A 72,089-nucleotide genomic window follows, 5' to 3' on the forward strand; every position below is an offset into this window, starting at 1 on the left:
CAAACATATGCATCCAACCAAATGCAGCAAATAAATGCACCAAAAACAATCACAAGAAATAAATGCATCAATGCATATGATGCCAATGATGCGTCCTGATCACCCCTGACGCCAGTCAGTCATCTCACACACAAATGGCGAGACCGAGTGGGTAGGGCTGTGACAACCGTGCACTCTGTCGTCACTGCTCCTGATGAGTGACCGAGTGGACGGGATGCTGTCGGAGTACACCTATCCTCCTACCCCAAATCATAAATGGGGGAGCGCAATGCTCTCAACTCCCGGTACACGATGACGGGGAGGAATCCCTGCCGGCTAACACGTTGTGTCACACTACCCATGAGCGGACCAACGTAGCCAAACAAAGTCCCTGCTGCAACACACACTGCCTGAATCGACCACTAACCCATGAGTGGTGGTGTGTGCAGATCCATGTAACTGGCGATGTGCTCAACAATAATGGAGTCGATTATCGCACAGCATGCAATCATGATGCATGACAATATCCTGATCATCCTAGAAAAATCCATATATATATAATATGGGTACCACAATATCAGTAAGTCAAATTCACGAATCCAGGGTATACTGATCCTCTATGGTATAACAACATATATCCTAAACATATCCCCCTCCATAACATATGTACCAACAATATGCACAGATAAAAAAAAAAGGGTCTAGGTACACAAATCAGATATGATATACAAATAGAGGTACACAAGTCAGGTATGTTATAAAAACCTAGGTATAAGATAATCTAGATACACATGCTAGAAAATAAAATCCAGAACCTAGTCCTAACCTCAGCAAGGTATGGTATGTCACTTACTCTAGGAACTAAGGTACTCATGGCAATAATCATGAAACGTAAACATGGATACATAACAAACGACCAACAGATCATGCTATGGTATCAAACCGTGACATACCAAAGTAAACATGATCATTGCTTGCAGCTATAAAATACTATACATATCCAATAGACAATATCATAAAGATAAGTCAAGAGGTACCCACCTTTATACGTAGTCTGTATCACAATAAATCTCGTACCAAGACATCTGTCTCCAAACAAAGTCCTGCAAACACATAACGCATAGTACAACTAGGTCAAATATGGACTAGTGAGATAAATATATCATGAACCAAATAGTTAACTTTACCCTAATCTGATTAGGAATCCATTCTCGTTAATCCAATTAAATTAAACTCAATCCATGAACCCTTATCATCCTACAAACTCACCAAATTTTGTCGTAGCTAATGGTGGCTCACGACTGAAAGGGTTTCACCATCGAAAGATGATCTACTGCTACCCACTCTTTTCTTGCTGACATAATAATGCCGAATCAACCAATCCAAACTATCATTTCATAAATGCAATGAAATTCTACACATTTCTTACCTCAATCCAAATATGTAGCCACTGTTGATGCTAAAACAAGGGAAATTGCTGGTTGGAGTGGCTGTCGGAACCAAGAACACCCCATAGCACAGAACCTCACTGTTGGAATCTACCTCAACAATCAGATCAAGTAAGGGAATCAAGAAATTCAACAAGATAATCCATCTCTATTCAATTTCCAACAATAATTCTGCACACTACCTCTTCTCCAATCTTATTATCTCAATCCACAAGCAAAGGAAAGAAGGTGCAACTTCTGATCAGGAGGAAAAAAAGGAATGAAACTGATCTACCCCATTCCCTAAACCAGAAAAAGAAGGATTAATGTAGAACAGAGCCCAATCAACCGAAATCCGGCAACACCTTACCTTAAGGATCGATGCTAGGGCACGGAAGGTGAAGCCTGCTGTGGCCCTGTGCCGGCGATGAAGAGTCTCGGCGCTAGGCGGTGGCTCGGCTTCACAGAGAAGAGGAAGAAGTAAGGACCACGGCTGGCGACGACGACTACTGAAATCTAGGGCTCGGCTCGAAGAAGGCCGGCGCTCGGGTGGAGAAGGAGAAAAGAGGAAATGGTGGCTCTCGTCGCCGGCGGCCTGACTTTGGGCAGAGAAGACAGTGAGATCGGGAGAAGGTTTGGTGAGGGAAGAAGATGAGAAGAGGGGAGAAGAGCTTCCATGGGCGTTTAGGGCATCGGTGAAGATGAAGAAGAGGTGCGTCGATTTCGGTGGTGAGGCAATGAAAAACGGCGTTTAGGGGAAGAAAGAAAATAAAAATAAAAGAATATAAATAAATAAACTTTTCCTCTCTTAAATGGGGTAGCCTAAATAGGCTTTCCCGGGGCCCCGTTTTCATCCCCGTAAACTCATCCATATGAACTCGAAAAAATTCTCGAAAAATTTCTAAAAATTTTGGAAAATTCATTTATCCTTATTCGCCATTTTTTCGGTATTTTACATTGGAATGCTTAATAATGAGGCTCAAGGAAAAGAAGGATCAATGTACAATGGAGGCAACAACTAAGTGGATCATATTCCTTCAATTTGAAAGTGAAATTGGACCAACATGAGGACCATTTTCGTGTGCATGCATGGGGGGTTTTTCTAAAGTGACTTTTGATGTCCTTTGTGGGTTTTTAATGCATTTTTGAGAGTTTCTAAGCTAGTATAACAAATACCATGCATGCATGGTTGCATTAAGCTAGTATTAGAGATTAGTGGTTGCATTAGTGGATAATAAAACCCATGCATGCAAGCATGATATTTATTGCATAATTAGTGCATAGTGGATCTTAAGGGATGTTAAATAGGAGAACTCTTGTATGACAAATCATGTAAGTTTGAATGAAAATTTGAATTTCTCTTTTGTGAGAGCTTCCTTTTTGTTCTTAGGCAAAGAACTAATCTCGATCTTATCAAGGCAACTTGTGGCGATCAAAACTCCATGACTTATCACTCACCTTCTCATCTTGCTTGAGTGTGGCGTCAATACCCTTCCCCAAGCTGAATTTCAAGGCGGTCCATTTACAAGGTTTCTTATTAATTCCAAAATCAACTTATCTATTCTTAGAGGTTTAGACTTGGATCGTAAATGATGCTTAACATTATTAATACAAATCCATCTATGTTACAAATTTGATTAAATATTAATTTCAGAGATCGGCTTCCCGGTTAAACATGGCGAGACACTATGCCTTCTTGGTTATGGGAGCATCCACTACTTCCTAGACAAAGCCTTTCAACGAAATTCAATATTTAATCTCCTTATAGTAACCCTAGGTTTAACCATTAAGAATAATCGAATCACAAGATTAAAAAAACAAAAGAAACACAAACTCGAATCATAAATTCAAAACCCTAGAATCACTAGCCTCTTGTGTTTGGTATTTCAAGATCTAAACAAAAAGATGAACTAGTTATGATGCGGAAACTAATAACTAGTTATACCTTTTGTAGCTTATAGACCTCACGATCTTCTACCGTATTTCTCTTCTTATCTCGGACGTCGTGTGAGTGACGATCTACCGAGACGAAAATCCACCCAAGCTTCCTTCTTCTCTAAGAAAGTTTCGGCCATCGCCAATCTTCAAGAGATGAAGAACTTTCGGCCACCAACCAAGCTCCAAGGGATGCTAAGAAACAATGCCTCTTATCTATCCTTCTTCCTCCAACAAGATCCGACCACCACCAAGCTCCTTGAGATGAAGATGCCGCCGGCCACACAAGGAAGAAGAATAGGAGAGGAAGAGGAAGAGAGGGCCGACCACCACCAAGGAAGAGAGGAATAATAGAAGTTCTATTGTTGTTATGAGGTGAGGCACCTCTACCCTCTCTTTTATATTCCTTGGTCTTGGCAAATAAGGAAAGTTTTAATAAAAACTTCCTTATTTTCTTTGTCATTGAAAGGAAAATTTAATTGATAAAAAAATTCCTTTTCTTCTATTAATGGCCGGCCACCACCATCTCCTCCAAATAAGGAAAGTTTTAAACACAAATTAAAACTTCCTAATTTATTTCCAGAAAATTTTAAAATAAAAAATTATCTTTTAAAAATTCCCTTCATGGTTGGTTATAAAAGGAAACTTTTATAAATTAAAAATTTTCTATTAAAACATGTGGATGATTACAAAAAGGAAAGTTTTCTCCAAAATTAAAATCTTCCTTTTAACTATAAATAAGGAAAGATTCAAATCTTTCTCTTAATCTTTTGTAGAAAGCTATAAAAGGAAAATTTTAAATTTTAAAACTCTCTTTTAAAACCTTGAGGATGGTTACAAAAAAGGAAAATTTTATCAAAAATTAAAATATTCCTTTTAACTACAAATAAGGAAAGATATCAAACCTTTCTCTTAATCTTTTGTAGAAAGCTATAAAAGGAAAGATTTAAATTTTAAACTCTTTTTTAAAACTATGGCTTTCACATAAGGAAAGATTTTAAAATAAACTTCTTTTATTTTTTTATGTGGCCGACCACCTAAGCTTGGGCTCCAAGCTAGGGCCGGCCACCACTTGGTCCATCCAAGGCTTATCTTGGCCGACCCTTGCTTAGGCTCCAAGCTTGGCTTGGCCGACCACCTAAGGATGGGTAAGAAGATGGGTATAGATGGGTATAAGACTTTATAAATAAGAGGCTACGACAGGGACCGAGAGGAGGAATTAGTTTTGGTCTCCCGATGAACTTGAGCTTCCCGTGTTCGCCCCGAACACCCAACTCGAGTTCATCAATAATAACTCATACCACTAAAGAGTTATTATTGAACTAGCGCACCAATCTCATATTACTATATGGGCTCCTTCTTATCATGAGTGTGTTAATCTCCCTGTGTTTAAGATATCAAATGTCCACTAATTAAATGAGTTACTGACAACTCACTTAATTAATATCTAACTCCAATAGTAGTACCACTTAACCTTATTATCATGTCGGATTAAGTCCACCTGTAGAGTTTACATGACAATTCTTATGAGCTCCTCTTGGGGACATTATCAACCTAGATTATTAGGACACAGTTTCATTCTATAATCAACAACACACCATATAAATAATATTATTTCCCAACTTATCGGGCCTATTGATTTATCGAACTAAATCACACCCTTTGATAAATTAAAGAAATGAATATTGAGTATATGTGCTTGTTATTATATCATGATTAAGAGCATACACTTCCATAATAACAAATGTCTTGTTCTTTTATGTAGTCAGTATAAAAAGAACTTACCTTAAATGATCCTGCTCAATACACTCAGAGTGTACTAGTGTAATTTTATAGTAAAGATAAACTAATACTAAATTACACTACGACTATTCCAATGGTTTGTTCCTATCCATCTTAGTCGTGAGCTACTGTTTATAATTTATAAGGAACTGATAACATGATCTTCTGTGTGTGACACCACACACCATGTTATCTACAATATAAATTAATTGAACAACTACACTTAACATATAAATGTAGACATTTGACCAATGTAATTATTTATTTCAAAATAAATATTTACCAAAAGCTAGGCTTTTAGTATACACTTAACAATCTCTCAATTATACTAAAAGACTATACTGCCATAAATGTTGTCATACATCTAATTCTCATTCCTTCATCATGCCCATCAAAAGCTCTTGCCTTAAGGGCCTTAGTGAAAGGATTTTCCGGTTATCATCTGATGCAATCTAGGCGACAACAACTTCTCCTCGTTATACGATGTCTCGTACTGGGTGGTACTTGCGCTCTATGTGTTTACTTGCCTTATGGGCTCATGGTTCATTCGAGTTTGCTACTGCACCACTTATTATTACAATACACTATAATAATTTTGGGTAAACCAGGAATCATATCTAAGTCCATTATGAAGTCTCTGAGCCATACAACTTCTATGGCTGCCTCAGAGGTTGCCACATACTCAGCTTCCATGGTGGAGTCCGAAAAGCATCTATGCTTATCACTTCTCCATTGTTATAGCTTTACCTCCTAAAGCAAACACAAAACTCCAAGGTTGACTTACTATTGCCCCTATCCGATTGGAAGTCAGAATCCGTGTAACCCACAGGGAGCAATTCATCTGCTTGGTAAACCAGCATATAATCTGTAGTCCTTCTCAGGTACTTCAATATATGCTTTACTGCAGTCCAATATCCTTATCTAGAGTTACTTTGATATTTGCTAATCATGCCCACGGTAAAATAGATATCAGGTCTCGTGCACAACATAACATACATTAGGCTTTTTACGGCTGAAGCATAAGGAATTGCCTTCATCTCTTCTATCTCTTTTGATGTCTTCGGAGACATCTCCTTAGATAAAGATACTCCATGCCTAAAGGGTAGAAAACCTTTCTTGGAGTCTTGCATGCTAAAACGAGTTAGGATTGTATTGATATATGAAGTTTGAGATAAGCACAACATTCTTTTCTTGCGATCCCTTATTACTTGGATCCCGAGAATATGTGCACATTCTCCCAAGTCCTTCATATCGAATTACTTGGATTTATTCACATATCTTAGCAAATTATTTTCTTCTACTGTAGTAGTATGATATGAGTGTTATTGTGACAAAAAGTTTTGTTGTTTGCCTACTTGATAAGAATCTCTTTATATGAAAAACTTGACTTTGAGGGTTGAAGTATCTAAGAAAGGTATCTATTCACTACACTAGAATAGTACCTTAGTTTCCCTAGGAATTCCCACATATTTTATATACTAGAGAAACACTCGAGTTTAGGGACTCATAAAAAATTGATTAAAAAAAATATGCAAAAAGAAAAATATATTTGATGATGAATAAAAACAATTGAGTACTTTTGAGACCAAGTAGTTATTGGGGAAATACTTAGCTTACCTTGACATCAAGTGCTCCTTTGAGATAAAATGTGGAAAATGTAAAACATTAAGGGGTTGAGCCTTGCATGTGACAGGTAATGTCTTTTATGTTGAAAATTTAGGAACACAGCAAAATGAAGAAATAGCTTAGATTGACATCTAATGCTTAAGAGTTAAAACACACTTACATGTTTATATATATATATATATATATATATATATATATATATATATATATATATATATATATATATATATATATATATATATATATATACACACACACACACACACCACATTAGCACTAGTTTGTATAAAGCAGCGTCAACGTGGTGCTAGTTTATGCACATTGGTGTTGCTTTGTGCAAACCAACACCAACTAGTGCAAACCAACACTAGTTTGGTGCTAATTTGCGTTGGTGTTGGTTTGTCCAAACTAGTATCAACGTGGTATTAGTTTGTACATGTTGGTGCTGGTTTATGCACGTTGGTGTTGATTTTTGCAAAGCAACACCAATTATTGGTGTTGGTTTGCGCAAAGCAGTAGTGTTGATTTGTGTACATTGGTGTTGGTTTGCGTAGAACAACATTAATGTGCTTGTGTTAGTCTTTAAAGACTAGCACGTTGGAGCTAGTCTTTAAAGATCAGCTCTAATGTTGTGTTGGTTTGTAGAAATCATCACCACTATGCATGTAGGAGAGAGAAGAGTTGGTGCTGGTTTATATAAATTAGCACCAATGTGTGCAAATCAACACCATGTTGGTACTGGTTTGTATGCCACTTTGCACCAGTTGGTGCTGGTTTGCACAAAACAATACCAACATGCACAAAGTAGCATCATGTTAGTGCTACTTTGTGCAAATCAACGCCAATGTGGAGTTGATTCTTGCAAAGCAGAACCAACATGGTCCTGGTTTGCACAAACCAACACCAACATGGTGCTGGTTTCCACTAGTGCTGATTTACACTTTGTGCAAGAAATCAAAATTGATTTATGCATGTTGGTCTTGATTTACACAAATCAATACCATAAACCAGCACCTACGTGGTACTAATTTGTGCAGATTGGTGCTAGTTTGCACAAAAAAACACCAACATGGTGCTGGTTTGCAAACCAATACCAGTGTGGTGCTAGTTTGCACACATTGGACCAACACCAACGTGGTACTGATTTGTGCAAACTAGCACAAACATGGTGTTGATTTTCGCATGTTAGTGTTGGCTTGCATGTTGGTTGCTACTCGGAAAGCCTAGAGGTTCCACTGTACAAAAAATTTGTACAAAGGTCTGAACCTTTTCCTAGCTACAATGTGTTCTTTTAAATTAAATTTTGGATCGCCTGCGGAACTTAACACGTTTGATCCAAAACTTAATCTATTTGTTCTTTTAGGTTTTGACTTGGATCTCCTGCGGAACTTAACACGTTCGACCCAAATCACCTTAAGTTATTAATTCCATTAAATATTAATTTCCATAATCGGTTCCCAGTACTGACGTGGCGAGGCACATGGCCTTCTTGGATATGGGAGCAACCACCACCTACTAGACAAAACCTTTTATAGAAAGCTAATATTTAATTTCCTAAAATAACTTTAGGTTAACCGAAAAGAACAATCAAATCACAAGGAAAAGAAAAAACAAAAGAACACAACTTTGAAAAACATATTCGAAATTCTAGAATCGTAAGCCTCTTGTATTTGGTATTATTTCCAAAAATAACTAGTATGATGCGGAAAGAAAAATTACTAGTTATACCTTTTAGAAAGATCTCTTGATCTTCTACCGTATTCCTCTTCTAACCTCGGACGTTGTGTGGGCAACGATCTTCCGAGATGAGAAACCACCAACCACCTTCTTCTCCTCCTAGCTAGGTTCGGCCACAAAAAGCTTAACCAAGGATGAAGAACAAAACACCAACCAAGCTCCAAGAGATGCTAGCTTTCTCTCCTTCTTCTTCTTCTTCTCCAAGTAGTATCCGGCCGCCACAAGAGTGTTAGTTAGAGCCCTAGAGCCACTCATTTGATGATTGTATGAACTCATTGTATCATATTCTTGTATATTAATAAAGGCATTTGTTTGGTTATTATACTTGTTTGTATTAGTGCCAAATAGACTAAGTATAATAGCGTCCTTGAGTAGAAGGTTCATACCTATATCAATCGATTAGTTGAATCGATAGTGAGATGATATAGGGAACACTAATCTAAATCATTCCTAGTCGAGTATTAACATTCAGGGACAATGTTAATGCAATAAGACTAGCATGTAGGTCAGCTCGATGACTTGATCTCACAAGTCATGGATATAGAGATATCAAGCTGACACATGGGTATACATTGGAGAATGTATACTGAATGACTCGCCATGAGAAAGTATCATGGATCGTTATATGAGTGTCATATACTTTCTCATGTGGCTATTAGTATGACTATTAGTCCTTTGGCCTGAAGTCACCATGGATCCCTACATAAGGAGTTATGTACTTTGATTTCGTCAAACGTCACCCGTAACAGGGTGGACTATAAAGGCGATTACTGGATATGTAACAAATTATACAGAGGGATGTGAGTGATGTAGATGAGATCTATCCCTCCCATATGACGGGAGCGACATCAATATTCTTGATAGAGTTAGACCACGAAGTGCATGGCCATGCCCAAATGAGTCAACATTAGATGTTGAGCTCATTTGATCGAGTGAGTCTACTTGGAGTTCAAGATTTAGATTGATTAGAGGATGACACGGTCTATGCCTCATATTGATCAATCTAGATGTCAAGGATAGAAGGACAATGTCACATATTGTGAGGAGTCACAATTAGTAGTCACAAGTTGATGTCGGATCTCGACATTCTTGTAACTTGGGTAGTAATGATGTGTTGCTAGATACCGCTCATTACTTATGCTCCTAAATAGGTTTAGGGCATTGCCAACGTTACAAGAACCTATAGGGTCACACACTTAGGACAATTAGATAGAGATTAGGTTCATATGATGAACCAAGAGGATTAGATTCATTTGATGAATCAAATTGGATTAAGAGTAATCCTAATTGGGCTAACTTGAGTTTGACTCAAGTTGATTCATGTGTTCAATGAGTCTAATTTTGATTTTTGACTCATTGAATCAATTTAATTAAATGAATTAGATTCATTATATTAAGTTAGCTTGAATCAAATGGTTAGATTAGATCAACCATGGAAGAGATTGGGTCAAGTTTGACTTGACTTAAGGAGGAAGACCAAAGGTTAATTTTGACTTGACCTTTTGCCACCTCATTGGTGAGTTGGCATTAGGTGGACCAATGATGATACTCCACATCATCATGGGTGTCACCTCATGGAAGTTACAAAGCCATTCTCTTTAATGGTTTCATATTAATTGCAATTAATGCAATTAATTTGGGGGTTTTCACCATGGAGAGTGGCCGGCCACATTTGATTTTGAATGTGAATTCATTTTTCATTCAAGTGGTGTATCTTCTTCTTCTTCCTCAAGAAGCTCTTCCTCTCCCTCTCCTCCTTGCCTTGGCCAAATCTTACCAAGGTGCTAGCACACCTTTGTGTAAGGTTTTCTCCACCTACGTGTCCGTGTGGATACTTCTAGAGGACCGACACTTGACGGTCTAGAGATCCGGCAACTCCTTGGACGAGCGGGAACGCGAAAGGCACGCAACAAGGGTAAAGTTCTTAACATGTAGATCTAGGAGTAGATCTAAAGTTTTTACAAACTCGTACAAGAAAAAAAAGGTTTTTCGATAATTTTTGTTTACGAATCTTTGCACGAGATCCATGACTTTGGGTGACTCGGGGTTTCCGCGACGCGAAAAAGCGGTTTTCGCGGCCCGAAGAACCCAACAGTGGTATCAGAGCCACGTGCAAAGACTTGTACGAGTTCATTTGTATTTTTATGAAAAATATACCTTCTGTGATTTTCTGTAAAAATTGAGTTTTTAGAGTTTTTATGAGTAATTTTTCCGTAGAAGCGAAGCACAAGTGTCTCGGCACTTGTAGGCTTCGGCTACCGGAAAGTTTTCTTTTAAACGGCTTCGTTTTGCCCCAAATCCGTTTGGGACAGCGGGGTTGGGTGTCATTAGATATCAAAGGAGCAACTCACGATGGTTAGATCGTGGGTAGGGGCATTGCCCCTAACCCCGCAAGGGAATTTGCTTCGCGATTGCACCCGAAATCGCTAAAAACGAACCCGCAGGGAAGATTTTTCCGAAACGGCAATGTCTCAACCCAAATCGTTTTGGGACAGCAGGTTTAGGCGCTGTTGGATCGCAAAGGAACCCTCGAGATGGTTAGATCGCGGGTAGGGGCGCTGCCCCTGGGCCCCGCAAGGGGATCCGTTCCGCGATTGCGCCCGAAACCGCTAAACGGGACCGCCGGGAAATTTTACTCATAAAAATTGTAAAAATTATTTTTAAAATTACAGAAAAATTATGAAAAATATATAATTTTGAATTATATATTAATTTGTGATAGTCATGGCCCAAAATACCCAATAAGATTGGATTTGTGTTGTAATTCATAATACGACCTGATTGTGTGTGCTGTATTTTTATTTTTTTTTTTCCACGGCTTGCGCGTCGTGCTTTTCTCTTATTCTGGTTGTAAATTAGATTTAGACTCGAATGTAACTCGAGTTTAAAATTGTAATGTACAAATTGGAGCGGTGGAGGGTCCACACGAGACAGAGTTCCGAGGCGGGCACGAGCAACACAAGGTGGTCAAAGGGAGAAGCTTGGAGAAGCTGTTGACCCTAGGTTGACCAATCGATCTTCTCATTGGCTTGAGAAGATCGTAGTAGGGCCATGACTAAATCACAAATAGATTAATTAATTGCTTGTGTATGTGATGCATATTTAATAAGTAGTTAATTAATTAGTGCCTTACGATTAGATTAGATCTAAGTCGTGCACATGATGCACCATTGCGATTAGATTAGATCTAAGTCGTGCACAAGATGCATCCTTTTTCGATTAGATTAGATCTCGATCGAACCAACTCTAAATGCCTAACCGTGCCGTGATACCTATCACTACCTCGATCACATGTATTGTTGAATCTGCCAAAGAAGAGCAATACATATTATCTTGGTAGGGTACGGAGGGACAATCTTGGTCCCGTCTATCAACGCATGGGTGAATACAAACTCAATTAGATTGAGTATTCCTAGTTACTCGGTTGGATCGAGTCAACTATAGGCATTATTCCAACGGTTGAAAAAGATAGGTCAAAATCACATCTATATTAACTCTCGGGCGTATTAGCCAAAGCTAACTCGAGTTTTAATATAAATGCGGATATTGATTCTATAAACAAGAGTTGCATAGAGATGTAATTGGTAATCGTTACCTACCGATCATACTAAGCCTTGGGCGTATTAGCCAAAACTAACTCAAGGGTTAGTATGATGTGGATCTTGTCCCACAAGAATTATAGAATTCAGTGGGAGCATCATTTAATTAAAGGCCTAATTAAATGATTCTAAAAGAATATGATATTTATTTCTGCTTTTATTTTGTTGTAGATAATCATGACGTCAAATTCAAACACCTTCTCTCTGCGATCTGTCCTTAAGAAGGACAAGCTCAACGGAGCAAATTTCCTGGACTGGTACAGGAACCTGAGAATAGTTCTCACTCAGGAACATAAACTGTACATTCTGGAGCAACCCATTCCGGAGGCTCCTCCTGCCACTGCCATGCGAGCTGACCGGGATGCTTACAAGAAGCATCAAGATGACGCATTAGATGTGTCCTGTCTAATGCTCGCAACCATGAACTCTGAGCTTCAGAAGCAACATGAGTTGATGGGTGCTTACAATATGGTTGCACATCTTCGTCAACTATATCAAGGACAAGCAGGGCACTGGAAGAGGAACTTCACAGGACACCTGGAAGATCTTAACAAGAAGAGAAATAAGATTTCTACTTCAGGTATAAATGTTATAGAAGTCAACCTCTCTATTTCTTCATCGTGGGTATTAGATACCGGATATGCTTCGCACATTTGTACTAATGTACAAGCACTGAGAAATAGTAGAGCATTGACAAAGGGCGAGATAGACCTACGAGTAGGCAATGGAGCACGGGTTGCTGCTGTTGCTGTAGGGACTTATTTTCTATCTCTGCCCTCTGGGTTTATACTAGAGTTAGACGATTGTTGTTATGTGCCTGCATTGACTAAGAACATTATATCAGTTTCTTGTTTGGACAAGAAAGGATTCTCGTTTATAATAAAGAACAAATGTTGTTCTGTCTATTTAAACGATATATTCTATTGTAGTGCACCTCTGATGAACGGACTCTATATTCTAGACCTTGAGAGCTCTATCTATAACGTTAATACTAAGAGGTTCAAATCGAACGATATGAACCACACCTATCTCTGGCACTGTCGCTTAGGTCATATAAATGACAAGCGCTTATCCCAGCTCCATAAGGATGGTTTGCTGGACTCATTTGATTTAGAATCATATGAGATATGCGAGTCATGCCTACGAGGCAAGATGACCAAGACTCCCTTTAGTGGGCACAGCGAGAGAGCGACTGATCTGTTAGGACTTATACATAGTGATGTATGTGGCCCTTTCAATGTCGCTGCTAGAGGCGGTTATAGGTACTTCATCACATTTACTGATGATTTCAGTAGATACGGTTATGTGTACTTGATGACACATAAGTCGGAATCCTTTGAAAAGTTCAAAGAATTCAAGAATGAAGTACAGAACCAGCTTGGCAAGAGTATTAAGATACTTCGATCAGATCGAGGTGGTGAATACTTAAGCCATGAGTTTCGTGACTATTTAGCTGAGTGTGGGATTCTATCCCAACTCACTCCTCCTGGAACACCACAGTGGAATGATGTATCCGAAAGGAGGAATCGTACCTTATTAGATATAGTACGATCTATGATGAGTCACACAGATCTTCCGACATACCTTTGGGGCTATGCTCTAGACACGGCAGCTTTCATTCTCAACCGAGTTCCATCCAAGGCCGTGATAAAGACACCATATAGGATATGGACTGGGAGAGATGCCCAGGTGTCTTTCATGAGGATTTGGGGCTGTGAGGCTTACGTACGACGTCAAGTCCGACAAGTGCTATTTCATCGGATATCCCAAGGAAACTAAGGGATATTACTTCTACATTCCCAGTCAGCACAAGGTAGTTGTGGCAAAGACTAGGGTCTTTCTAGAAAGGGACTTTGTTTCTAGAAAGACTAGTGGGAGCGCGTTCGATCTTGAAGAAGTTCAAGATGCGAACAATAGCACTAATGCCACGATGGAAATTGAACTGGAACCACAAAGTGTTGTGGATGATGTTGTTCCACAAGGAGTTGAGGAACAACAACCGGTTCAAGTAGACATACCTCTTCGCAGGTCTGATAGGGTACGTCGTCAGCCTGAGAGATACTCTTTTCTCTTGTCTGACCATGATGACATTGTGCTCATAGAGGATGAGCCTACCACCTATTAGGAAGCTGTGATGAGACCAGATTCCGAGAAATGGCTAGAAGCCATGAGATCCGAGATGGAATCCATGTACACCAAGCAAGTATGGACTTTGGTTGATCCACCTGAAGGGGTAAAACCCATTGGGTGTAAGTGGGTCTTTAAGAGAAAGACTGACATGGATGGACTTATCTATAAGGGTCGCTTGGTAGCTAAAGGTTTCAAGCAGATTCATGGTATTGACTATGATGAAACCTTTTCTCCAGTAGCGATGTTTAAGTCCATTCGGATAATGCTTGCTATTGCAGCCTACCATGACTATGAGATATGGCAAATGGATGTCAAAACCGCGTTTCTGAATGGAAACCTACTCGAGGATGTGTACATGACACAACCTGAGGGTTTTGTAGATCCACAGCATACTAGTAGAGTATGCAAGCTGCATAGGTCCATTTATGGACTAAAGTAAGCTTCTCGGAGCTGGAATCTTCGATTCGATGATGCGATCAAACAGTTTGGTTTCATCAAGAACGAAGATGAGCCTTGTGTCTACAAGAAGGTTGTAGGGGACATAGTTGTCTTCCTCATATTGTATGTGGATGACATACTACTCATTGGGAAGGACATCCCTATGCTTCAGTCTGTCAAGACCTGGCTAGGGAGTTGCTTCTCAATGAAGGACTTAGGTGAGGCATCCCGCATTCTAGGGATACAGATCTATAGAGATAGATCTAAGAGATTGCTTGGCCTAAGTCAGAGTACATACATTGACAAGGTACTCCTTCGGTTTGCCATGCAGAACAAAGGGATTTGCCGATGTCACATGGCGTGAGTCTTTCAAGACTCAAGGTCCTTCTAGAGAGGAGAGAGATCACATGGATCAGATCCCTTATGCCTCACCCATAGGATCGATCATGTACGCCATGCTATGTACTCGACCGATGTCTCGTATGCTTTGAGCATGATGAGCAGATATCAGTCAGAAAAGTCATCGATAGCGGTCAAGAATATTCTTAAGTACTTACGAAGGACTAAAGAATATTTCTTGATATATGGAGGCGACTGCAAAGGGTTACAGTGATGTTAGCTTCCGCACCGATCGGGATGATTATCGATCGGGTTCGTGTTTTGCTTAAATGGTGGTGCCGTGAGTGGAAGAGTTCACGGACACTGATTCTACAACAGAGGCCGAGTATATTGCTGCATCAGAGGCAGCAAAGGAGGCAGTTTGGATCCGCAAGTTCATCACTGAACTTGGGGTGATTCCTAGCATCGCTGATCCAGTTGAGCTCTATTGTGACAACAATGGAGCTATAGCACAGGCGAAGGAAACTCGCTTACACCAGCGGACCAAGCACATACTACGGCACTTCCATCTCATTCGAGAGATTATCGACAGAGGAGATGTGAAGATTTACAGAGTACCTACAGAGGCTAACATCGCAGATCCCTTGACCAAGGCTTTGGCACAGAGGAAGCATGATGGTCACACTAGGTCATTAGGCCTTAGAGCCTATACTGATTGACACTAGTGCTAGTGGGAGATTGTTAGTTAGAGCCCTAGAGCCAATCATTTAATGATTGTATGGGCTCATTGTATCATATTCTTGTATATTAATAAAAACATTTAGATTTTGGTTATTATACTTACTTGTATTGGTGCCAAATAAACTAAGTATAATAATGTACTTGAGTAGATGGTTCTCACCTATATTAATCGGTTAGTTGAACCGATAGTGAGATGATATAGGGAACACTACTCTTAATCATTCCTAGTCGAGTATTAACATTCAGGGACAATGTTAATGCAATAAGACTAGAATGTAGGTCAACTCGATGACTTGATCTCACAAGTCATGGATATAGAGATATCAAGCTGACACATGGGTATACATTGGAGAATGTATACTGAATGACCCGCCATGAGAAAGTATCATGGATCGTTATATGAGTGTCATATACTTTCTCATGTGGCTATTAGTATGACTATTAGTCCTTTGGCCTGAAGTCACCATGGATCCCTACATAAAGAGTTATGTACTTTGGTTTCGTCAAACGTCACCCGTAACAGGGTGGACTATAAAGGCGATTACTGGGTATGTAACAAATTATGCAGAGGGATGTGAGTGATGTAGATGAGATATATCCCTCCCATATGACGGGAGCGACATCAATATTCTTGATAGAGTTAGACCACGAAGTGCATGACCATGCCCAAATGAGTCAACATTAGATGTTGAGCTCATTTGATCGAGTGAGTCTACTTGGAGTTCAAGATTTAGATTGATTAGAGGATGACACGGTCTATGCCTCATATTGATCAATCTAGATGTCAAGGATAGAAGGACAATGTCACATATTGTGAGGAGTCACAATTAGTAGTCACAAGTTGATGTCGGATCTCGACATTCTTGTAACTTGGGTAGTAATGATGTGTTGCTAGATACCGCTCATTACTTATGCTCCTAAATAGGTTTAGGGCATTGCCAACGTTACAAGAACCTATAGGGTCACACACTTAGGACAATTAGATGGAGATTAGGTTCATATGATGAACCAAGAGGATTAGATTCATTTGATGAATCAAATTGGATTAAGAGTAATCCTAATTGGGCTAACTTGAGTTTGACTCAAGTTGATTCATGTGTTCAATGAGTCTAATTTTGATTTTTGACTCATTGAATCAATTTAATTAAATGAATTAGATTCATTATATTAAGTTAGCTTGAATCAAATGGTTAGATTAGATCAACCATGGAAGAGATTGGGTCAAGTTTGACTTGACTTAAGAAGGAAGACCAAAGGTTAATTTTGACTTGACCTTTTGCCACCTCATTGGTGAGTTGGCATTAGGTGGACCAATGATGATACTCCACATCATCATGGGTGTCACCTCATGGAAGTTACAAAGCCATTCTCTTTAATGGTTTCATATTAATTGCAATTAATGCAATTAATTTGGGGGTTTTCACCATGGAGAGTGGCCGGCCACATTTGATTTTGAATGTGAATTCATTTTTCATTCAAGTGGTGTATCTTCTTCTTCTTCCTCAAGAAGCTCTTCCTCTCTCTCTCCTCCTTGCCTTGGCCGAATCTTACCAAGGTGCTAGCACACCTTTGTGTAAGGTTTTCTCCACCTACGTGTCCGTGTGGATACTTCTAGAGGACCGACACTTGACGGTCTAGAGATCCGGCAACTCCTTGGACGAGCGGGAACGCGAAAGGCACGCAACAAGGGTAAAGTTCTTAACATGTAGATCTAGGAGTAGATCTAAAGTTTTTACAAACTCGTACAAGAAAAAAAAAGGTTTTTCGATAATTTTTGTTTACGAATCTTTGCACGAGATCCATGGCTTTGGGTGACTCGGGGTTTCCGCGACGCGAAAAAGTGGTTTTCGTGGCCCGAAGAACCCAACAAAGAGCTCCAAGCCTTTGAGAGTTTCGGCCACCACAAAGAGGGAGAGAGGAAGAGGATGGCCGACCACTCCTAGGAATAAAAGAGGGAGAGAAATAATAGAGGTTGTATCTCATGAAGGCACACTCACCCCTTCTTTTATATTCCTTGGTCTAGGCAAATTAGGAAATTTAATTACAATAAAATTTCCTTAATTTCCTTGACATGATTTAATTGAGAAAAATAAAATAAAATTTCCCAATTTAATCTATATTGGTCGGCCACGTCAAGGGGAAACAATTTAGACAAGTTTTAATCAACAAATTAAAACTTCCTAATTTGTTTCCGGAAATTTAAAAAAATAAAATTTCTCTTCAAAAATCTCTTCATGATTGATAAAAGGAAATTTCTATAATTTTAATTTTACAACATGTGAATAATTTTTAAAGAGAAAATAAAATATCTCACCAATCTACAAATAAGGAAAGAGATCTAATCTCTTTCTTTAATCTTTTGTAGATCTTTTACAAGAGAGATATTTTAATTTTAATTCTCTTTAATAAATTATTTTTTCCACATAATAAAAATTAAAATTAAAATTCCTTTTTAATTTAATTTGGCCGGCCCCCACTAGCTTGAGTTCAAGCTAGGGCCGGCCACCCCAATTTATACCTAGGTCGACCCTAGCTTAATTCCCAAGCTAGCTTGGCCGGCCCCCTATTGGTGGGTATAGAAGGTGGGTATAGGTGGGTATAGTACTCTATAAATAAGAGGCTACGATAGGGACCGAGAGGAGAAATTGGTTTTGGTCTCCCGATAAAATTAAGCATCCCGTGTTCGCCCCGAACACACAACTTAATTTTATCAATAATAATTCATTCCACTAGAGAACTATTATTGAACTACCGCACCAATCCCAAATTACATTTTTGGGCTCCTTCTTATTATGAGTGTGTTAGTCTCCCCGTGTTTAAGATATCGAATGTCCACTAATTAAGTGAGTTACTGACAACTCATTTAATTAATATCTTAGTCCAAGAGTGGTACCACTCAACCTTATTGTCATGTCGGACTAAGTCCACGTGCAGGGTTTAACATGACAATCCTTATGAGCTCCTCTTGAGGACATTATCAATCTAGTATCTCTAGGACACAATTTCCTTCTATAATCAACAACACACACTATAAGTGATATCATTTCCCAACTTATCGGGTTTATTGATTCATCGAACTAAATCTCACCCATTGATGAATTAAAGAAATAAATATCAAATATATGTGCTTGTTATTATATTAGGATTAAGAGCACACACTTCCATAATAACTGAGGTCTTTGTTCCTTTATCAAGTCAGTATAAAAGAAACGACCTCAAATGGTCCTTCTCAATACACTCTGAGTGTACTAGTGTAATTATATAGTCAAGATAAACTAATACCTAATTACACTACGACCTTCTAATGGTTTGTTCCTTTCCATATTGGTCGTGAGCTACTGTTTATAATTTATAAGGTACTGATAACATTATCTTCTGCATGTGACACCACATACTATGTTATCTACAATATAAATTAATTGAACAACTACAACTAAATGTAGACAATTTGACCAAATGTGATTCTTTATTCATAATGAATGTTTACCAAGCTTAGACTTTCAGTATACACTCCAACATTGCAGTGGTGCTAGTTTACACAAACCAGTGCTGGTTTGTACAAACCAACACCAACGTTGGTGTTGCTTTCGTGTTGGTTTGTACAGACTAGCGTAAACCAACACCAATGCGTTGGTGCTGGTTTTTAAAGACCAACACGTTGGAATTGGTCTATAAAGATCAGCTCCAACGTTGGTGTTAGTTTAGTTTGTAGAAATTATCACTACTTTGTATGTAGAAGAAAGAAGAGAATTAGAAACAAGTACTACTTTACATGCAGGAAAGAGGAGAATTATTACATGCATATAAGGGAGATATTAAAAAATTCGGATCAAAGCCGAGGAGAATTAGAAACAAGTACTACTTTGTATTGCATGTAAAGTAATTAATTAATCATATTATTTTATTTTATAATAATCATTCCTTATACATATTGGAATTAACTAATGAGGGAAAACAACATACTTGCCACAAACTATTAGCAAGATTTAGATTTTAAGAATATGCCCGAGGTAAATGATGAACTTAAGGATTGTAATGATTATTCTTTACACACTACTAAATATGGCCGTAATCACATCATCTCATGCCTCAAGAAGCCTCATTAATTTTGTGAGCCACGGGTGGGTTAGGACAAATGACCTTACATTTAATGGTAGTATAGACCCTAATGTATTAATTCTTGATTGGTTAGAAATTAAAGAATATTGAGCTTCTTAGTCGTTCGTCGCAAATACTTCTCGATTTATTCTAGTGGCTATGAAAAAATTTTATAGGACTAAGCTGGTCATCCTAGGACATAATTTTACCACTATTGGACGAGTAAGATTTGTTAAATTCACACTTAGTAGAGCATGTAAAATTTAATGAGGATGTGTTCAAAGCACTATAGACCAAGATGGATATATTAGCATGAAATAAAAACATGATATGTCTTACTAAACTTTAAGAGACGGTTGTCTAATAAATATGTAAAAATAAAACAACCTTCCTCAAGTGAATTGAACTCGAAGACATCATCCAAAGACCTTAGTTTCTTATAATCCATGGTCTTGTTGCTAAAATAAAAGAAATATGTTCAAATAAACTTCTCCATAACCCAACCTTAGAGAAATCGTCTAAAACTATTTCAGAAGAGTTCTCTAGTGATATTTTGGATAAGCCTTTTAATGATGCAATATTAGAAAAATCCCTGAAGAGTTCTTAAGTGATATTTTGGATAAGCCTTTTAATGATGCAATATTAGAAAAATCCCTTATTAACTTGACTTCATTGAAATCCAATCCACTAGATACTAATGACGACTTTAAGACACATAATACATTCATGTTATCTAGAGAAGCTAAATGAAACTAAACACACTAAGCATCATGATTTAGTAATGCAAGATGACCGTTTAAAAATTTACAAATAACTTAATATGATTCATTCCATATTTACTTGTACCTTTGATGTCTGTCAACCAATTGAATTAAATGTCTTCTTGTCTTCTATATCTCAAACTAGCAACTCTAATTTTTATATTAAAAATATAACTACGGATACAATAATGAAAATTATAATATGTAATGTTTATTATAAAATATTTAATGGTACAGTGAGTTTTCCTATTGCATTTATTAATTTAAAGTCTTTCATCACATCTACATTAGATGCATTCATACCATGCATATCTTTTTTATTTGGTTATATTATGAGAAAGATTAATTACAATGCTTTCATTTAACTTTCTAATTTATTTAAACACAAGTTCAATTTTAAAATTAGAAGATATGCTAATTTGCTTAGGGAAGTTCAAGCATTTGTCTTCATTTCTGATTTTGTTACTGATTTTGTGGAATCATCATCATTGTTGCCTTCATGCAATTTCAATGAAGGCATGAGTATAAAGAAACATTGCAAAACAGGGTTATTGAAGTGATTGTCCTCTATGCTTGGAAATGAAGAAAATGAATATTGTAAGAAATAAAATAATTTTAAAGACAATAAATTGAAGATAAATTTCAAATTGGCTCATCGGAATAAAAGGAAAGAAAATGAAATTTTCAATAATAGAAGATATTCAAGATTGACGCATTTACAATAAATAAAATTAAAATACCAAAAACTCATGATTGCCACATCTGTAATAAATCAGAGATTTTATTTTTATTATTTGATAATTACTATTTTTATTTTGATAATAAATAGGAAATAATTATAATCCCTTTTGGTTTAGTCTATTTTATTTTATTTTACTTAGAATATTTATTTCTATGTTTACTGTGGAGTTGAATCTATAATAGGAGTCCATAGTTTTGTATTTTAGTCACCTTTAAATTAATATAATTTTCAATTTGACTTTGCTATGTAAAAGTTGTTACTCTGTATGTGTGAGCTTGTTTCTTTCTTTGCATCATCCACTTCATACCTAGTTCTTGGGTTGTTGGACGGTTCGAATTTAGTACTACGCCACTCTTCTCTTGAACTTTTTACTTATGTTTAGTAATCAATCATCCTTAACCTATTAGACTTTTTACCTATATATATAGTGTCCAATTATCCTGGGCCTAGTGAAACTTTATTACATGACAAATATCTAGTCCACTATAATCCATTTTGGATTTCATATTTGCCTATCAAATGTCTTATCCTGCTAGACCCATTTGAACTTTATTTCTGCCTGTTAAATATTCAATTCACTTTGATCTATTTGACCCTTTTATTTATATCAACTCATGAACATTCTCATTTCTCTTCTAATATGTCTTATAAGTTTTTTTTTTACCTACATATTTGACACATTATATAAAAAAATAATAACTTTAAATCCTTTATCATATAGCAAAATACTGATTTAATTAGTTGATGTCGTCTTCACCAAGAGTAGATCCTCTCGATCATAAAATACGATTCAGAGGATAGGCCATTGCACTGATTAGTTGATTTGCATAGATCCCATTTGTTAAAAATATGAGGTCCATTCAAATCAACTAATAAATTTTTATGATTCATCATCTGATCCACAAAGTACGGACTCGAGAATCCTGCCCGATCTTCACTAACAAGTACAAATAAAAAGTAAATAAAAAAAAGAATTATCCTTGACATAATAACATAATCATCAATATCGAAGATTATTCCAAATATAATTTTACATAGTATTTTATACAATTTTGAAGTTTAGGAAAATTCCATTCCACCACCATAGTATTTTATACAATTTTGAAGTTTAGGAAAATTCCATTCCATAGGAAAATAGTATAATCATTAGTTGTTGCCTTTATAATTTTACACAAATGAGTGTATAATCATTCTATGCCGACACAATATCAAATTTTAAGGAATTAATTTAAAAAGTTCTAATATTTTAAAGTCACAAGTGCATTTTAAATATCGTAGCAAGGTCATTTTAAATTTTGTCAAGCTACTGTAAAATTTTATTACAGTTGATTTATAATTTAAAATGCACTTCAAAATTTAGTATTTTAGTTGAATAGAAGGTCTGAACCTAATTTACTAGCTAGTAACCACCTTTAAAAAGACCTAAAGTATAGCTTTTTGTTTTAAAATTTCTGACGTAAATATAATTTTGGACAAGATTCAAACAAAAAAAACTCAAAAGAATCATGGATGACATCGTATTTTAATTTTTTATATGACAAGAGCATCTCACCCCATATATAATTATCCCATTATCATTCCTATACAATAATCACTTATTATTATTATTATTTTTCTCTTATTTATTTATCATCAAAATTGATGTGTGTATATTACCTATGAATTCGTAGTTGATACGTAATTGTAACAGCTACAGTTTGATAGTTATTATAACTGAGCTGTCACACAGTTGTAGCAGCTACAGTCCTATAATTATTATACAGTTATAATAGTTATGGTTTCATAATTATTATCACTGAGCCACCACACAGTTATAATAGATATAATCCCGCAGCTGATACACAGTTGTAACAGCTATTATTTTATAGCTACTACAACATGAAAAATAATTAAAATTAAAATTATTTGACCTTTCAAAAAAATTTAAATGATATTTTTTGAGCCTATAACCTAACCACTATAGGTTTTACTCCGTAATCAATTGTAGATCTCTAAATATACTTCGATTTGATATATGTCTCGTGATTCAACCCGAGTCAAAATTATGGTCTTTTAAAGTTTAACATTCACATTATAACAACTACGATTTTATAGCTTTTACAATTAAGCTGCTATCTAGTTGTAACAGCTATGGTTTCATAACTATTAAAATGTGAACGTTAAACCTTAAATTTTAATATGCTATAACTTTTGACTCGGGTTGAACCGTAAAACGCATAATATATTAAATTGAAACTCGTTCATAAATCTATAATTGAGTATGGGATGAAACTCGTAATGACGCAATTTTATACTAAAAATATATTATTTAAATTCTTATGATAGGCTCCGAATAATTTATTTAAAAAAATTATTTTACAATAACTAGAAAATCATAACTATTATACATTTATAATAGCGATTATTTCATAATTATTGCAATACACTTACTAGCATTATGATTTCGTAATTTATATAACACGGTTGAATTATGATTCTTTTTTAGGTTCATCATCCTCTCATGTTATAGTTTGAGTAGGGATAGTCGGATGCCGTCCGAAGGCAATGGCTTTCGGACGACCTTCGATTATCCATCCCGATATAAACTATAATTTAAGAGGATGATGAATCCAAAAAAAATTTATAATTAATTATAATCATATCACTATCATAATTTAATAATAATTTTATATGATCCATCCTCTAATCCATAAAAATTATGTACTAAGGTGGCGTTTGGTTAAATGACGGGAATGACTATGAGTATGAGTTTGATAGTAAAATGGAATGAGAATGGAAATGGAAATGAAACCCACCTAGTTATATGAGTTTTGTTGATTCCCAAAAATCTAGAAATCATTCCTAAATTGTCATTCCCAAATCCACAAATCAAATACTATATTTTACTATCATTTCATTCCCTCATTCCTAAATTCATCAATCAAACATCCCCTAAGACATCTGATGCATCAGTTAGAGTTTAATATAGGTTGAAATTGTTGGGTAAACAATATATATATTTTTTTAAAAAAACATTTATAATAGGAGAAGCAGTACCTTCAAAATTTGCGGAGTAGCAGGCAGAATCCAAACACGCCTCAAGCTGCGGAGGAAGTGACGGAAGAGGAGGGAGGCATCGCGTAGAGGCCGTAGCGTAGCCCATGTGAGTGTTGCCTTTCTTTCTCGACCTACGCCTCTCCCAAACGCACCTAGGGTTTCGGTTCGTCCTTCTCTTTTCGCATCGAGCCTAACAGCTCGATTGGTAGGCTTTAATGACGCGGACCGGGGTTGTCGTTTCTTGCCTCTCTCTGTCTTTGTATTGGAAATTGTAGTTTCTTGATCCTTGTTTGATTTGTGGTTTTCGATTTGGCCCTAGAACCTCGAATTTATTCTTTTGTTTCCGTTGTCGGATTGGTTCATTTGACTTTCGTTCTTCACAAGAAAGAGAAATTGAGGCGTTTGATCCTGAGGGGTAATCTGCGAAGAAATAGTGTTAATTAGCTATAATTTGCAGTTCCCATTTGTTTATCCATTCATTGATGTTGAATCAAAATCAAAAGAATCAAACTATAGGGCCATGTTGGAGGTTCGTGACCTGATAACTCTGAAGCCTTTGGTTCAAAAATAAATGTTTCCCCTCATTGGTTAGATTATGAAGGATAGAAGATATGCCATGCTTTCTTTAATCTTTTCAGGAGCTAGAATGGTTTCATTGTTATGGTGGAGATTGCTAATTTAACGCTTCGTTCTACATTGATAACCTGGAAAATTCTGCAGTACAAGTGTAGGTGCTATTTTCTGGGCGCCTGGTACTTCTTTTTTGGCAGCAACAATTTGTGAATAAGTAAGTAATCAATTGATCTTTCCAGATGATAAAAAGAATGATATAACATATTATTATTGGAGCAAAAATAAGCGAGAGACTCATCCTGTAAAAAGGTATTAGTTAATACAAAGCATGCTGCATATATCAAAGTTGAATTACTTGCTATGCATGAATGAGACTTTGTAGATTTGATATAAAACTTGCTCGAAAATAATAGCTAAATATAAAATTGATCTTGGTAAGTGCTGCAATTTGCTTAGTAGACATTGAAGAAAAAACATTTTTTTCCTCATGCCTGTTTTCTTGTTTTTTGTTCCATGCATTGGTAATGTTATTTAACTCACATATAAATTAATGCTTGCTATTTGTGGCATTGAAGTCAGCATAACTGTACAAATGATTTAGAACATTTATAAAATTATCTACATCTGATAATTGGATTATTGCATAAGAATAACAAGTTTGTGGGATGGGCTTTCTTGTCAACTGTCAATATGATGCTGCCTTCAGATTATCACAAGAATTTAGAGTTGACTAAAAGAGATTAGATTTACTGAGTGTACAAAATTGTGGGTTTTCTATGTGGGATTTTCTGTACACATCTTCCTTCTGTATTTCATTTTAGCGTTGGTTGCTTACTTCACTTTTGATAGTAGCTTAAAGTTAGTTTTCCTATCTCTGCTTGTTTCTGAAAGAACTACACCACTCATGTTTCCAAAATTAAAGAAATTGTTTCCTATTTATTTCATGCCGTTTTTGCCTATTCTACATTGTTTTCTTCCTGTTGTTTTATGCTTGGTTGTGATAGTAGCTTAGTGCTACCCTTGTTTGTTTTTTTTTCTCTATTTATTTACCAGATTATAAACCGCTTTATTTGCCAAAATAGGTGAACTTATACATTAGTTAATGCACTTCGTGTTATTGTTTGTTTATGAAAGTGACTACACTTATTTTCCAGGGAAAAAATTATTTCTCATTTTCTTCGTGCACATTTCACCTACTTTAGATTTTTTTTGTTTTTGTTACAGGTTTTTTACTAATTAGTATTATCGACATTTTCTCCATCATCTTTTAATTACTTTGCCATATCACCAGTTGGAGTGTTAAAAATTCTCCCTCAATTTTCCAAGTGATGGATCGCTGGATTGGGTGCTTTAGAATTTGTCTTAATCCAAGCAAATCTGTTTCTTGCATCAAAATTACTGCTTCGCTTATGATCTCTCCATCTTCCAGAACTCTGCTGGTAAATTTTCCCAGTCTCTTAATCCTTGTGAATCTTGTCAAACCTGATATTTCCCTTATCCTTTCTTGTTTTTGTTATTTATAACAGATTCCTTCCATTAATGCTATCTTCTTTTGTGGGGATAAGGTCCAAGGAACTGGAAATTCTGTGATTGAGAGGTTATCAGATTCAAGGAATATATCTGAGTCGATTGTATCAAAATTAGGGTCTTCAACTAATGTTTGGGTGATAGAGGCATCTACGTATAATGGATCTTTTGCCCTTTACAAGGAATTTATTCCATCATTGACTTCTCGAGGTGAACCAAAACAATATGATCCTAGTGGATTCCTTGCTTCATCTGCAATTGTTTCAATCTTATCCAGGTGTTTGGAACAGGTAAGTATTATTTTATTTAAAATTTAGAGTACTTCATAGGTTCCTCAATGTTCTTTTAGATTAACATGTGGCGGTCTAATATTTGGTACAATCATAATAGTATTTGACATGGTTTAAAATTTCATTTCGTGCTGAGTAAAATTTACCATGTTCTGCCCGTTGCCTAGCACCGACATTGCGTGCTGCCACTGGGGCTGTCGTGAACCCACGCCAACCTCCATGGGTTGGGTTGTCCCCATGGGATGCTCGCAGGCGACAAATGCATGTTGCAGAAAGCCTAATAAAATCTTATGTTAATAATTAACCTAAGCTTAGTAATTTCAATCAACTCCTAGCTATAATAGGATAATCTAAATAGATTTAATCAAAGCTATATTGAAATCGTATGGTTTCGTCATAAATCAAAACTCCAATATTGTTCAGAATTTTAAACCATGGTATTTGACGTTTGTGGAATGTTCAAGTTAACAAAGTGAAAATATGTAATCTAAACCTTGGAAAGAAGTACGACATGGATGGTAGTCGTTATTTATTTTCTGAGAGAAAAGCTTGGATGACTATGCCCACCTGTGAGTATTCAGTAAATATATTGAATATATATATGGGTAGGCAATATATAATCATGTGCCCATCACCAATAGGATTTTGGGAATAAACTGTTATGCAACTATTTACTTTATAACAATTTTCATTCATAATTTGCATATTCAATAGAGAGTTGGGAAAGGTCACTTGATGTAGTTACTTGTAAAAGCTCATTCGCCCCCAGAGCGTAGCGCAGACGGTGGGCGCATGGTATCTCTGGCGTAATGGTCAGGGGTCGATTCTCAGGAACTGACGACCTGGGGTTTACCCCGCCATGCGCGCCTGTGTACCTGCATGAACCTCCCTTTATATCCGTGGGGCCGGCACTAGGGGGGCCGCTAAGGTAGCGGATCTACCTTTTTGTAAAAGCTCATTCATGTCCCTCGGGACGGACAGTTGGCTAGCGTATAGTGGTGTTGCTACCATGAGATCTGGGAGTCAAATCTCGGCTAGTAGTCGGGTGTCTATCTTCCCCCTGCGCTATTTAACTGCCTAAGGCTAGTAGTCACCCGTAATTTATCTCTTCCATGTTGGTCAGGGACGGGCTGGTTGAGGCGATGGGGGCGAGCGAATTGCCTTTTGCTACCTTGTAAAAGCTCATTCATTAACTCTCTTTCTCTCTCTTTAAGCTGAGCTATTTGAATTAATCTTCTTCTTTTTATATCCTTCTATGAATCATTTTCTTTTATGTTTCTCATCTCATCTTATTTCCTATTTAATATTTTTATTGGCTTTGCTGCGTAAATGGAAAAAAATATAGACAATTGGTAGTTGTGTTTGCTTTATATTATTCATCATCGTACTTAATATAAAAGAAATGAAAAGAGAATGACTTGAACCCTGGCCACATGCATATTCCTTTTTCCCTTGTTTTCTCTTGCGATTAGCAGGTGACCACATCCTCAAGCAACCTGATAGAACAGACAAGAGAAAATCCACATGCTACTACATTGTTGTCAGCTCCTTTTCCTAAAACAATCATTCTGGGTTTCAGCAAAGGTGGCACTGTAGTAAACCAGCTTGTAACTGAATATGCCGAGTTGATATCTTCACCCCAGTCATTTGATAGAAAGCAAGTCCACATGTATCCAATCTCCAAGGAGGATCTCTTGCTGAGCATCTCTGAGTTCCATTATGTTGATGTTGGATTAAATTGTGCTGGTGCCTATTTGACCGATCATTCTGTTATTAAGGAGATTGCTCAATGTTTGTTGCTTAATAATGCTAGTCTTCGGTTTGTTCTTCATGGGACTCCTCGACAATGGTCTGACCATCATCGTCCATGGATTAATAGAGAAAAAGATACCCTCCTGCAAATGCTCAAAGATGAAACTCATAGATGTGAAGGAAAATTGCAGGTTGAGGAGAGATTCTATTTTATCAATATGAAGCCCAGTTTGCAGATGCATTTTGAAATAATTCAAGTTATGGATATTACATAATTTTCTGCAGTTGTGGAATTGTAAGGTTCTTCTTGAAGTATCTTGTTTTTTTTTCTCTAATGGAATTTTTTTCTGATCTAAGTTCCATTAATTTTCTTGTGCTGCTTGGCTCTAGGCGCAATTTATATTTAGCTTTCTGTGCTATTAATGCCCTGCTATTTACATCAGAGAATCTGGTGTGCTACCTACAGACGTGGGAGATGAACTGAGACCCGTTGGCACACACATTTCTGTTATACTGCATGAGAGTAGTGTAGTTGGCTACGGATTTTCTCGAGTGCTTGTCGTAGCATGAAACAAGACAGAAGGAATCTTGCTTAAGTCCTGTTGATCACACAGGGATGCGCCCGAGAAGCTAAAAAGCTTGGATCATTCCAGAAACAATGATAAGAATTGATCGGTGAGAAACTACCACTACCATATTAGATTCTTTGGTTTCAGAGGTAGGAGCTGTGGTTAAAGAAGCTGTGGTCAGAGAAAGGAGTTGGAAAATTGAGTTTTTGTAATCAATAAATTGAATGTGGACATGGATGATTATTTTGTAAGAAGATGGTTGTAAAATAATTTGTCAAGTGAATAAAAATTGTCTAATATTGTTCGGGCAATGAAGAGTTGATTCAATATTATCGGACAAAAGTATTGGCAATATATTGAGAAAATAATTAATTAATCATTAAAAATTAATTAATTAATTGGTTGATTATTTAATTATTTAAGTTAATGATATTAATTAATTACAGTTAATTGATTGATTAATATAGCATAATTAAAATTAAAGAGATTAACTTAATTAATTAAGTTAATGATATTTGTAAAAGCTATATCTATCTCTCTTTTTTATCCTTCAAAACATGTTTCTCCCTTATAAAAGGAATTCCATTTCGGTTCGACTCATTCCATTTTCAAATTGTAAATTCTTGTTTTAAGATTTTTTTTCCTCTCCCTTTCCTTTAAGAGTTTGAAAGCTTTACAAGTTCATCAGAACTCAAAATTTAAAGTTGCTCCTATTTTGAATTGTAGGTCGTATTTTGGTGGGCGATTATCAATCAATCACATTTGGATAGGGCAATATCATTTTAAAGAAAAAAAACTTTACCTTCCTTTCAATCTTAAAGTCTTATGCTTACTTAAAGTTGTGTATCAATATTTGAAAGATAATCAATAACATTAAGTAGATGATGATAATACCAAGTAAGATATATTTATCACTGGAAGGAGTGCCTTGATAATCACAAAAGTATGTCAAGAGTATAAATAAGATAAAATTCACATCGTCTTATCGAGCACTACAAAAAATAAGGTATTTTGAGACAAAATTAGGGACGAATTTTAAAAAAAAATTCGTTGCAAAAAATTTAGGGACAAAATTTGGGACGAAAATTTTTTTGTCCCAAAATGGTTGATTCCAACTTTTGGAATGAATTATGGATTGTTGCAAATTTGGGAACGAATTTGGGGACGAATTTGGCGACGAATAAAATTTTCGTCCCCAAATTCGTTGCAAAAAAGTATACAAATTTGCAACGAATTTTTTTTTTTTTTGCAAACTTAGGAACCAATTTGGGGACGAATTCACATAAATTTTCCGCCAAATTTATCTCTATTTTTGCAACAAATTTGGGGACGAATTCGGTGACAAATTATATTTTGTTGCCAAGTTTGTCCCTAATATTGCAACAAATTTGGGGACAAATTCGGTGACAAATTTTTTTTTGTTGCCATTTTTGTTCCTAAGTTTGCAACGAATAATAAATTTGTTGCAAAACTGGCAACAAAAACTTGCCAAATTTTCGTCCCAGAATTTGGGACGAATTCTGGGACGAATTTTGTAGATTTGTCCCAGATTCTGGGACGAATTCTGGGACGAAAATAATTTAGTCCCAAATTACGATAGAATTGGGACAAATCATTTTCGTTGACAAATTCGTCCCTATATCAAATATTTTTTTTCAACTTCAATTTATTTCTGCAATACCATCTAAATACATAAAAACCAAATTCAAATAACAAATAATATGCATTCAACACATCCTAATTTAACATTCAACACATCAACTCATAATTCAAGAAATATAAAGATTTCAACAAAGTTTACAAGATCCATCTTGTTCAACAAAGTTTACAAATTCAACAACCCAATGTTTTATATGTCCATCATCCATCCAACAACACTAAGAATACATATAGTCATCTTCGTGTGCCACAAAATCTTTGATCCTCATCAAATCTCCTTTGCCTACATAACAACAAACAAATAAACTAGATTATGTGTAACAAGAAAGATTGTAAATATTATACGATATGGCCATGTAAAAAGAATAATTGGAAACAAAACATAAATGTGAAATTCCTTAAACATTCTAATAAAAGCCCTAATTCTAATAAAAGTCATATTTACCAACGATATGAATCATTCATGTCATAACAACGGTAAATAAAATTATAAGCATTATTTTGAAGCTAAGTACATGTATCGTAACTATGATACAACCTAATATAATTGGCACATCATATATAGAGAGAGAGAGGGATCTTGTGAAGTATGGTATTAGGGTTCAAATTTTCTCACTTAGTTAACTTTATTTTTCATTTTAATTTGCTGAATTTATAGTTTTGTCTTTGGTTGGTATTTAATGTAAACTAAAGGATGTTTAAAATAATTGTTCCTTTCATTGTGTTAACTAGTTGACAATTTCATATGAATAACTTTAGCACATTTTTAACAACTCTTTGCAAAATATTAAGGTAGGAGGATGCATCATTATCTAGTAAAGAATTTTAGAATAGTGTGATATAATTCTAGATGAAATATAGAACTTTTATGTATTTATATAGTTTTGAGACTGTACATAGATCAAATTCAGAACTTTTATGCATCATTATCATTGAAGACAAAACAAGAAAGAGCAGCTTATCAAAAAGAAGGAACATAATTAAACAACTATTTAAAGCTAACTTTAACATAATTATTTAAAGTTAACTTTATATAATTAAACAACTATAACATAATTATTTAAAGCTAACTGTATATATAGATCAGTAAATGGATATTAATGAACTTAGGAATACCGAAAAGAGGTGAACAAATACAGCTGTCTTCAACTACAGTGAGATCACACCAAATTGAGACCTGCACAAACAACATTATCAAATCAGGACAAAAATAAAGTTAGAGTATTAGAGACTCCATTCATATTGCCTAGTTATGCTTTAATTTTGTTACTGGTACACAACTAAGAATCATATAGATTAGTCTACGTCAAAGATAAGTCATCTCATACATTGACAGTGGAACAGTGCAAGAAGACAATAGACTTAACCTACAAATGGCAGAGTTGAAAAGTTAAAAAACCATTGATTAATGTGTAAAGCAGTAAACATGAGAAAAAAATTCATCATACATTATTAAAATCATCAAAAATCATCACCGCCATCATCGTTATCATCGTAGGCATCATCATCATCGTCATTGGGAGGATTTTGACTTTGAGCAGAGCTCAACTGAAGGTGTTTCATGATTAATTCTTGTTGTCGGCGCATATCTCTAATATCTTTCTCCAAATTAGCCCGTTCTAGGTCTCTTTGCACCCTTTCTTGGTCTCTTTGCGATATTATTTCCTTCAGATGGCTAACCTCATCAGTCAAGGTATTTATTTGGGTCGTAAGTGCTGATGTGGAGGAAGAAGTTCCAACTAATCTTTGGGTTCTACTCAAGGAACCCATCCACAATATTCTTCCCCCTTTTGGTCCTCCACTGGCCTCTAACCATAAACTCAAATTATTGCCAACAGACTCCTCAGACCCCTGACTATCGATACCATCTTGTGAGCATGTTTGAGCTAGCTCGAGTTGATCATATTTTTCCTGTTTTGTAAAACACATACGATATTGATTAGATATAATAGAAACACATATAATATTAAGACAATAATGGTAGGTAACTAATTAAATTTAAACCATATATTAAGGTAAAATAAATATTACCTTGACTGCTTTTGCTCTCGCCCCACTCCATGTGTTATCTTTTTTTTTTAAAAGTGCGAGTGAAAGTATCAATGAAAGAAGACTCCTTCCCTGTCTCCCTGGTCTAAAAAAATATTATTTCAAATAATGAAATAATTTGATAGATATTAAAAATTTGTGAAAGAGTGAAACAATTACCATTCTTCGTCTATGCTCATCTATGTTAATGGAGCCTCCCGCATATATAGCACTTGAGTCACCAGAATTGTGAGATTGATTCATTCTATTCAGGTCACTCCTTTGTTTACTTTCCTCCGTTGCCCAAAATATAGTGATCCTCTCCCAATTTTCTTCAGTGATGAAATTTGGCTTTTTCCCCCGACTCTTTGCGTGACTTAATACATGTCTAATGTGATCGCCATATTTCTTTTTAAATATTCTTCGTATCTCCATTTCGTCATTCGGGTCCCAATTATTTAAGCGCTGAAATAGAAATTTATTTTATTATATAATCACTGTAAAATTGAAGTAAACTCAAGAAAATATACTTTGAACTCGCTCCACCAAAGTTGTTTTGTGGCTGGTGGAGTGCTTGAATATGTCAAAGAATCCCCTCCCCAATGGTTGTTCACGATTCTATTTATTTCTCGAACAACTTGTACCGGATTTTCAAAGTTGTATTAAATTACAAAATAACGATGTTAAATAATTAAGATAGGTCTAAAAATAAAATATTTTATAGTACTTACGAATCACCAATGGGGACTAATGGAGCTCTATCATTCCTAAACTCAGCAAATGAGTTTCTTGCTGAGTCAGGAGGATCTGAGTGGACAGGTAACTGCTCTGGGTAAGGTTCTTGTGGCGGCGAATATGAAACCGGTGCAGAAGGTACATGAGATGTGCCCGGCTGATGAAGGGGTGGCATAGGTACACTGGCAGGGGAATATGATGCCGGTGGAGAAGACACATGGGATGGGCCTGCCTGAGTAGGGGGTGGCATAGGTTCACTGGCAGGTGATGGATGTGTCTGGTCCTGTGGTCGCCGTCTACGTCCACCACGTCGAAATATATGCTGGAAATTTCAATAATTTAATAAAATTAATTACAGATCTGATACATAACAAAGGATAATTAAAAACTTACCATTTTTATGTAAATATTATGGAAAAGGGTGGAGGGGAAATTTATGAAATGTGACCTCTGATGACTTGTAGGAACAAATAAAATGTGTTAACAGAGAAAGTAAATCAAATTATAAAAGAGACAGTATATACAATAAAATATGGGAAATTTCTTTAAATAAGCTAACAAAACTTACCCATCATCAAAAATCAAAGTCATCATTGTCATTATCATCTTCCTCTTCCTCTTCCTCTTCCTCCTCCTCCTCCTCTTCCTCCTCCTCTCCTTCCTCCTCCTCCTCCTCCTCATCATCATCAATTTCACTTCTATCTACGTTGATTACTACACCGTTGGGATCTCGTAAAGTTGGAATAATATATTCCTCAGTCTGAAAGGTGTTTGAAACTTCCTCTTGTTGATATGCAATGTTTTCCCAACGTGCCTCAATTTTTTTTCGTGCTTTAGTTTTACAAACAGTCCACCAATCAATCTTATCGCGTTTCAAACTCGGATATGAAGAATAGAATACTTGAATTGCTTGTTGTGCCAACACAAATGGTTCATATCTCTTATAAAATCTCTTATGATTTATTTCAACTAAATTATAATGTGGATGCACTTTCATCCCTCTAACAGGGTCAAACCAGCGACACATAAATAATATAACTTGCATTTGTGGTCCTGGGTATTCTACTTCTATAATTTCATCCAACAAATAATAAAAATCATTGCTTGCACCTCCTTTATTGGATGACGATACTCACACCCCACTATTCATGGTATTCTTGCCCATTCCATAGTCTTGAGTATGGAAATTATATCCATTTATGAAATATGTTGGCCAAGTGCGTACGCATGAATTTGGACCCCATGACAGATGGATTAGCCATTCTTGCTCAAGGTGAGCTTGATTAGCTTGAACCTAAGGTCAAAACACAAATTGTTAAAAGTATGCATATGTATCAACAAAATATAGATTTTTTACTTACATATGATTTGAACCATGCAGCAAATTCTTCTTCACAAAATCGATCGAACTCTTGTGTCGATAATTCAGAATATAAGTTGGTAAATATCCTACTCAAAAAAATATATTGTTACACAAACAATTGAAAAAATAAAAAAATAAAAATAAAAATATATACTTACTCGTAATATGATGATACTTCTGGACAATTTAGTAAAATATATGTTTGGGCTGCCCACCATTCTTTACCAGTTAAGTATCTTTGTTTACATGGTCCACTTGGTCGACCAAGGTAGTTAAAAATTGAAAATGAGGTAACATTTGGATCAATAGGACCCTCATCATTTCTGCCCGCTCTTCGCCTTTTGCATTGAACATGAGGTTCAAAATAATATGATGCAAAAGTGGTGACTTCCTCCACAATGTATGCATTAACAATAGAGGCTTCAACTCGTGCTTTATTTTTCACCTTTTTCTTCAAATGATATAAGAATCTGTTGAAGATATATAAAATTATATTAAATATATATATATAAATGATCCAGGAGTAGAAGTATTTTTTTTTTGCATTCAAACAGTCGAATTATACAAATAAGACACTCTACCTTTCAAATGGATACATCCACTGAAAATGGACGGGTCCTCCAACTTTGGCCTCATATGGCAAGTGAATCAAAAGATGCTCCATGGAGTAAAAAAAAGAGGGTGGAAATATCCTTTCCAAATTGCACAAAATGATTGGAATATCTCTCTCTAACTTCTCCATGTGTGAACGTCTCAAAACTGTTGAGCAAATATCATGTAGGAAAATACTTAACTCCGTAATCGCTCCCCATACAAATTGTGGTAAGAGTTCCTTAAAAGCAATAGGAATCAGTCTTTGCATTATGATATGATAATCATGACTTTTCATACCAATTAACTTCCATTCTTTCATATCGACACATCTTCCAAGATTAGAGACATACCCATCTGGAAATTTCAAAGATTTCAACCATTCACATAGGACACGTCTTTAATCTTTATTTAATGTATAAATTGCCTTTGGCTTTGGTCCTCTACTATTTTCATCGACATCAAGAGTGGGCCTTTTACATATGAGTCGCATATCTTTTCTTGCATTGAGATTGTCTTTTGTTTTTCCGGTGATATCCATCACAGTATTTATCAGATTATCAAAAACATTCTTCTCAATATGCATTACATCGAGATTATGATGTATCAAATGACTATACCAATACGGTAAATCCCAAAATATACTTCGTTTAGTCCATTTATGTGTACTCCCATATTCATATGTTGTACCATATGGTTGTTCAATAACAGAGGGAAAGTGATGCACTCTGTACCAAATATCTTGACCTGTCAATCTCAATGGCGGAAGTGTTCTTTCGATCCTATTTTTAGTGAATTCATCTTTATTCTTTCTGAACTTATGATTTGTGGGTAAGAATTGCCTGTGACAATCAAAATAACTTGGTTTCTTTCCGTGTTTCAATCTGAATGACTTTGATCTCTCCATACATATTGGGCATCCCAAGATCCCAACAGTACTCCAACCTGATAGCATACCATAAGCTGGAAAGTCATTTATGGTCCAAAGAAGAGCAGCCTTCAGTATAAACATCTGGTTAGAATGAACATCGTATGTAGGAACACCTTCATCCCATAGTTGTTTAAGTTCTGCTATCAGAGGTTGCATATAAATATCTATTAACTTCTTTGGATTTTGCGGACCTGGTACAACCAATGTTAAAAACATATAAGGTGTTTTCATGCACATCCCAGGTGGAAGATTATACGGCGTTAAGATAACTGGCCAACAAGAATAATTTCTTCCTGATTTACCAAACGGAGCAAATCCATCAGCACAAAGACATAATCTAATATTTCTAGTCTCCTTTGCAAAATCTGGATATGTTCTATCAAAATTTTTCCACGCATTTGCATCTGATGGATGACACATTAAACCCTCTTCTGTTTGATGAGTTGCATGCCAAGTCATGTGTTCCGCAGTTGTCTTTGATGCATACAATCTTTGTAACCTAGGAGTTAAAGGTAAATAAAACAATTGGCTGTGTGCTTTACGTCGTTGTTGACTCCTTCTGGTTGTCTTATACCTATCTTGATTACAAAATTTACAAACCTCTACATCTGCATCATCTCCCCAATATAACATACAACCATCTCTGCAAACATCAATTCTTTCAACTGGAAGACCTAAATCTTTCACCAGTTTTTTCATACTGTAAAAATCAAGAGGCAAATTGTGATCACGTGGCAATGTATCGTCAATCGCTTGAACAATATCATTAAAACAATCTTGCGACATATTATGATCTGCCTTTATATTTAATAATCTGGATGTGAGAGATAATTTAGTCTGACTGTCACAACCGGAATATAATGGTTCATTTGCAGCACTCAATACTTCTTAAAATTTGTAATATATTTCATCCAGACATGGTACATCAGGCTCCTCCAACGGCAATGTATTAGTGGCAAACATTTGTTCACTTGTTGGAGGAAAACTAGAACTTGCACCAAGCGTCTCGGGGATATAATTCTGACAACTTGCATCAATTACCATCCTCTGATATGGATTGAATTGTTCATAATAACTTTGATCCCCACTAGTAGAGGCTTGAAAATTCCGTCCATAATCCTTATCAGATATGAACGGTTCGCCATGACTTGTCCAATTATAATAATTCGGAGTAAAACCAAATCTACAAAGATGTTCTTCAACTTTATCGGTGGGTAAAAATTTTCCATTGTGACATTTTCTACACGCGCACCTTATCTTCTTGCCATCCATATACATAATTTGAGTAGATGCAAAATTTAAAAATTGCCTCAGTCCAGTGATAAACTCAGGAGTTAACTCCTGACGATTAGGCAAATTTTTGTTATACATCCAACTTCGCTCATTCTGCATTTTACCTGAATTCAACTATTCAGTTAAACATTATTAAAAGTTACTATAGATAAATCTTATCATTGAAGACAAAACAAAAACAACAACTAATCAAAAAGAAGGAACGCAATTAATCAACTATAATATAATTAATTATTTAAAGCTAACTTTATATACAAATTAGTAAATGCATAATAATGAACTTAAGAATACCGAAAAGAGGTCAACAAATACAGCTGCCTTCCACTACACTGAGATCACGCAAAAATAAGACCTGCATAAACAACATTATCAAATAAGACAGGATCGTGCCGCCATCGGGCAGCTTCGCGAGGATCGTCTGCCCGCCCATCGTCGCGCAGAAGGCCGAGGCCGGATTCTCCAGCGCGCGGGCCGGCCCGGATCCGGCAAGGGCGGCGCAGACCGCGACGCCGACAGAGAGAGATCCGAGGGCATAGGGCTTACCAAACGAAAACCTTCACCGCCGATCATCGCAGATCACGCCGTCGCCGGTCGGAGATGCGGCCGAAATCTTGGAAATCGCAGCTGAGAAGGGGAACGAGGGAGAGAGGAAAGAAATGAGGGAAGGGAAAAAGAATCGGATTGATTTTTAGATCTAGGGTTTTTAGGAACAAATATATTTTGTTCCCAATTTCGTCCCTAAATTTGGGACGAATCCATGGATTCGTCCCAAATTTTGGGACAAATCCTGGATTCGTCCCAAATTTTGGGACAAATCCTGGATTCGTCCCAAAATCTGGGACGAATTCAGAAATTTGTCCCAGAATTTATTTTTTTAAATAAAAAAGGAACAAAATCAAAAGAAATAAATACGGACATAGAGATATCGAAATTTGATGAAACAAGTTTCTATGTGCTCGTATCATTGTCCTGATCGTAAATCTATCGATAAAAATATTTTTTACCAAATATATTTATTTTTAGAATTTTTTAATCCCAATTTGACCTAATTGGTGTTAAAAATTCAAATCACTGAAAATATTAATTAAAAATTATGGATGATGACGTATTTACGATCAGCTCAACGATACGGACGCATAGAAACTTGTTTCATCAAATTCCGATGTCTCTAGGTCCATATTTAAGCCTTAGGTGTTTGATTTTATTTATATAAAAATATTTTCAGTTTTGGGACGAATCCTGGATTCGTCCCAAATTTTGGGACGAATCCAGAAATTCATCCCAAAGTTTGGGACGAATCTCTAGATTCGTCCCAAAATTTTTTTTATTAAAAAAAAAATAAATAAAATTGGACGCCTTAAATACGGACCTAGAGACATCGGAATTTGATGAAACAAGTTTCTATGCGCTCGTATCATTATCCTGATCGTAAATCTATCAATAAAAATATTTTATACCAAATATATTTATTTTTAGAATTTTTTAATCCTAATTTGACCTAATTGGGTGTTAAAAATTCAAATCACTGAAAATATTAATTAAAAATTATAGATGATGACGTATTTACGATCAGCTCAACGATACGGACGCATAGAAACTTGTTTCATCAAATTTCGATGTCTCTAGGTCCATATTTAAGCCTTAGGTGTTTGATTTTATTTATATAAAAATATTTTCAGTTTTGGGACGAATCCTGGATTCGTCCCAAAAATTTATTTATTAAAAAAAAAAACAAAATTGGACGCCTTAAATACGGACCTAGAGACATCGGAATTTTATGAAACAAGTTTCTATGTGCTCGTATCATTGTCCTGATCGTAAATCTATCAATAAAAATATTTTTTACCAAATATATATATTTTTGGAATTTTTTAATCCCAATTTGACCTAATTGGGTGTTAAAAATTCAAATCACTGAAAATATTAATTAAAAATTATGGATGATGACGTATTTACGATCAGCTAAACGATACGGACACATAGAAACTTATTTCATCAAATTCTGATGTCTCTAGGTCCATATTTAAGCTTTCAAACACTAATTTACAACAGTTCATTACACAACACCTTTTTAATTAGTTTCAACCTATATATGTTTTAAAAATTATATACCTAGAGACATCGGAATTTGATAAAACAAGTTTCTATGCACTCGTATCATTATCCTGATCGAAAATCTATCAATAAAAATATTTTTGACCAAATATATTTATTTTTAGAATTTTTTAATCCCAATTTGACCTAATTGGGTGTTAAAAATTCAAATCACTTAAAATATTAATTAAAAATTATGGATGATGACGTATTTAGGATCATCTCAACGATACGGACGCATAGAAACTTGTTTTATCAAATTCTGATGTCTCTAGGTCCATATTTAAGCCTTAGGTGTTTGATTTTATTTATTTAAAAATATTTTCAGTTTTGGGACGAATCCAGAGATTCGTCCCAAAAATTTTTTTATTAAAAAAAATATATATAAAATTGGACGCCTTAAATACGGACCTAGAGACATCGGAATTTGATGAAACAAGTTTCTATACGCTTGTATCATTTTCCTGATCGTAAATCTATCAATAAAAATATTTTTTACCAAATATATTTATTTTTAGAATTTTTTAATCCCAATTTGACCTAATTGGGTGTTAAAAATTCAAATCACTGAAAATATTAATTAAAAATTATGGATGATGACGTATTTACGATCAGCTCAACGATACGGATGCATAGAAACTTGTTTCATCAAATTCCGATGTCTCTAGGTCCATATATAAGCCTTAGGTGTTTGATATTATTTATATAAAAATATTTTCAGTTTTGGGACGAATCCTGGATTCGTCCCAAATTTTGGGACGAATCCAGGAATTTGTCCAAAAGTTTGGGACAAATCTCTGGATTCGTCCCAAAAATTTATTTATTAAAAAAAAAAAACAAAATTGGACGCCTTAAATACGGACCTAGAGACATCGGAATTTGATGAAACAAGTTTCTATGCGCTCGTATCATTGTCCTGATTATAAATCTATCAATAAAAATATTTTTTTACCAAATATATATATTTTTCGAATTTTTTACTCCCAATTTGTCCTAATTGGGTGTTAAAAATTCAAATCACTGAAAATATTAATTAAAAATTATGGATGATGACGTATTTACGATCAGCTCAACGATACGGACACATAGAAACTTATTTCATCAAATTTTGATGTCTCTAGGTCCATATTTAAGCTTTCAGACACTAATTTACAATAGTTCATTACACAACACCTTTTTAATTAGTTTCAACCTATATATGTTTTAAAAATTATATACCTAGAGATATCGGAATTTGATGAAACAAGTTTCTATGCACTCGTATCGTTATCCTGATCGTAAATCAATCAATAAAAATATTTTTGACCAAATATATTTATTTTAAGAATTTTTTAATCCCAATTTGACCTAATTGGGTGTTAAAAATTCAAATCACTGAAAATATTAATTAAAAATTATGGATGATGACATATTTAGGATCAGCTCAACGATACGGACGCATAGAAACTTGTTTTATCAAATTCCGATGTCTCTAGGTCCATATTTAAGCCTTAGGTGTTTGATTTTATTTATTTAAAAATATTTTCAGTTTTGGGACGAATCCAGGAATTCATCCCAAAGTTTGGGACGAATCTCTGGATTCATCCAAAAAATTTTTTTATTAAAAAAATATATATATAAAATTGGACGCCTTAAATACGGACCTAGAGACATCGGAATTTGATGAAACAAGTTTCTATGCGCTTGTATCATTATCCTGATCGTAAATCTATCAATACAAATATTTTTTACCAAATATATTTATTTTTAGAATTTTTTAATCCCAATTTGACCTAATTGGGTGTTAAAAATTCAAATCACTAAAAATATTAATTAAAAATTATGGATGATGACGTATTTACGATCAGCTCAATGATACGGATGCATAGAAACTTGTTTCATCAAATTCTGATGTCTCTAGGTCCATATTTAAGCCTTAGGTGTTTGATTTTATTTATATAAAAATATTTTCAGTTTTGGGACGAATCCTGGATTCGTCCCAAATTTTGGGACGAATCCAGGATTCGTCCCAAATTTTGGGATGAAACCAGGAATTCGTCCCAAAGTTTGGGACGAATCTCTGGAATCGTCCCAAAGTTTGGGACGAATCCAGAGATTCGTCCCAAAAATTTATTTATTAAAAAAAAAAGAAAATTGGACGCCTTAAATACGGACCTAGAGACATCGGAATTTGATGAAACAAGTTTCTATGCGCTCGTATCATTGTCCTGATCATAAATCTATCAATAAAAATATTTTTACCAAATATATATATTTTTGGAATTTTTTAATCCCAATTTGACCTAATTGGGTGTTAAAAATTCAAATCACTTAAAATTTTAATTAAAAATTATGGATGATGACGTATTTACGATCAGCTCAATGATACGGACGCATAGAAACTTATTTCATTAAATTCTGATGTCTCTAGGACCATATTTAAGCTTTCGGACACTAATTTACAACAGTTCATTACACAACACCTTTTTAATTAGTTTCAACCTATATATGTTTTAAAAATTTTATACCTAGAGACATCAGAATTTGATGAAAACAAGTTTCTATGCGCTCGTATCGTTATCCTGATCATAAATCTATCAATAAAAATATTTTTTACCAAATATATTTATTTTTAGAATTTTTTAATCCCAATTTGACCTAATTGGGTGTTTAAAATTCAAATCACTGAAAATATTAATTAAAAATTATGGATGATGACGTATTTAGGATCAGCTCAACGATACGGATGCATAGAAACTTGTTTCATCAAATTCCGTTGTCTCTAGGTCCATATTTAAGCCTTAGGTGTTTGATTTTATTTATATAAAAATATTTTTAGTTTTGGGACGAATCCTGGATTCGTCCCAAAGTTTGGGACGAATCTCTGGATTCGTCCCAAAAATTTATTTATAAAAAAAAAATAAAATAAAATTGGACGCCTTAAATACGGACCTAGAGACATCGGAATTTCATGAAACTAGTTTCTATGTGCTCGTATCATTGTCCTGATCGTAAATCTATCAATAAAAATATTTTTTACCAAATATATATATTTTTAAAATTTTTTAATACCAATTTGACCTAATTTGGTGTTAAAAATTCAAATCACTAAAAATATTAATTAAAAATTATGGATGATGACGTATTTACGATCAACTCAACGATACGGACGCAAAGAAACTTGTTTCATCAAATTCCGATGTCTCTAGGTCCATATTTAAGCCTTAGGTGTTTGATTTTATTTATATAAAAATATTTTCAGTTTTGGGATGAATCCTGGATTCGTCCCAAAAATTTATTTATTAAAAAAAAGAAACAAAATTGGACGCCTTAAATACGGACCTAGAAACATCGGAATTTGATGAAACAAGTTTCTATGCGCTCGTATCATTGTCCTGATCGTAAATCTATCAATAAAAATATTTTTTACCAAATATATATATTTTTGGAATTTTTTAATCCAAATTTGACCTAATTTGGTGTTAAAAATTCAAATCACTGAAAATATTAATGAAAAATTATGGATGATGACGTATTTAGGATCAACTCAATGATACGGACGCATAGAAACTTGTTTTATCAAATTCCGATGTCTCTAGGTCCATATTTAAGCCTTAGGTGTTTGATTTTATTTATATAAAAATATTTTCAGTTTTGGGACGAATCCTGGATTCGTCCCAAATTTTGGGATGAATCCAGGAATTCGTCCCAAAGTTTGGGACGAATCCAGAGATTCGTCCCAAAAATTTATTTATTTAAAAAACAAAACAAAATTGGACGCCTTAAATACGGACCTAGAGACATCGGAATTTAATGAAACAAGTTTCTATGTGCTCGTATCATTGTCCTGATCGTAAATCTCTCAATAAAAATATTTTTTACCAAATATATATATATTTTTGGAATTTTTTAATCCCAATTTGACCTAATTTGGTGTTAAAAATTCAAATAACTGAAAATATTAATTAAAAATTATGGATGATTACGTATTTACGATCAGCTCAACGATACGGATGCATAAAATCTTGTTTCATCAAATTCTGATGTCTCTAGGTCCATATTTAAGCTTTCGGACACTAATTTACAACCGTTCATTACACAATACCTTTTTAATTAGTTTCAACCTATATATGTTTTAAAAATTATATTCCTAGAGACATCGGAATTTGATAAAACAAGTTTCTATACGTTCGCATCATTGCCCTGATTGTAAATACATAAATAAAAATATTTTTGACCAAATATATTTATTTTTAGAATTTTTTAATCCCAATTTGACCTAATTGTGTGTTTAAAATTCAAATCACTGAAAATATTAATTAAAAATTAAGGATGATGATGTATTTAGGATCAGCTCAATGATACGGACGCATAGAAACTTGTTTCATCAAATTCCGATGTCTCTAGGTCCATATTTAAGCCTTAGGTGTTTGATTTTATTTATTTAAAAATATTTTCAGTTTTGGGACGAATCCTGGATTCGTCCCAAAATTTGGGACGAATCCAGGAATTCGTCTCAAAGTTTGGGACGAATCTCTGGATTCGTCCCAAATTTTGGGACAAATCCAGAGATTCGTCCCAAAAATTTTTTTATTAAAAAAAAAAAACAAAATTGGACGCCTTAAATACGGACCTAGAGACATCGGAATTTGATGAAACAAGTTTCTATGTGCTCGTATCATTATCCTGATCATAAATCTATTAATAAAAATATTTTTTTACCAAATATATATATTTTTGGAATTTTTTAATCCCAATTTGACCTAATTTGGTGTTAAAAATTCAAATCACTGAAAATATTAATTAAAAATTATGGATGATGACGTTTTTACAATCAGCTCAACGATACGGACGCATAGAAACTTGTTTCATTAAATTCCAATGTCTCTAGGTCCATATTTAAGCCTTAGGTGTTTGATTTTATTTATTTAAAAATATTTTCAGTTTTGGGACGAAACCTGGATTCGTCCCAGAATTTGGGACAAATCCTGTATTCGTCCCAAAATTTGGGACGAATTCTCGATTCGTTCCCAAATCTGGGACGAATTCTCGATTCATTCCCAAATCTGGGACAAATCTAAATCTAGGACGAATCCAGGATTTGTCCCTAAATTTGGGACAAATTTTTAATTCGTTCCAGATTTGGGGACGAATTTAGCAACGAATTTTTTTTATGTTGCAAACTTGAAACAAAATTTATTTGTTGCAAGTTTTGTTGGTTATTTGGGTTGAAATTTATTTTTGTAACGCCCCAATTTTCCCTATTCTGAGTTTCAAATGTTCATAAAAATGTTTGAAAATACTGTTAAAATATTCTAGAGATTTTTAGAAATTTTTAGAGTATTTTTGCGTAATTTTTGGAGGTTGTTTAGTATTTTTACAAAACCAAAGAAGTTTAAGCAAAAAAAAAAAAAAACGTTGGAGGAGAGGTTTAAACCCGCGACCTCAGGTCGGACTGAACCAAGCCAAACCGGCTTGACCAGCTGGGATAAGAGATTTATGTTAATCTCATATAGAGTTAAATAAGGTTATAGTATAGTTGGGTTATATCCGAATACTTATAAAAGGAAATAAGTTTTGGGATTTTAAGAAAACCTAACTTTTTCTCCCGAAAACCTAATCTCCTTCGCTCTTCTCCCTCGCGACGGCGCAAAGCTGCGGCGGAAACCTAGAGCGAGCTAGGGTTGGAGATTCCGGCGCCGGCGAGACTTGATTCCAGCCGTCCCTCATCCACGGTGGCTGTTCCCGACGGAGAGAAGCCCGAGAGCTCCGAGAACACGCCGGAAAAGCTGCTACCCGAGCCCTAGAAGCCCTCCTTCCCTTCTTCTCGGTTGTAAGTGCAAGGACAAGCAAAAGTGAGTTGCTTCTCACCTGCAGTAGGAGTAGCTCCGATTTTTGCTTCGATGTTTCTTTGTTTTCTTGAGTTTTACCGTGAGGAAATCTTGGTTTTTGTTTGCTGCCGTGAACCCTAAAGAAAGAAGGGAAGAGTTAGTACAGTTTAGGCATGAAGAACAGTAGCAAGATTTAAGGTTCTAAATTCCAGCAAGTTTAAAATTTGATTTCGAAGCATGTTTTGGAGGAAGTTTATAATTAGGTTGCTGCCATGAAACCTAATGAAGAATTGTTAGATTGATCCTTACCTTGGAGGAACTATAGTTCAGTTCAAGCACGTGGAATTGTTAGATTCGGAAGTTAACAGATTGTTTAGCTTTGATTAGCCATGTGTGGCACGTTGGGCTTCTTTTGCTTCCTTGCCGTGGCACCACAGATAGTTGCAACAAGTTTTGATTCCCGTTGCTTTGTGAAAGTATGAGTTTTCAACAAGTTTACATAGATTTTAAGCTTTAGCATGTTTAGTTTTGGTTGGCTATGAATTGGTTCTATTTTCTTATGTAAGGATAGCAAGATATTGATTTGGCTTGAGGTGTACATGTTTGCTTGTGAAGGCTTTGAATTCATTAGTAGCACAGATTTAGGTTTCCCTTATTACCTCAATGGGCACAGGAAATATGCTACGAGAATAAGTAAAGAGTGGATAGCTTATATTTGTAAAAGTTGTAAATCCTGGCAGAACATAGTATACAGATTTTTAGTACAGGATTAAGCTTGATTTCATCGCAGATAAAAGTGCAGAATAGGTTGAAAACATTATCAGATTTTATTGAGATTACAAGTGCAGAATTTTTATAAGTAAAGTATACAGATTTGAGGTTTAGCTATGCTACTTTCATTTAAGTATACAGATTTGAGTTTCTTTATTCTAGCATGAGGTTTAGCTATGCTTCCTTGCTACCATTCAGATAAGCATACAGATTTTGAATTATATAGCATTGCAGTTTTGATGGTTTAACATTGGAAGATCCAATTAGATCTCTAGTAGCTTAATTAGACTTACAGATTTTAACTAAGCCTATAGTGCAGAATTTATTAAGTTTATAAGAGCAGAATTTTATTAAGCTTATAAGTGCAGAAGTTAGTTAGTGTAGTGAGCAGATTTTTATCAAGCTAGTATGCAGATTTCTGTTAAGCATTAGTATAGATTTCAGATTTGTTAAGTATAGTATGCAGACTTTAATAAGCAGATTTTTTATAAGTATAGCATGCAGATTTTTAAAGTATCAGTTTAACATGAGCAGTAATGATTCCTATCTTTAGTCTTTTGCTATTGGACTAATATGAGAAGTTATAAGCTAAGAAAGACCAAGACTTTAACTTGATCTCAATTTCAGAAGTTTAAGATTAAAAGCACACACAAGGTGTTTAATATCAAAAGCGCACACAAGGTGTTTGCTTAAAGGCCAAGTAAGGGCAAGTATAAAGAAGTTAGTAAGAAAGTATTTTACTTTTTAATGGCATGTACCGGACACAAGTTCCAAGGGATGGGCTCCAAGTTGCCCCTAGGCATAAGGCCTAGAAGTATCTTAGTAGTTTCGGGATTAGCTACCTCGATTCTTATTAAGAATGCGCGCAAAGTGGTACAATGCCGGGCCCAAGAGAAATTGATTATTATTTTGAAGTATTAAAGTATAAGTTTTGAAACAAATGAAACAAGCTTCAAATATGTTTAGAATTAGAAAGTTTAGTTTCTTGTTATTTGAAGCATGCAGTAGTAGTTTCAATTGTTTCCTTGCTACTAGATTATTCAGCATGTTTAGCTTTACATGTTTAGTAGTTTTACATGTTTAGTAGCTTTACATGTTTAGTATTTCAGTTAGTATGATTCTTTTATTGGATTTTGAGCATGATTAGCTATACATGTTTAGTATTTCAGATAGTATGATTCCTTTGCTATTTATGAGCATGAGTAGCTTTACATGTTAGCATTCAGTTTTAGCAAGTTTTTATTTATATACATGCATATCGAGTTTTTGTGAGTAGATAGCGCTCACTAAGCTTTTAGCTTATAGATACTACTTTCCTCCTACTGCAGATAAAGGAAAAGCTAAAGTATGAAAGGAAGGCGACAAGGTGGTGGTGATGAAGGTGTGTGATGGCTGGACTATGGAGAGATCATGAGTTTGCTAAGGAAACTGTCAAGACTCCTTTTGAGTTTTCTTTCAGTTATTAAGTTGATAGAGATTGTATTAGTTGTTTCCTTTGTCTATGTTGATTAATTGAGTGTATTCCGCATTGTTAGTTGAGTTATTTCCTATTGTTGGAGCTATATAGTTTTCTATTGCTAGAATAGTTTCTTTTTAGTGTCGTGTTATTATTTCTGCGTGGTTGTGAAAAATATGTTCCAGCCGCCTGTGGCTGTGTATATAGTGTTTGTATCCCAGTTTGGGGTCACCGGTACAGGGGAGACTTTGCCGAAATTTTTCGGTAGGGATTTCTCGAAGTTAAGTAGCGTACCGGTTAAGTAGAGTTAGTAGTCAAGTAACGGTCATCCTTAGAGTGTAGTAGTAGTAGTAAGAAGGGTCGTTACAGTTGGTATCAGAGCGATATCGACCTTTACAGTTAAGAGGAAAAAAAAAATAGTAGTCAAGTAGTGGTCCACCTTTAGAGAGTAGTAGTAGTGTAGAAAGGTGGGTATCTACAGTTGGTATCAGAGCAGTTCCCATTCTCCAGCATCACACACACATCAGCATCATCCTTGCCGTCTTCAAGTAAGAAAGTATTTAAGTTCTTTCTTTATTGCTTTCCTTTATTATTATTTGCAGTATAGAGTGATTGCTTATAAGTGCTTAAGTAAGATAAGAGTTTTTGCTGTTTTCTTTCTTCATATACAAATATGTATGTTTAGAAAGGATAGAGAAATGTTTAGAAGTACCTACTCATAGGTGTTGAAAGTCAAGAATCATGTATAAGTAAGATATATCTAGAAAGTATAGTGATAATTTTAAGTTTTCTTTTCCTCTGCCTGACTTGATGGCAAGAAGAGGACGTCCCCGTACCGTTCGTACTGAGGACCGAGTTCAGGAGAACGAAGAGCCCAGAACCCCTGGGCCTATTCTCTCTGCAGTTGTTGCTCAACTTCAGAGACAAGTAGCAAGCAGCAGCAAGTGATTGCCAATCTAATGGCCAATCAGAAGTCAGCTCCTCCCACTCCCCCAACCATTTCTGTGGAGACCCCAGTGGTCAAGTCCCATCGGTTGCCGAAGTCGCCACAACACCTAGAAGACAAGAAGCATACCTTATCCAGTGGTGAAATCGAAACCGAAAGCTCCTCGTGCACAATTGAGCCCGGGATGCCGTGCTTGGTTCAAGACACCGGAGAGCACCATGAAGCTTGACCGCCGTAAGTCGAGAAGGTCAAGTGTGCCTCTTTCTGCCTATCTGGAGATGCTCGTATGTGGTGGGAGCGAGTTAAGAGTAAGAGAGTAGTCAACCAGATGAGCTGGGTTGATTTCGAGACAGAGTTTTATGAAGAAGTCTTCCGTCAACGGATCACCAATAAACAGTATGAGGAGCTTATGGAATTCAGACAAGGTGACCTGCCAGTAGAAGAAGCGGTTAAAAGATTTAACAGGCTAGCTCACCTTTGCCTAGAGTTAGTAAGTACAGTGAAAGAACGAGTCAGACTGATGCTCCTAACGCTGAGACCAGAAATAACACCTAATGTGAGTAGTGAAACTCACCGACCATAGATTGGTGAAGAGTTGGTTAGCAGGGCATTAGTGAGCATTATCTGAACAGCATCAAGGCACAACAAACGCAACACAAGTCAGTGAAGATCGAGAATAAGATAGTGGGGGAAACAGAGACCTCAGTCAAGTAATCAGAACTGGAAGGATAAAGATAACAAGAAAGACCCAAACAGGAAAACGTTCGGGTAGTCTGTGAATATCCAGAGGTATTTCTAGAAGAGCTACCTGGATTACCTCCCAACAGAGAAGTGGAGCCAATTTCAAAAGCTCTGTACCAAATTTCTCTAGCAGAGCTAAAAGAGTTATAAGAACAATTTCAGGAGTTACTTGACAAGGGTTTCATCCGCCCTAGTCATTCACCCCGGGAAACTCCAGAGTTGTTCGTTAAGAAGAAAGACGAATCTATGCTAATGTGCATAGATTTTAGAGCGCTGAGCAAAGTAGCAGTTAGGGACAAATACCCTCATTCCAGAATAGATGATCTATATGATCAGCTAAAAAGGGTAATAGTGTTCTCTAAAATAGACCTGTGCTCTGGGTATTATCAGTTGGAAGTGATAGAAAGTGATACACCCAGGAAAAGCTAACAAAGTGGCAGATGCACTAAGCAGAAAATCCAGTGCATCCTTGATGTCTTTGTCATCATTAGCCCTACCACTGCAGAAGGAGTTGTCAAACTTTGGAATGGAAATTATTTATGGGCAACTCTCTGCATTGACCTTAGAGTCTACCTTGCTTGAGGATATACAGAGAAAGCAAAGTGAAGATCTAGATATCCAGAAGATCAAGCAAGGGATACAGAAAGAAGAAAATTCGGAGTTTCGAATATTAGACAGTGGAATTATTTATCAGGGGAGCCGTCTTTGTGTCCCCAATGATGAAGAGCTAAGAAAGAAAATTTTAGAAGAAGCCCATAGTACACCATACTCCATGCATCCTGGTTCTACCAAGATGTACCAAGACGTGAAGCAGAAGTTCTGGTGGTCTGGACTCAAAAGAGATGTGGCTAAATATGTCAGTACCTGCCTGACATGCCAGAGAGTCAAAGCAGAACACCAGAGACCAGGAGGGATGCTACAACCTCTCCAATACCAGAGTGGAAGTGGGAAGACATATCCATGGACTTTATAACAGGTCTCCCAAGAACTACGAATGGATATGATGTAATATGGGTGATAGTGGACAGATTGACCAAGTCTGCTCATTTTCTAGCCATCAAAGTGTCTCACTCTATAGAGCAGTTAGCACAGCTGTATGTTAAAGAGGTGATCAGACTTCACGGAGTTCCTAAATCTATTATTTCTGATAGAGATGGGCGCTTCACCTCTCACTTTTGGGAGTGTGTACAGACTGCACTAGGCACCAAGCTCAAGTTCAAGACGCCTTCCATCCTCGATCGATGGATGCAGACAGAGCGAGTAAATCGGATCCTAGAAGATATGCTCAGGCTTGTGCACTAGATTTTAAAGGCGGTTGGTGCAAGTATCCGTGCTTAGTGAGTTTGCTTACAACAACACTTACCAAGCCACCATCAGGATGGCACCATATGAAGCATTGTATGGCGGAAGTGCAGATCACCTATATGCTGGCAAGAAGGGAGAAAGAAGAGAAATGGAAGTAGAGGTGGGCATTCGGACCGAGATGATAGAAGAAACCACTCAGTTATTCAGAAGATCAGACAGAGGATTGAGACTGCCCAGAGTAGACAGAAAAGCTATGCTGACACACGCCGAAGTCCACTGGAATTCCAAGTAGGAGATTCAGTCTTTCTCAAGGTTGCTCCTATGAAAGGGGTGATGAGATTTGGCAAGAAGGGCAAATTAAGTCCTCGCTATGTAGGACCGTACCTGATTTCAGAAAGGATTGGTAAAGTGGCTTATAAGCTGGATTTACCACAAGACATGTCAGCAATACACAATGTGTTTCATGTCTCCATGTTAAAGAAGTGCCTCCACGACCCTAGCCAAGTGATTGAGCCTCAGTCAGTGCAGATCCAAGAGGATCTTAGTTATGAGAGTAGACCTACACAGATAGTGTACAGAGCAGTCAAGAGACTAAGAAATAAAGAAGTGCCACTAGTGAAGGTTATCTGGCAGAACCAGAAGCACGAGGAAGTCACTTGGGAGCGGGAGGACAGTATGAGACAGAAGTATCCAGAGCTATTCTAAGTTCGAGGACGAACATTTTATAAGGTATGGGGGATTGTAACGCCCCAATTTTCCCTATTCTGAGTTTCAAACGTTCATAAAAATGTTTGAAAATACTGTTAAAATATTCTAGAGATTTTTAGAAATTTTTAGAGTATTTTTGCGTAATTTTTGGAGGTTGTTTAGTATTTTTACAAAACCAAAGAAGTTTAAGCAAAAAAAAAAAAAAAAACGTTGGAGGAGAGGTTTAAACCCGCGACCTCGGGTCGGACTGAACCAAGCCAAACCGGCTTGACCAGCTGGGATAAGAGATTTATGTTAATCTCATATAGAGTTAAATAAGGTTATAGTATAGTTGGGTTATATCCGAATACTTATAAAAGGAAATAAGTTTTGGGATTTTAAGAAAACCTAACTTTTTCTCCCGAAAACCTAATCTCCTTCGCTCTTCTCCCTCGCGACGGCGCAAAGCTGCGGCGGAAACCTAGAGCGAGCTAGGGTTGGAGATTCCGGCGCCGGCGAGACTTGATTCCAGCCGTCCCTCATCCACGGTGGCTGTTCCCGACGGAGAGAAGCCCGAGAGCTCCGAGAACACGCCGGAAAAGCTGCTACCCGAGCCCTAGAAGCCCTCCTTCCCTTCTTCTTCGGTTGTAAGTTAAAGAACACCAAGGTGAGTTGCTTCTCACCTGCAGTAGGAGTAGCTCCGATTTTTGCTTCGATGTTTCCTTGTTTTCTTGAGTTTTACCGTGAGGAAATCTTGGTTTTTGTTTGCTGCCGTGAACCCTAAAGAAAGAAGGGAAGAGTTAGTACAGTTTAGGCATGAAGAACAGTAGCAAGATTTAAGGTTCTAAATTCCAGCAAGTTTAAAATTTGATTTCGAAGCATGTTTTGGAGGAAGTTTATAATTAGGTTGCTGCCATGAAACCTAATGAAGAATTGTTAGATTGATCCTTACCTTGGAGGAACTATAGTTCAGTTCAAGCACGTGGAATTGTTAGATTCGGAAGTTAACAGATTGTTTAGCTTTGATTAGCCATGTGTGGCACGTTGGGCTTCTTTTGCTTCCTTGCCGTGGCACCACAGATAGTTGCAACAAGTTTTGATTCCCGTTGCTTTGTGAAAGTATGAGTTTTCAACAAGTTTACATAGATTTTAAGCTTTAGCATGTTTAGTTTTGGTTGGCTATGAATTGGTTCTATTTTCTTATGTAAGGATAGCAAGATATTGATTTGGCTTGAGGTGTACATGTTTGCTTGTGAAGGCTTTGAATTCATTAGTAGCACAGATTTAGGTTTCCCTTATTACCTCAATGGGCACAGGAAATATGCTACGAGAATAAGTAAAGAGTGGATAGCTTATATTTGTAAAAGTTGTAAATCCTGGCAGAACATAGTATACAGATTTTTAGTACAGGATTAAGCTTGATTTCATTGCAGATAAAAGTGCAGAATAGGTTGAAAACATTATCAGATTTTATTGAGATTACAAGTGCAGAATTTTTATAAGTAAAGTATACAGATTTGAGGTTTAGCTATGCTACTTTCATTTAAGTATATAGATTTGAGTTTCTTTATTCTAGCATGAGGTTTAGCTATGCTTCCTTGCTACCATTCAGATAAGCATACAGATTTTGAATTATATAGCATTGCAGTTTTGATGGTTTAACATTGGAAGATCCAATTAGATCTCTAGTAGCTTAATTAGACTTACAGATTTTAACTAAGCCTATAGTGCAGAATTTATTAAGTTTATAAGAGCAGAATTTTATTAAGCTTATAAGTGCAGAAGTTAGTTAGTGTAGTGAGCAGATTTTTATCAAGCTAGTATGCAGATTTCTGTTAAGCATTAGTATAGATTTCAGATTTGTTAAGTATAGTATGCAGACTTTAATAAGTAGATTTTTTATAAGTATAGCATGCAGATTTTTAAAGTATCAGTTTAACATGAGCAGTAATGATTCCTATCTTTAGTCTTTTGCTATTGGACTAATATGAGAAGTTATAAGCTAAGAAAGACCAAGACTTTAACTTGATCTCAATTTCAGAAGTTTAAGATTAAAAGCACACACAAGGTGTTTAATATCAAAAGCGCACACAAGGTGTTTGCTTAAAGGCCAAGTAAGGGCAAGTATAAAGAAGTTAGTAAGAAAGTATTTTACTTTTTAATGGCATGTACCGGACACAAGTTCCAAGGGATGGGCTCCAAGTTGCCCCTAGGCATAAGGCCTAGAAGTATCTTAGTAGTTTCGGGATTAGCTACCTCGATTCTTATTAAGAATGCGCGCAAAGTGGTACAATGCCGGGCCCAAGAGAAGTTGATTATTATTTTGAAGTATTAAAGTATAAGTTTTGAAACAAATGAAACAAGCTTCAAATATGTTTAGAATTAGAAAGTTTAGTTTCTTGTTATTTGAAGCATGCAGTAGTAGTTTCAATTGTTTCCTTGCTACTAGATTATTCAGCATGTTTAGCTTTACATGTTTAGTAGTTTTACATGTTTAGTAGCTTTACATGTTTAGTATTTCAGTTAGTATGATTCTTTTATTGGATTTTGAGCATGATTAGCTATACATGTTTAGTATTTCAGATAGTATGATTCCTTTGCTATTTATGAGCATGAGTAGCTTTACATGTTAGCATTCAGTTTTAGCATGTTTTTATTTATATACATGCATATCGAGTTTTTGTGAGTAGATAGCGCTCACTAAGCTTTTAGCTTATAGATACTACTTTCCTCCTACTGCAGATAAAGGAAAAGCTAAAGTATGAAAGGAAGGCGACAAGGTGGTGGTGATGAAGGTGTGTGATGGCTGGACCATGGAGAGATCATGAGTTTGCTAAGGAAACTGTCAAGACTCCTTTTGAGTTTTCTTTCAGTTATTAAGTTGATAGAGATTGTATTAGTTGTTTCCTTTGTCTATGTTGATTAATTGAGTGTATTCCGCATTGTTAGTTGAGTTATTTCCTATTGTTGGAGCTATATAGTTTTCTATTGCTAGAATAGTTTCTTTTTAGTGTCGTGTTATTATTTCTGCGTGGTTGTGAAAAATATGTTCCAGCCGCCTGTGGCTGTGTATATAGTGTTTGTATCCCAGTTTGGGGTCACCGGTACAGGGGAGACTTTGCCGAAATTTTTCGGTAGGGATTTCTCGAAGTTAAGTAGCGTACCGGTTAAGTAGAGTTAGTAGTCAAGTAACGGTCATCCTTAGAGTGTAGTAGTAGTAGTAAGAAGGGTCGTTACAGTTGGTATCAGAGCGATATCGACCTTTACAGTTAAGAGGAAAAAAAAAATAGTAGTCAAGTAGTGGTCCACCTTTAGAGAGTAGTAGTAGTGTAGAAAGGTGGGTCGCTACAATTTTCGACCCTAAATTTGTCCCAATTTTGGGATGAATTATTTTCGTTCCAAACTTTTGTCCCCAAAGTTATGTTTTTTTGTAGTGGAGTTCTACTAGTTTGAGTTGTCGACTCATCATCGATCTAGTAACTAGACCCCATGCTATTGGATCAACATTGGTTATCCAACAATAATTTTAATACGATATTGCCGGTTGGAAATTGTGGGCACCACTCTTATCGGAGAGAAATTAGAAAAATTCTCTAAAACCGTCTTCAAGTAATGGTTGTAAAAGATATTATATTACTTGAAGAAAATATACTTCATAGGTTAATATCGAAAGATGCCCCTAGCACTATTGAAAATGAGCCTTAAGTCAAGGGAGTATCAGAGAGAAAGTAGAAATTTTTTCTAAAACCGTCTTCAAGTAATGGTTGTAAAAGACATTATATTACTTGAAGAAAATATACTTCATAGGTTAATATCGAAAGATGCCCCTAGCACTATTGAAAATGAGACTTAAGTCAAGGGAGAGTTATTCGGAAGACTATAATTTCCTAGGTGAGAATCATGTCCTTAAAGGGATGAATGATAAAACTATATGATGGGTATAATATAATAATAATGATCAAGGCTATGTGGAAGTCATTAGGCTAAAATCACAAAATTGTGAATAGTGATCTTAATGTAGGATCACTTTGATGCTAGGGTATGCACTCAGTGTGAATCCATTGATTTCTTTCTTATTTTCAGTTACTTTTCAGAGGTGAAACCTCTTACAATTTTAGTAAAGAAATCACAAATATAAAAGAATGATAGGCAATTAAGTAAATAAGAAAAGAAAACTTATGTTTGATCTCGGCTGGGAATCTAAATGTCGCGGCACTCCTCTTAACATTTCCATAATTACACTAGCAGGACTTGACCACTTTTTCAGATCTTAGAACGAAGATGGATGACTGTTGTAGTTGTCTAGAGAGGTTGCTTCGACTACCCTTTTATACAGCCTGATCAGTACATCTCCAGTCTGGATGCTTATCTAGGCGGCTAGACCTCTGTTGACTCAATTGAAACTCGATCATCTTCGGGCTAAGTTTCGATGCTCTGGTTGACTGGAACACCCTCTGGTCGGCTGGAGCTCAGTTAGAACTTATTCGAGGACTAACTTATGAGAACCCAATCACATCAACTTCTGGTCGACCGGACCCTTCTGGTCGACTTCCAATTGACCAAACTTCTGGTCGACCATAATACCTTCCGGTTGACCTGATCATGAGTCTGGTGGCCCAGACCAATTCCCAATTAGTCTCATCCAAGCCTTCATCCAACTACTATTTACTGTAAGACAAACAAGTAAACAATAAGAAAAACATGCAAAACCTAGTACTTGGTTTACCTAACCTACTAGGTTCACTTGCTTTGAGTTTTCTCCTTCAAGACTTTTCTTTTTGCCAAATGTTCAACTCTTATCTGACCCACCTTGGACATAACCTAGTTTCCAACTAGGTCTTCTACTGCCTAGCCCGGCTAGGACTTCCATTGCTGAGTTCCCAACTAGGTCTTCACTACCTAGCCCCGCTAGGACTTCCATTGCTTGGTTTCTAACCAGGACTTCCATTGCTTAGCCTTGCTAGGACTTCCACTGCTTGGTTCCCAACTAGGTCTTCTATTGCCTAGACTCACTAGGACTTCTCATACCTGGTTCTTAAATAGGTCTTCCCTTTGTTTAGTCCCACTAAGACTTTCACTATCTAGTCCTACTAGATCCTTCTGCCAACCTACCAAGTATCTAGTTCTATTTGGACTTCTCACTTCCAAACTTGAAGTTAATCTTGATTTTACTTGGAATTTTCACTTAACTCGATCAACCATGATCAAGTTATTTGGTCACTTTCCCTTAAACATATTGTTCAAACCAAACCATCAAAATTCTTGAGGTTGATTGCACCAATAATCTCCCCCTTTTGATGTTTGACATGTTGGATGTCTCTATGCATGTTTTAAATTCATTTTCCTAAAACATGTAGTGGAAGCATAATAATTTATTAAATTATTTTACACATGCTTCATACACATACATGACACACACATGCGCAAACATAGCCGTAGAATAAAATTTCATAAAGAAATTATACTTGTCATATGGCGTGTAGAGGAAACAACATCAACTAGAAAACTTTACCAAGTTTGCCTCTATCGATATCCATGCCGAGATATCTTTGAGATGACTTCACTAAGCCACAAGTTTTCATCTTTAATATGGTACTAGCCAAATGAAGAGATGATGGATCTAAGAGAGAACCCTAGCTCGACTTGGTGCCTGATAGCACAAGCCAACCCAATGACACCAAGTGAGATGGACGACATCCTCTTGGTTGCTGTTCGGCGCCACTGGAGGCTGCTACCGGCAGCTATGGTCGGTGGCAGAGGACTCCGTAGGCTATAAGGTGGCCAACGATGGGCTAGAGGTTGACGACAACCATGAGGAAAACAACTTCTTGTTGCTATCCGGCGGCACAACAACAATTTCCTACTGTCGATGGCTAGATTGCCAACGGGTGGTAGCAAGGGAAGGCTAGACCTAGATGGCAAGCGGGTTGATAGCAACCAACGGCAAAGGGTGGCGATAGAAACCCTTGGGTGGCAGCAAGAAGCCCCTTGGACGGCAACAAGAGAGGGAGAGGGAGAGGGAGAGGGAGAGGGAGAGAAGAGAGGAGATAAACTTAATCATAATTAGGTTGCTCCTTAATTAATTTCTTCTTTTCATGGAGGGGTATATATATACCTCTTCACAATGACTTAGGGAGCAAGTCATCTCCCAAAGCCAAAATCCAATAGCAACCTGATCTGCTATCATTAAGCTTGGTTTAAAGCCAAACCACTCTTGGTTCATTATTAAATCAGACCAATTTTGGTTCATAACTAAACCAAAAGGGATCCAACCTTACCTACAAGAGGCATGGCCTACCAGCATTTCTAGTCAAACAAATATCTTTCAAATTTGCCCCTCGTCTAGTCTTACCAGACTTAGTGTCTCTTAATATGAGAATTCAATTCTCAAACTTAATTTAAGTCTCAGATATACTCATAGTGCGTGTGACCTAATAGGTTTTCGATTTATGTTGGTCATCCATAATTAACCATTAATTATGGATTGATCATGAGTGACACCCAGTAGTATATCATGATCCATAATTAACTAAAGTCTCACAGTTGATCCCAGAATAATTCTGAGCACTCCAGTAGCTATGGTTATTAGTGCGTCTATTCCTTTCACTTATTTTATACCCACTTAGTTCAGAATATAATCTATGTATCAATCCCTACTAGGCTAACTATGTCACACCTAGCCCAAGTAGTAGTTCCTTGTCCTATATATTTAAATTATCCAACTACGTGTCTAAGAAGATCATTCTCTTGATGTGCAATGTTTTGGCCAAATATTTATAAGTAATAATCCTGACAAAAGACCATATGATATATGTTTCCTTATAAAAGTAGTGGTGAATCCTCTATGAGATATTTAAAAACTTCCAGACATATTAACTTATACTCAAGCATCCCAGACTTGCACCTCTAAGGAGATGATTGCCAAGATATCAAAGTATAAGCTTCTATAACCAAGATGACTTGAATACTTCAACTCTAACAAAACTTGTATTCAAGCTGAAATGAGATCTTCATCGATATGTAGAGAACCACATGGTCTCATAGCAGGTCACTTCCAATGAATTGATTACCCTTAACTAGCATCCATATGTTAACTCTCAACATCCCAATATTTCCATCTAGTGAGGACTGATTATTTGGATAAACCATGGAGCATAACATATGGATAGTCTTACAGAATTAATGATGTCCAATCTCATCAATTCATTGCCTAGAGAATATTTCAATACATACATAATTATACATGAAGAGATACCCAGTGATTGTGATCCAATCACAATTTCTCTCATGATATATATTATATTGTGGACTTCATTAATTGAGTTTAAGATCAATATCATATATATATAAAATGCATGCTCAAATAAGGAATTTTATTTATCCAATAAATAATACAATATCTAAGGCAATCACCTTGGTATTGTATACTAGAGGGCTCGACGTGATTCTCAAACTTACTTTATGTTAGAGTCTTTGTTAAAGGATCCATTAGATTCCTTTCAGTAGGAATTTTCTCAATTTGTATTTCTTTCCTACTTATGATCTCCCTGATCAAGTGATAGCGGTGAAGTACATGTTTAGATCGTTGATGAGTTCTTGGTTCCTTGGCTAGAGAAATGACCCTATTATTGCTGTAGTAAATTGATAATTCTTCAATAATGCTTGGAACCACACCAAGTTCTGTGATGAACTTCTTGATCCAGATTGCTTCCTTTGCTACTTCAAAAGCTGCAATGTATTTTGTCTTAGTGGTAGAATAAACAATGGTTTCCTATTGGAACTTTTCCAACTTATTATACTTTCATTTAGAGTGAATATATATCCAGACTTAGACTTGGAGTCATTCTTGTTTGTTTAGAAGTTGATATTAGTATATCCGCATATTACCATATCACAATCTTCATTTACTAAGAATACATCCTTAGTTTCTCTCAAGTATTTAAGGATTACCTTAACAACTATCTAGTGATCTATTCCTAGATCTGACTGATATATGGTCATGACACTTAGGGTGTATGATGCATCGGGTCTAGTATATAACATATCATACATGATCGATCCCATAGTCGATGCATATGAGGTATGACTCATGTGCATTCTCTCTTCTTGTGTGCTCGGACACATAAACTTTAAAAGGTGAATCCCATGTCTCATAGGAAGATAATCTTTATTGGATTCTTCCATGCTAAACCATTTTAGCAATTTATCTATATATGTAGACTATGGTCCAAAAAACTTTATCGATCTATCTCTATAGATCTTAATCCCAATGACATAGGTTATTTCTCCCATATTTTTTATGGAAATGTTTTGGACAATCAAAATTTATCTAATCATAGAACTGTCATTTTCTATGTGAAATATATCATCATTATATAATACTAGGAATACGACTATACTCTCACTAACCTTCATGTACACACAGGGTTCATCTAGATTTTGCTAGAAATCAAACTTTTTGATTACCTCATCAAAATAGATATTCCAACTCCTGAATGCTTACTTTAGTCCATAAATGAACCATTAAAGTTAGCATACTTTGGTTTTATCAACCAATGTGAAACTCTTGGGTTGTCTCATATACACATCCTCGAATAAATTTTTTTTAAGGAAATCAGTTTTCACATCCATTTATCATATCTCATAACAATAATGAATTACAATGGCTAGAAATATCTGAATAGATTTAAACATCACTACTAGTGAGAAGGTTTCATCATAATTAATACCATATTTTTGACGATAGTCTTTTATTACCAATCTAACTTTATAGGTAATCAAATTACCAACCATGTCAGTTTTCTTCTTGAAAATCCACTTGAACCCAATAGGTTTAATACATTCGGGTGGGTCCGCCAAGTTCTAAACTTGGTTTTCATAAATGGAATACATTTTAGATTTTATGGCTTCTTACCATGAATCCCTTTCTAAATTATTCAGAACTTCTTCATAATTAGTAGGCTTCTCATCCTCAATGAGTAACACGTATTTCAATTCACTTATGAGAAATCCATATCTCTTAGAAATTAGACATGTCCTACTAGATCTACGAAGAGGTGGTGTAATAATATGTTCAGTTGTTACCTTATCCTCATGAGTAATTGACCGTGGTTCCTGATTAGGTGTCTCTTGTAACGACCCGCCTTCTGGGCACTGGCTGTAAGGCCGATCGTCACAATAATGCTAAACTATACTGTGCGGAAAGCTGGGCTAATTAAAAATTTTACTCTACTAAGGACGGATACAACTGGTAAGAAAGGGCTAAAGACCTTCTTTGCTGGTTCTTTGCTGGTGTACACATGCAAAGGAGGGAAACTGGACATCCCAACTGAACTTGTAACGACCACCCTTCTTACTACTACTACTACTCTCTAAGAGTGACCGTTACTTAACTACTAACTCCACTTAACCGGTATAATTAAAATCAAGAGGAATCCCTACCGAAAAATTTCGGCAGAATCTCCCCTGTACCGGTGACCAAATCAACAATACAAACAACTATACTCAGCCACAGGCGGCTGGTCATATATTTTCACGACCACGTAGTATAATATCACAAATAAAAGGAGGAAACTACTCTAGCAATAGCAAACAACTATATCACTCCATCAATAGAACCCAGCTACAAGTGCGGAATAAACTGAATTACAATCTTGACTCATAATAGCATTTAAAGAAAACTAAAGAACTGTAAACGGAAAAGTCTTAACAATTCCTTAGCAAACTCTTGATCTCCCCATAGTCCAGCCATCACACACCTTCATCACCACCACCTTGTCGCCTTCCTTGCTAAATCTTTTCCTTTCCTTTATCTGCAGTAGGAGGAAATGCAGTCTATAAGCATAAAGCTTAGTGAGCGCTATCTACTCACAAAAACTCGATATGCATGTATACAAATAAAAACATGCTAAAACTGAATGCTAACATGTAAAGCTAAACATGCTCATCAACTAGCAAATAAATAACATGTAAGAAACTAAACATGTAAAAGCTGCTAGCATAAAAGAAAGCTAAACTTGCTGATCTTTAAAACAAAGTGAAACTTACTTCATTTACTCTAAATTTATCCTTTTATTTCACTTGTTTAAAATTTATACTTTAATACTTGAAAATAATAATCAACTTCTCTTGGGCCCGACATTGTACCACTTTGCGCGCATTCTTAATAAGAATCGAGGTAGCTAATCCCGAAACTACTAAGATACTTCTAGGCCTTGTGCCTAGGGGCAACTTGGAGCCCATCCCTTGGACCTTGTGTTAAAAGTAAAATACTTATTATCTTATTTACTTCTTCTTTAAATGCCTTGGCATTTTAATAAGCACCTCGTGTGCCAAAATCCCTAAAGTCTTGACTTTGGGATCTACTTAAGGCCTTGGCCTTTTTCTTTCCTTTCTTTATCTTTCTTATACTTTTCTTTATCTTTCTTATACTTTCCTTAAACCCAAAATACTGTTAGGGTATCTTTCGTATGCATCTATAAATGAAACTAACTATGTAACACATAATCATGCATAGAATACAAAAGAAATATACACATACAATACTTATCAGAAATTTATACTAATGCTTAACAAAAATCTGCATACTAGCTTGATAAAAATCTGCATAACATCTTAACAGAAATCTGCATACTAGCTTAACAAAATCTGCACTTGCTTAACAGAAATTCTGCAAAGACACTTAACAAAAGAAAACATATTCTGGCTAGTACAGATTTTCATCGTCTCTCAAACTTCCTTTCCATAATATGACTAATACACAGCTTATCTGGAATTCACTCAATAAAGATATTATAACTCGTATTCCATTTAAAATTCTAGAATCAGCTAAGCACAGATGTTATCCATATACTTGAATGGAAGTAGCATAGCTAAACCTCAAGCTCAGATTCAACATAAGCAATTTATCTAAACCTCATGCTCAGATTTAATGTAAGCAAATTATCTAAACCTCATGCTCAGATTTAACATAAGCAAATTATCTAAACCTCATGTTCAGATTAAAGAACCTCAAATCTGTATACTCTAAAGACTTAATCAAACTTCACTATAATCTTTTAAAACTGCACTATGAGGAGATCTAAACTTCCAAATTGATTTCAATTATCTCAGTTTCCCCACTCATCTAATATCAAAAATCTGCACTATACTAGACTTAACAAAAATCAGCATATTAAACTTATAAAATCTGCACTTGTGATCTTAATCAAATCTGCATTATACACTTAACTAAATCTGCATTATACACTTAACAAAATCTACTCTAAGATCTCAACCGAATCAAGCACAGAAACCTTGAGTTACTTCAAGAACATCACAGAATAAAATCAAATCTCATATCTAGCAACAGGATACTAATTCTTGCTACTACAGAATTTAAAAGCAAGGAAAACAAAAACGCATGCTTCTAAAACTTCAACAAAACAGAACCCTAACCAAAAAGGGAACAACATGGCAAGGCTACACGGAAAATCCACAATCGTGGCAAGAAACCAAACCAATCGAAAACCAATCGAAGGGAACTACTCCTACTGCAGGTGAGAAGCAACTCACTTTCGTTTTCTTGGACTTACAACCGAGAAAGAGAGGTTCTAGGGTTTCGGGTAAAGCTTGAGATTTCGACGTTCTCCTTGTGTCCGTGCATTCTCTTCGACGGGAGGTTCGAAACCAGCAAGGTCCGCCGGAAGAAAGCCTTCGCCGGCTGCCAGAGGGAGAAAACCTAACTCGGCTTCGATTTCGCCCAAGCACATAAACGCCGCTCGCATCGGGAGGAAGAGGAGAAAGAATTCGGGAAAAAGAAAACTTAATTCCCTTCTTATAACTAGGGTTTTCATTAAACCAACTATACCTTAAATATATTCCATTCTTTCCTTAATTAACAACAGTTGCTGGCACAGTTGGTTGGCTGCGTTTTGCTTAAGGCGCAGCTAACGGGTTCGAGTCTCGGCTGCAACCATTTTTCTTCCTATTTATTCCCTAATCATTAACTACTGCTTAACTAGAATATTTCTCCTTCTTTAATAAGAAATGCCCGCTAGCACAGTTGGTTGGCTGGGTTTTAACCGAGTCCAGGGTTTCGGCTTCAATCCCTCAGCCGCGCACTTTTTCCCAATTTATTCCCTAATCATTAACTATGCTATAAACTTAGTTCTCACCATATAAGGTTAACAAAACCGTGTAGCTCAGCTGGTTGGGCTGGTTTTGCTTGGGTCAGTCTGACCCGAGGTCGTGGGTTCGAATCTCACCTTCAACGTTTTTTTTAAAACTTCTTTCTTTTTGTAACCCTACTAAACGACCTCCAAAAATTACGTAAAAATACTCTAAAAATTTCTAAAAACTTCTAGAATATTTTAAAAGTATTTCCAAATATTTTTATGAACTTTTAGAACTTGAAATAGGGAAAATTGGGTCGTTACAATTCCCCATACCTTATAAAAAGTTCGTCCTCGAACTTAGAATAACCCTGGACATTTTTGTCTCATACCGTCCTCACGTTCCCAAGTGACTTCCTAATGCTTCTGGTTCCATATAACTTTACTAATGGTACTCTTTGTTCCTCAGTCTCTTAACTTCTCGGTCCTCCATCATTCATATCGAATCGTACCCATTAGTGGTCCTTGGAAAGCTTATTATAAGGTCTCTGAAGACCATAAGTGCATTAGTCACACCAAATGGCATGACTACAAATTCGTAGTGTCCATTTCTGGTCCTGGAAACTGTTCTGGGTGCATCACTTCCTTTCACTTTCAACTGATGGTTCCCCAAAACGCAGGTCTGTTTTAGAGAACATTATTGCCCTCTTTAGCTGATCCAATAGATCATCTATTCTGGAAAGAGGGTACTTGTCCTTAACTGCTACTTTGCTCAGCGCTCTAAAATCTATGCTGTAAAGCCTGAAAAATTCCTGAATTTATTTTAGAATTATTCTATGATTTTTCTGGAATTTTTAGATATTTTTCCGGAATTTTCCGAGTAGCGGAAGTAGCAAAAATAATTAGAACCGCAAAATAGCTTAGGCGGGAATCGAACTCGAGACCTATGGTGTAAGGGATAATGCTAGTAACCAGTTGAACCTAGCAGGGCCGTGCTGAAAGAAGAGGGAATCAATTATATTTATAATTGATTTTGGATGAATTAATTAGTAAATATAAATAAGGATTTAAGTGAAAAGTTTAGATTATTTCTCACCGTAGCTTTTCCTCACCCGAAACCTAAAACCGGCGCACCTTTTCTTCTTCCCCTCTTCCTCACGCACGGCACACCAAGCTAAGGGTCAAGGGAACATCTTCCGGCGACGACTCCAACACGAAAAAGGTTCTTCTCCGCGAGAGGAACGCGAGGACGTAAGCGGTTCGTCGAACGGAGCAGTTTTCCGGAAAACCTAGCGGTTAGAATCGTAAGAAAACCTTGCGATTGAGGTAAGAAACCCCTCACCTGCAGTATAATTTCTCTCGCTTGTTAGTTTTGGCGTTAGTTCAGTAGTTCTACAGTTTTCAATTTTAGGGTGTGCGTTTAGTGCACACCAAGCATTCGGTAGAATGCCTAGTTCAGAAGAATGCACCAGTAGGCATCCTAACAGTATGTAAAATGTACTAGAAACATTTTATTCAGTTTATTATCAGTTATTACAGCTATATGGATCAGATATCCATTGGGTGGGCTCCCACAGTAGCCTCTAGAACAGCAAAGTAAAATAAAACAGTATTCAGTATTTTACTTTTATTCAGTTGGCACTGTACTTGGATCAGATATCCATGGGCTGGACTCCCACAGTCGTCCCTAGGTTCAGATAACCTAGTAACCCTGCTGGATTCGGAACTTGCAATCCCGGGTCTCGTAGGGATGCGCGCACAGTAAGTACAGTTGCCAGGGCCCAGCAACATGTTTAGTATTTTCATCTATTATTATATATAGTTTTCCAAATATGTAATCAGTGATGGAAACACTAACTTAGTTTCAGTTTCAGTTAATTATCTCAGTTAAGTTCATGATTTGAGTTCATGACCAGTTAGATGTATATGCATGACTAGTTCAGTATTCATGTTTAGTTTCAGATACAGTATGCTATGCTCAGCTTGTTTGTATGCCATGAACAGTTCAGTACATGTTTGTATGCCATGCCATGTTGTCACGCTCAGTTCAGTTTTCAAACAGCATGTTTTAAAAACATAATCGCATCGTTGCATGTTTTTGTGAGGTAGATGGTTTCTTACTAAGCTCTTTAGCTTACAGGTACTACTTTTCTTATACTGCAGATAAAGAAAAGTGGACTAACGGAGGCTGGAGGACAATGCTATGGAGGTGTGTGTGTGCAAGGGGTTTGGAATAAAGATCCTAGGGGTCGAAACAGTTTAATTCCAGCATTCACGTTGTTAGTTTATTTATGGTTTAGTCCTTAGCTGGTTAAATGTTTTAATCCAGTAAAACTATGTACTATTCAGTTTGTCCAGTTTAGGACGCATGTAGGTTAATGTTAAATTGTTTTACATGTATCTAGAACCTATGTCTGTGAGTTGTGGTGCGTTCCAGTGCCTGAAAGTTCTGAAATCAGAAACTCTGATTTCATATCAGAGTTGGATCGGTCTGTCGACCGATCCATTGCAGTATCAGGGTCCTGGATCGGTCAGCCGACCGATCCAGAGGCATACAGTATGCTACTGTATGCTATCTGATCGGTCGTCCGACCGATCCAGCACCGAACAGAGAGCATCCCTGCGTCTCCAGGTGCCTGGATCGATCTGGAGACCGATCCAGAGGCATACAGTATGCTACTGTATGCTATCTGATCGGTCGTCCGACTGATCCAGCACCGAACAGAGAGCATCCTCGCGTCTCCAGGTACCTGGATCGGTCTGGAGACCGATCCAGACACACCTGGATCGGTCTTGCCGACCGATCCAGCCTCTTCTGGATCGGTCCGCAGACCGATCCAGCAGGGCACAGAATCGTAGCAAGCTTGGTCGATCCGTAGATCGATCAGCAGCTAGCTGGGAAGTTAGTTCTGAGTTCCTAGCTCAGATGGGAGGTCAAGTATCCTCCTTAGCACATGTACACCAACCGGAAAGGGGCTTGAATCCTTCCTTATAATAGCATGGGTGTATCAGTTGTCAGATTAACCGAGTCAGTTAGTGAAATTTTATTTTACCCAGTTTTCCGCACAGTACGGCACAGTAGCTACAGTAGTTAATGTAGCGATTCGGTTCACAGCCTAGTACCCAGGAGTCGGGACATTACAGAGTGGTATCAGAGCCAAGTTCCTTACTTCCTACACACACATCAGCATTGTGCCTACAGCTTCCAAGTAAGAACATCTCTTACCCAGTTTTGTTTCAGCTTTCATATCAGTTATATGTGCTGTCATGTTTGCTTTCATGTTGGTAGTTAATTAATTCATGTTTACAGTGATAGTATTTAACATGTTACCAGTAGTTAACCATAACATGATAGCCTAGTTATATATATGTGTTCTTTATTTAGAAAATGAGTACGGGCGTCCTAAGAAAGCATCTGAGCCCCAAAGATGAGGCGGTAGTTGGCCTCCCCGGACCTTCTGACTAGTGGCTCACCACAAGAAGCAGATTACAGCAGGAGATAGCCTCCTTAAAGGCTAACACAGACTACTCCCCATCACTCCGATCGAACCTCATGACTCAGGTAATCACGGAGGTAGTACCTCGACTGCAGATGCAGACCAGTCCCGATGGCGGGGCTAAGAAAGCTTACCTTATCGGTGAGAGAATTAAGCGAGAACTTCTCGGGCACCAAATAACCATGGGATGCTCGGGCATGGTTTAAAAACATTGGAAAGCACGATGGAGCTTCTAGGCCGGAGCATGAAAAGGTGAAGTGTGTCTCCTTACTTTAACAGAGACGCGCATGTGGTGGGGCGGATTAAACCGAAGTGGCGAGAAACCGGATGACATGGGCCACCAGAAAGAATTCTTGAGGAATTCTTTCACATGCAATCACGAACCGACACTATGCGAGTTTACAGAATTTCGTCGGGCAACCTATCGCTTAGGAAGCGGTGAGGAATTCAACAGGTTGGCCCGTCTGTGTCCAGAACTAGTCAGCACAGAGAAGGAACGAGTACGCTTGATGCTGAAGATGCTCAGACCATTTATCGTAATGAATGTGGCTGGTGGCGTTCATAGGCCACAAACCACAGAGGAGCTAGTGAGTAGTGCTCTGATCACTGAGCACTATCAGCACAGCATCACCCAGTAGAAGCAGGTTTCCACAGAGCCCAAGGGACAAGCTAGCTCAGGTACTCAGCAGAAACAACAGGGACATAGCTCCAACTAGAAGGGGAAACGCAAGGCAAGCAGTGACCCAAAAGGAGGACCAACTGGAAAACATTCCAGACATCCCAAATGTGCTACTTGTGGGAAACATCATCCAGGAGTTTGCCGCAAGGGTACGCGAGGTTGTTTTGAATGTGGACAGGAAGGGCACATGGCTAAGCAGTGCCCGAACAAGAACAGTCTTCCTCAGCCTCAGCCTCAGCCGATACAGTATGGAGCTCAGCCAGCGCAGCTACACCAGATGTATGCAGCCTTAGATGGTCCACAGATCAGTCAGGGCAGATTAGAAGCCCCCACAGCTAACACAAATGCCAGGATTTTCTCACTGACCAGAGAGGACGTAGCAAATGCCTCGACAGTTGTCACAGGTCAGATCAGTATTTTACAGCATAATGCAACTGTCTTATTCGATACTGGGGCAACCCACTCTTATGTATCCAGGGCATTTGCCGAGAAATTAGCAACACCTCCAGAGGTACTCAATAGTCAGTTTCTGACAACACTACCCTCAGGAGACATTATGGCATCTACACACTGGCTCAGAGCAGTGCCAGTCATTATAGCAGACAGAGAATTTTTTGGTGATCTGATAGTGCTAGAAATGACGGACTACGATGTCATCTTTGGAATGGATTTTCTGATCAGATACGGCGCTTCTATAGAGTGCCGTAAACAGAAGGTCATATTCCAACCTGAAGCAGGAGTACAGTTTGAGTACATGGGAAAACCAAAGAGAAAAGCCAGGAAGTTTCTCTCAGCATTGAAAGCACAGCAGCTAATGGATTCAGGATGCATGGGATTTTTAGCAAATGTAGTCAACACCGGCCAGGACAAGAACCAACAGCTATCAGAGTGTAACAACCCAATTTTCCTTATTTTGAGTTCTAAATATCTTTGAAAATGTCTGAAAATACTTTTAAAATATTCTAGAGATTTTTAGGAATTTTTAGAGTATTTTTATGTAATTTTTGGAGGTCGTTTAGTAGGGTTACAAAAAGAAAGAAGTTTTGATAAAAAATGTTGAAGGTGAGACTCGAACCCGAGACCTTGACCCGAGCCGAATCTCAGCCGAACCCAGCCAACCAGCTGAGCTACACGGTTTTATTAACCTAGTATGGAGAGAAATAGATTTAAGCATAGTTGGAATCGAATTAAAACTAAGTTATAAAAGGGGTTAAGTGTTTTTACCGTGACCTAAACCTAAGTTTTTCCTCTCTTTTCTCTCCTGACGGCGCTATTCTTCTTTCTCGGGCGAAAAGGGGGCGACGGCGCTAGGGCTCGTTTCCGGCGGCCGGCGAGGACTTCTTTCCGGGAGTTGTTCGCGGATTCGTGGTCTCCTCGTCAAGGAGAACACGCGGATAGGAAGGGATCGCCGAAACCTTCATCTCATCCGAACCCTAGATCTCTTTCTCCGGTTGTAAGTCCAAGAACCCATTGTAAGTGCTTCTCACCTGCGGTAGGAGTAGCTCTCGGGGTTTTGTTTTGCATTTTGTTGAACAATAGCAGCTTTCATTCTAGTTTGTGGGTTCGGATTTGACCTTGATCTAGCAAATTGGTATAGTTTTTCTGGTTTGAATCTGTTGGTGTTTTATTTAGTGCACGAACAGAAGTTTTGAAGGTTTTCCGTGACTACCACAGCATGCTAGTTAGATGTATTTACCTTACACTTCAAGCATGTTTAAGTAGATATAAATTACTTCAAGCCATTGTATGATTGAATGATTGTTAGGAGTCAAGAATAAGTTAATTTTTACAAGCTTGAAATGTGGAAAACTCTTACTGCCGTGAGCTACTTAAAAGTTGTTCCTTATGACCATGTATTCTCCTTTTAGTGGCTGAGGAATTCTGTTGGAATCGGTTTGAATATATATCCTGTTACATTTCAGTGATATAGTTGTTCTTTCATTTATTATTGGGGAGTTATTTGAATATGTACTGGATAATATTTTACATCAGTGCCATGTAGTTAAATATCTCCTGTTTGCTGAATAAATGAGAGAAGTACAAGCAAAGCAATACTAAGATACAATTTGATCCTAAGTTTCAGAATTGAGAATCAAGGCACACTAAGTGCTTAAATAGATGCCAAGGCATTTATTTAGAAGAAGTAATTAAAGAAGTATATAAAGAAAAGTATTTTACTTTTAAAGGGCATGTACCGGACACAATGTCCAAGGGATGGGCTCCAAGTTGCCCCTAGACATAAGGTCTAGAAGTGTCTTAATGGTTTTGGGATTTGCTACCTCAATTCTCATTAAGAAAGGCGCGCAAAGTGGTACAATGCCGGACCCAAGTAAAGTTGAATATTATTTTTAAAGTATAAAAGTATTAAGTTGGAAACAAATAGAACAAGTTCTTTTATCTAAGTTGCAAATTCTAGCAAGTTAAATTGTTGTTTCCTTTAGAGATGCATGATGTAGTTCTATTTGCTATTTTCATGTTGAGCATGTACCCCTGTTTTCTTTTATGTTTTTGCATTCCTTATCGGATTTTGTGAGTAGAAAGCACTTACTAAGCTTTTAGCTTATAGATACTACTTTCCTCCTACTGCAGATATAGATAAAAATAAAGGAAAAGCTAAAGTGCTATAGAAGAAGGCGACAAGGAGACGTTGATGGTGTGTGTGTGGTGGCTGATATGGAAGCTTGGGACCTTGCTAGATGATTTTGGAAATGTTCTGCTAGTGTTCTTTTGATTTCTGCTATAGTGGGACTACATTGCCATGTTAAAAATTGTTAGATGCTAGTATGCTATATAGGTTTGCTTTAATGGAACTGTCACATGATTTACTTCTGCTGTAGTGAAATTTGTTTTCAATTGCAATGAGTAGGATATATGAGTAGCTAGCGAATTCCTATGCTTAGTTTTCCTTTTGTTACTGCTAGAAATTTTAATCTGCTGTGAAATGCTAGAAATATTCTTATGCTCAGTACTTCCTTATAAATCTGCTGGAATGTTAAGTTGCTGGATTTATTCGGATGTTAAATGCTTAAGTTCATTACTTCTTTATACTCTGCTGGAATGTTAAATTTCTGGAAGGTTAAATCTGCTGGGAAGTTCGAATTTGATTGCACAGTGGTACAAATCTGCTGGGAAGTTCGGATTTGATTGCACAGTGGGAAGTTCCTGGATTCTCATTAAGAAAGGCGCGCAAAGTGGTACAATGCCGGGCCCAAGTAAAGTTAAAAATTCAAATCACTGAAAATATTAATTAAAAATTATGGATGATGACGTATTTACGATCAGCTCAACGATACGGATGCATAGAAACTTGTTTCATCAAATTCCGATGTCTCTAGGTCCATATATAAGACTTAGGTGTTTGATATTATTTATATAAAAATATTTTCAGTTTTGGGACGAATCCTGGATTCGTCCCAAATTTTGGGACGAATCCAGGAATTTGTCCCAAAGTTTGGGACAAATCTCTGGATTCGTCCCAAAAATTTATTTATTAAAAAAAAAAACAAAATTGGACGCCTTAAATACGGACCTAGAGACATCGGAATTTGATGAAACAAGTTTCTATGCGCTCGTATCATTGTCCTGATCATAAATCTATCAATAAAAATATTTTTTTACCAAATATATATATTTTTCGAATTTTTTAATCCCAATTTGACCTAATTGGGTGTTAAAAATTCAAATCACTGAAAATATTAATTAAAAATTATGGATGATGACGTATTTACGATCAGATCAACGATACGGACACATAGAAACTTATTTCATCAAATTCTGATGTCTCTAGGTCCATATTTAAGCTTTCAGACACTAATTTACAATAGTTCATTACACAACACCTTTTTAATTAGTTTCAACCTATATATGTTTTAAAAATTATATACCTAGAGATATCGGAATTTGATGAAACAAGTTTCTATGCACTCGTATCATTATCCTGATCGTAAATCAATCAATAAAAATATTTTTGACCAAATATATTTATTTTAAGAATTTTTTAATCCCAATTTGACCTAATTGGGTGTTAAAAATTCAAATCACTGAAAATATTAATTAAAAATTATGGATGATGACATATTTAGGATCAGCTCAACGATACGGACGCATAGAAACTTGTTTTATCAAATTCCGATGTCTCTAGGTCCATATTTAAGCCTTAGGTGTTTGATTTTATTTATTTAAAAATATTTTCAGTTTTGGGACGAATCCTGGATTCGTCCCAAATTTTGGGACGAATCCAGGAATTCATCCCAAAGTTTGGGACGAATCTCTGGATTCGTCGAAAAAATTTTTTTATTAAAAAAAAAATATATAAAATTGGGCGCCTTAA

The 72,089-nt window shown here is 36.4% G+C and overlaps 1 protein-coding gene across 10 annotated transcripts; it reads left to right on the top strand.

The window, feature by feature from the left end:
- Positions 1 to 24,359: 24,359 nt before the first annotated feature.
- Positions 24,360 to 29,392, top strand: LOC121975094. 10 transcript variants are annotated; one of them, XM_042526493.1, is made up of 7 exons: positions 24,360 to 24,476; positions 25,009 to 25,097; positions 25,183 to 25,252; positions 26,235 to 26,382; positions 26,470 to 26,760; positions 28,233 to 28,807; positions 28,903 to 29,392. In XM_042526493.1, the coding sequence occupies exons 2-6, from the start codon at positions 25,031 to 25,033 to the stop codon at positions 28,785 to 28,787; spliced, it is 1,131 nt and encodes a 376-aa protein (XP_042382427.1). In that variant the 5' UTR covers positions 24,360 to 24,476; positions 25,009 to 25,030; the 3' UTR covers positions 28,788 to 28,807; positions 28,903 to 29,392. The 10 variants fall into 10 exon arrangements, with proteins under 10 accessions (XP_042382427.1, XP_042382426.1, XP_042382428.1 ...); XM_042526492.1 differs by having other exon boundaries at positions 28,956 to 29,392; XM_042526494.1 differs by having other exon boundaries at positions 28,236 to 28,807; positions 28,956 to 29,392.
- Positions 29,393 to 72,089: the final 42,697 nt, after the last annotated feature.

Source organism: Zingiber officinale, chromosome 4B (genome assembly GCF_018446385.1).
Source record: "Zingiber officinale cultivar Zhangliang chromosome 4B, Zo_v1.1, whole genome shotgun sequence".
NCBI classification, from domain to species: domain Eukaryota; kingdom Viridiplantae; phylum Streptophyta; class Magnoliopsida; order Zingiberales; family Zingiberaceae; genus Zingiber; species Zingiber officinale.

Coding starts and splice junctions, on each gene's coding strand:
- LOC121975094 (XM_042526493.1), top strand. CDS start 25,031: ATGGTGGAGATTGCTAATTTAACGCTTCGTTCTACATTGATAACCTGG. Junction 25,098..25,182: donor GAAAATTCTGCAGTACAAGT/GTAGGTGCTATT, acceptor TGATCTTTCCAG/ATGATAAAAAGAATGATATA. Junction 26,761..28,232: donor TATCCAGGTGTTTGGAACAG/GTAAGTATTATT, acceptor TCTTGCGATTAG/CAGGTGACCACATCCTCAAG.